The following is a 72,089-nucleotide window of genomic DNA, read 5'->3' as shown; positions in this document are numbered from 1 at the left end:
AGAGAGACACCAAAAGAAAAAAAACCAAAAAAACTAAGGTTGAAAATCCTGAGTTCAGACGTTGAGTCCTGAGTCAAACACCTTGAACTCTAACCTTGGAATACAGACCCTGAAAGAATTCTGTACTTTGCAATTAGAATACCTACCTCCAAATAGCTCAGATATAATATCTGCAACCCAGAACTTCTAGAATTGATAGACCTCACCACTAGAAAAGGAATTCCCAAATACCCCAGCCTCAAACCCATGACATAAACCTTCAAAAATTCAGAGATCTTATAACCTGAACACAGAATGCCTATTCCTCACATTGAAATATTAAAATATAGATATAAAAGATTTATAAATGCTTATTATGAACACAGACCACAAATATCTCAAACTCAAACCTTGGAACAAAGACCTTCAATAATTCTGAAGACCAAAACCCTAAACAAAGACCCACAAATATATCAAACTCAGAATTTTATGTCATAGACTCTCATATTTCAGAGATTTCACACTCTAAACACAGAACACCAAATATCTCAGACTCAATACTATGAATAAAGACCTTCAAAAAGATAGAGATCTCAAAATAATTCAGATTCAAACCCTGAAACACACTTAATTAATTCAGAGACCTATTACTCCCCGTTCAGAGACTTCTAAACACATTTAATTCTAAAGTAGGAAAAGAGGTCCTCAGAGATATTAAAGATGATGCACCCTGCATGTAAATGGCCAAATATCACTGAATATAGGAAAAGTCAACTTTCCCTCCCTATTTAACACTCATTATGTTACTTCTGATACCAGATGTGTAGAGACGTGTGGTGGTTTTGTTTGTTCATTAGTTTTTGGAACACATCAATTCTCTAGAGGATAACACTATCTACTGGGGGTTAGAATCACATCCCACAACTTAAGGGCTCAGTCCCACAAGACTTCCTCTCACTTCAGATGCCTATTGCAAATCTAGGCCTCTAGTACTTCTGTTGTCTTACTTTAAATTGCAGGATCCCATGACCTCTCCTTGGGTTCAATCATTTGCTAGAATGGCTTATAGAATTCAAGGAAACACTTCCTTATAGTTACAGGTTTTAAAAATAGAGAACTTTACAAAGGACACAGATGAACATCCAAAGAGGCATTTAGGGCAAGGTATGAGAGGGGGCAGAGCTTTAATTCCCCATCCTGGAACTGAAGTCCCAGGTACCTCCATGTGTTCAGTAACCCTGAAGCTCTCTGAACCCTGTTCTTCTGGAGCTTTATGGAGGCTTCATTATATAGGGATTATTGATTAAATCACTGAAACTTTTATTCCTCTTTCCCTGGAGGTTAACAGTTTTGCTGAAAAGTTCCAAACTTCTAATCATTGCCCCTCACTGACCAACCTTCATTAGGAGGCTATCCAGAGGCCAACTGCTATCAGTCATCTCATTAGAATACAAAAAAATCACTAATCACTTTGGATATCCCAAAGACAAAACAGAGATAAAATTATATATATATGAATTTATATATATATATTATGTCAAATTTATACATATATGTATAAAATGTCAAAACCATACACACAAATCTCGAAGCACTGAGAATCAAAATCAGAGACTGTACACACTGAATGAAGATCCCCCCCCAAAACAGCAAAATCAGCACTAAGAGTGATGTTTACAGCAATAAACTGTATAAATATTATAAATATAATTTATAGTACCTACATAAAAATGGAAAGATTTCAAATAAAAACCTAATGATACATCCCAGGGACTTAGAAAAGCAAGAGCAAACCAAATCCAAAATTAGTAGATATGCAAATCAATAAATGTAATACATCACACCAATAAAATGAAGGGTATAAAATGATATGATCATCTCAATAGATTCAGAAATAACAAAGATCAGAGCAGAAATACAAGGAATAAGGATGAAAAGTATAATACAAAAGACCAATGAAACAAAGAGTTAGTTCTTTGAAAAGACAAATTCACAAACTTTACTAATGATGAAAAAAGAGAGAAGATTCAAATAAAATTTGAGAAAAGAAAAGGAGACATCACAATTGATACTGGAGAAATTCAAAGAATCATAGGGATTATTTTGGAAAAGTATGTGCTAACAAATCTACAAGAAATGGACAAATTTCTGAACTCATATGACCTACTAAAACTGAATCAAGAGAACATTAAAACATGAATTAGTCCAATGAGAATTAATTAGTGAATCAGTAATAAAAACCTATTAATGAAGAAAAGCCGAGGACCAGATGTCTTCACTGCTTAAATTTTACCAAACTTATAAAGAAGAATTACAGCAATTCTTCTCAAACTATTCCATAGAACTGAAAGTGAGAGAATAATTCCAAAATCATTCTATGAGGCCAGCATTACTCTGTTACCTAAACCTGAAAAGAACACAATAACAAAAAGGAAAACTATAGGCCAACATCCATGATGAACATAGATGCAAAAATCCTCAGCAAAATAGTAGTAAATATAATCCAAAACACATCAAGAAGATTGCTCATCATGACCAAGTTGATTTTATGTGAAGATGATTCAACATATGCAAATTGATAAATGTAATACATCACACCAATAAAATGAAGGATATAAAATTATATGATCATCTCAGTAGATGCAGAAAAAATCATTTGATAAGATTCAACATCCTTTTATAATAAAAATCCTGAATGAATTAGGTACAGAAGAATTGCATGCCATCATAATAAAGGCTATATATGACAAACTCGTTGCAAACATCATACTGATAGGGAAAATCTAAAACATTTCTTCTAAGATCAGGAACCAGATAAGGGAGTCTAATTTAACTGTTCTTATTAAAAATAGTACTTGAAATTTTGGCCAGAGCAATTAGGCAAGGAATAAAAGTCATACAAATAAGAAGGGGAAAAGCCAAATTATTCCTGTTTGAAGATGATATGAATCAATATAGAGAAAAACATAAATTCTGGACAAAAAGACTATTAGAATTGATAAATTAATTCATTAAAGTAGCAAAATACAAAGTCAACATACAAAATTCAGTATATTTTCTATACACCAATAATGAATTTACTGAAAAATCATGAAAATAATCCCTTTCACAATAGCTACAAAATAATAAAATATCTAGGGATAAACTTAACCAGAGAAGTGAAAGACATCTACAATGAAAATTATAAAACACCAGAGAAAGAAACCAAATAAGACACACACACACACAAATGAAAACACTTCTCACATCAGTGGATTGGGAGAATTTCTATTGTTAAAATGTGCATACTACCCAAAGTTGTCTACAGATTCAATATAATCCCAACAAAAATACCAATGACATTATTCACAACTAGGAAAAATAAGGCTAACATTCATATAGAAGCACAAGAAAGCTTAAATAGCCAAACAATTGTGAACAAAAAGAACAAAGCTGCAGATATCACAATATCTGATCTCAAGACATAGTGCAGAACCATAGTAATCAAAACAGCATGATACTGGCATAAAACAGACATACATACAAATGGAACAGAATAGCGATCCCAGAAATAAATTCATGCATTTACGGCCAAATGATTGTTAACAAAGACACTAAAAACATACACTGGAAAAAAAGACAGTCTCATCAACAAATAGTGCTGGGAAAACTGGATATCCACATACAGAACATTGATACTTGACTCCTACCTCTCCCCGTGTACAAAAATCAACTCAAAATGGATCAAAGACCTAGGTGTAAGACCTGAAACTCTGAGAAGAAAACATAAGGAAACACTTCAAGACTCTGGTACAGGCAATGATTTTCTGAACAGAACCCCTAAAGCACAGAAAAACAAAACAAAAATTGACAAATGGGATTACATCAAAGTAAAAAGTTTCTGTATAGCAAAGAAAATAATCAACATCGTGAAGAGACAGTCTACAGCATGGGGGAAAGTATTTGTCAACTATTCATCTGAGGGAGGGTTAATACCCAGAATATATTAAGTACTCAAGAAACTTATTACAACGAAACAATCAAATTACAAAATGTGCAAATGATCTGAACAGACACTTCTCAAAAGAATAAACACAAATGAACAATATATGAAAAAGTGCTCAATATCATTAGCCATCAGAAAAGTGAAAATCAAAACTACAATGAAATACTTCCTCACCCCATTAAAGATGGCCATGATAAAAATAATAACAACAAATGCTGGCAAGGATGAGGAGAAAAAGGACCTCTTAAACACTGTTAGTGGGAATGTAAATTGGAGCGTCTATTATGGACAATAGCACAGATGTTCCTTAAAAAATGAAAAATAGAACTACAATATGATTTAGTTATTCCACTCCTGGGTACATAACCAAAGGAATTAAATCAGCCTACCAAAGAGATACCTGCACACCCATATTTATTGTCATCATATTCACAATAGCTAAGTTAGGCTAATCAGCCTAGATGTCCATCAAGAGATGAATGGCTAAAGAAAATGGTATATATGCATAATGAAGAATTATTTAGTCATAAAGAAGAATGAAATTGTATCATTTGCTACAAAATTGATGGAATTGAAGGACATTAAGTGAAATAAACCAGACACAAAGCACAAGTTCTCTTTTACATGTAGAAACTAAAAGTTGACCTAAAGGTAGAATATCAATTATTAAAGATTAGGAAGGATGTAGAGGGTGGGAGAGGAAAAGGGTGATTGGATATTATCAGTGCATGTGATATGTATGTATGGAAATATCACATTGAATTAAATTAATACATATGCTTAATGTGTTAATAAAAAATAAACTCAGAAGCAAACTTAGCAACCAAATCCTCAAAGAGGTCGGATACTTCCAACCTTGTAAAGGACCCCAAAAACCCTCAGACCTTGGAACACACATAATAAGAGTATTCAATGTATTCAATGTCATCACAACCTGAATACAGATCTCCAAATACTGGTGATTCAATATTTGGAATCCAGACCCTCAATGAATTGATTAAACCTAACACCAATACATGACCTTACAGACACCTGACTCAAACCTGTGACACAAAGTCTAAAAGACTGCAGAGACACACTGAATACAGATTCCAAATGCCTCATCTATAACCTGAGACCACAGATCTTGAATGAGTTCAGAGAACTTTCTCTTTTAAAAAGTAACCCACATATGGCATATAAACATTAAAGCACAGACCCTAAAAGATATGTGAGTGCTCAAACTCAGAACACAGTCATAAAATACCTGTCTCAAATCTTGGAATACAGACCCTCAAAGATTTCACATAACTGAAAGTCTAAACACAGGTTTAGAAATATGTCAAATCCATTACTATAGGGCATAGACCTTCATAGATTTCAAAGACCTTACATTCTGAAACAGATGTGCAAATACCTCAAACTCAATTCTATTTAAAAGAAATCCTTCAAAGAGTCAGGTACCTGATATCTTGACCACATACCACCAAATACCTAAGACCCTGTAGGGATGTAATAATAACCCCCATACATTCTTAGAATGAATGTGTTACAAAAAACAGATTCCTATGAGATCAGATTAGATCAGGCATGTTCAGCGTGGTACCAATGACATTCTTCACAGAATTAGAAAAAACATTTCTAATATTCATTGGGAAAAATAAGAGGCCCAGAATAGCAAAAGTAAACCTGAGCAAGAAGAGCAATGTTGGAGGCATCAAATTATAATATAGAACTATAGTAATAAAACCAGCATGATACTGGCACTAAATCAGGCATGACCATCAATGAAATAGCATAGAAGACATAGAAACAAACCCACACAGGTACAGTCATCTGATACTCAACAAAGGTACCAAATGCATATATTGGGGAAAAATAGCCTTTATAAAAAATGGTGCTGGGAGAACTGGATATCTGTAGGTAGAAGAATGAAACTAGATCCCTATCTCTCACTCTGCACAAAAGTAAACTCAAAGTGGATCAAAGACCTAGGAATCACACCAGAAAATTTGCAACTGCTAGAAGAAAATGTAGGCTAAACACTCTGACATATTAGCACAGGCACCAACATCCTTAGCAAGACTTCTAATGTACAAGAAATAAAACCAAGAGTCAATAAGTGAAATGGAATCAAATTGAAAAGATTCTGCATGGCAAAGGAAAAAAGAGTGTGAAAGAAGAGCCTACAGAATGGGAGAAATCTTTGCCACCTGCTCCTCAAACAGGGGATCAATAGGTAAAATATACAAATCACTCAAAAAACTTAACACTAAAAAACCCAAATAAACCAATTAATAAATGGGCAAAAGAAATAAACAGATATTTTTCAAAAGAAGAAATACAAATGGTCAACAAATATATGAAAAAAGTTTTAATATTTTTAGCAATCAAGAAAATGCAAATCAAAAGAGCATTGATATTTCATCTCATTCCTGTCAGAATGGAAATTATAAAAAATGCAAATAATAGTAAATGCTGGCAAGGACGTGAGGAAAAAGGTACACTCATATTTCATTGGTGGGACTGCAAATTAGGGCAACCACTCTGGAAAGCAGTATGGGGATTCCTCAAAAAACTAGGAATGGAACCACCATATGACTCAGCTAACCCACTCCTCAGTATTTATGCAGAAGAACTAAAATCAGCATACTACAGTGATTCAGCTACATCAATATATCTATAGTATCACAATTCACAATAGCCAAGTTATGGAATCAGCTCAGATGCCTGTCAACAATAAATAGTTAAAGAAAATGTGGTATATATACACAATGGAGTTCTACTCAGGCATAAAGAAGAATGAAATTATGGCATTTACTGGTAAATGAATGGAACTGGAGAACATCATGCCAAGTGAAATAAACCATGTTTATCTATAAAGCACTAATTTTAAGAATTGTAAATAAATTGAAGGAAGACCAGTCGAGTAGAGGAATGGGGATGGGGGAGGGAGGATGAGAGGGAAAGAGGACTGAATTGGAGCATATTATATTCCATGCTTGTATGGAATGCTTGTATGTAAAAAATGAACCTCAATATTATGTATAAGTATAATGGATTAATTAAAAATTTACCAAAGCCCCCAAAATGACAGATTAAAAAGAAAAAAAGCAAACTGAAGTTTATTAACATGTACATATATAAAACATGAAGAGAACATGTAGTTCTCAAAGAGGTGGCTTGGAATTCCAGCTTATACAGCATCTTAAACCAGGAACGGTAACTTTTAAAGATGTGACAAAAGGAAGGAAAAGGACAGTGAGTGTCTACTGGCAGCAACTTGGGGAAAGGCAAACAAATGGCAGATGAAGGTCAGTTAGCAAAGCCTGCCAAAATAAATTCCTCTGGAATCATCTCCAGGCTGATGACGATCTAAATCTGTGTTCTGCAGCTAGCCTTTGTTCTCCCTGGTGAATGCAGGGAGGGAAGGAAGCATACCTTTTTTCTTTGTAAATCTATGTCCAGCTTTTTAACAAACAGAAAGAGGGCAGAGGTCTCCCTTGTGTCTCTTTTCTTCTTAATTGTGTTAGCTCAAAAATACCTCAGATTTGGCAGGGGCATATTCTGGCCTCCCATAATACTGACCTGGTAAACTCCAAGCTTTCAGAATACTCACACCCCGAAGAAAGACCTCTGGACGCTCAGATTCAAAATATGTACCAAAAACTCAATGATTTTAGAGCCCTCATACTTTAAAGACAGATCCCTAAATACATCAATTAAAACTTGAAGGCAGAGATCCTCAGGGAGTTCAGATATTTGTTGTAGAGTCCCCAAACACCTCAGACTCAACCTTGAGACACAGAAAAACAAAAACAAAAACGAGCAAATGAATTTATGTCTTCAAGTTAGATATCAAATAAAATGAATTTATGTCCTCAAGTTAGATATCAAATTTAGGACACAAATCCTTAAAGTATTCAGCGACTTCATATCTTGAACACTTGCCTTAAACACCTTAGACAAAAACTTTGAAAAACAGAACCTCAGTGAATTTACAGACATTTAACCCCAAACTCTTTTCCTTGTATACCTCATACTCAAGCAGTTGAAGACAAACTGTCAATGATATCACAGTCTTCAAACTCTGAATGCAGAACCTCAAATTCCTCAGATTCAGTCTTGCAATACAGATTGAGAAAAACATAAACACACACACACACATGCACAACTTACAATCTAAATACTAACACAGAAAAGCCTCAGGCTCAAATTCCAGATGTAGAAACTCTCAAAAGTTTCAGAGATCTGGATGTGGTGATATGTGCCTCTAATTCCAGTAACAGGGGAAGTTGAAGCATGAGGATCTCAATTTGGAGGACAGCCTGGGTAACTTAATGAGACCCTGTCCCATAATTTTAAAAAAAGGGCTGGGGATATTACTCAGTTGTAGATTACCCCTGGGTTCAATCCAGGTAATACACACACACACACACACACACACACACACACACACACACACACCCAGAGTTTCAGAGAACTCACACTCTGAACACATACGTGCATGTCCACTAATCTCTGACCTTGCTCTATAGCCCTTCATACAGTTCAAAGACCTTATATTCTAAACATATAACACAATAGTTCAGACTCAATCCTATTTTAAAAGTACCTCAACAAGTCAGAGGCCTCATGTGCTGAATGTGGACTCACAGATATCTCAGGTATATTAACACTCTGGAAACAGATCCTATAAAATTCTGGACACCTCATAACTTGAACACTGACACCCAATACCTCTGACTCAAACTTTGGGACACAGTCACTAAAAATTTCAGAGACACTACATCTTCAACACAAACCTCCTAATAGCATTAACTGCAAACTTGGGGTAAAAGCCCTCAAAAAATTCTGAGATTTCACACCTTGCTCATTGACTTCCAAACACTTCAGACTAAAAACCTAAAACACAGATATTGAATGATTTCAGAGACCTCACATATGAGCCCGGATCCTCAGTTTCATTAGTCTGAAACCTGGGAATGCAGACCATCAAGGTGCTTCAATACTTTCAGCTCTGAACTCACATCAAGCAAGCTTCAAAACCAACACCCTTAAGGCATTGATAGATATTGCGCACAAATTAAAGACTCCAAAATACATCAGATTTAAACCTTGAAGCACAGACAGTTAATAAATTTGGATATGTCTCACTCCTTGATCACAGACCCCTGGATTTTAGTCATCTTTTTGCTGATGTGACTAAAGGACTTGACAAGAGCAATTAGAGGAGTAAAAGTTTATTTGGGGGCTTACAGTTTCAGAGGTCTCAGTCCATAGACAGCAGGCTCCTTTCCTTGGGGTCAAGGTGAGACAGAACATCATGGAGGAAGAGTGTGGCAGAGGGAAGCAGCTCACGTGATGATCAGTAAGCAGAGAGAGAGAGATTCCACTCACCAGGTACAAAATATATACCCCAAAGGCACACCCCCAATGCCCACATCCACCATCCACACTCTACCCACCTTCAGTTATTACTCAGTTAATCCAATCCAGGGATTAATTCACTGATTAGGTTAAGATACTGATAACCCAATCATTTATCCTCTAAACCTTCTTGCATTGTCTCACACATGAGTGTTTGGCAGACACCTCATACCCAAATCATGATATTCTGTCCCTGGTCCCTCAAAACTCATGACCACCTTACAATGCAAAATATATTTTGCTCATTTTCAAGAGTCCCCATAGTCTCAATTGTTTCAAGATTGCCCAAAAGTTCAAGTCCAAAGTCTCTGAGACCTAGGTGAAGTTAACATCCTGAGATCCTCTAAAAATCAAAAGCAATTCACAAGTACCCAATATATAAAGATATAGAATAAGCATTACTGTTCACAAAAATAGGAGTATAGAAAGAAGAGATAGGACAAAAGTAAGACTGAAACACAGCTGGGCAAACAAGTTCAATAATTCTGTGTCTGGCATCTGGAGCACATAGTATCATGTTCTTTCCAAAGGACTTGTGTAGCTTTGTCCCTGTAGCTTTGTTGGTTGCAGCTCAAGTGGCCTTTCTGTTGGCTTGTATCAGCTCAATTCCTACAGCTTTCCTCATGGTTGTTCCATGGTACTGCCATTTCTTAATCTTGGGGTCTCTACTGAGTCTTTGGCTTCCTCCTCACATCTCCATGCATCACCCTCTCAGGGGGCTCCTGCAGGGACTCTGACCCTGCTGTACTTTTCCTGGCCTCCCAGGCCTTCCTTTGAAATCTTCATGGAAGTCTCCATGACCCCCTAACTACAGCATTCTGCATTCCTGCAGAAGCAGCACCACGTGGTTGATGTCAAAGTCTGTCACATTCTCAAGCAGTAGCCAAGCCTCCAAGGACCCTGGCTGCAGCAGCCTCTGAGTATCTAGGTGACTGAGCACATTGATAAAACTTCTTAGCCCCCTTGTGCAAGAAGGGTGCCTCACTGTTCTCTTATCAAGAGAATTTTACTTACCCCCTTGAGCCTGAGATATGCCAATTCCTGAGATGCCCTAAAGCCATCTTCCTTATTGCCTCTGGGCAAAGCTTTTGGCATTTCTTTAGTGGAAGTAATGTTTTTAACAACTGCAACTTCCTTAGCCTCAGTTTACTCCTGCCTTTCTGCTCCACTTTCTGCTCTTTATTATCACAATAAATTTGGCTAAAAGCTGCCAGCAATATACACGCCACCCTCTGAATGCTATGCTACCTAGACATTTCTTCCACCAGATAAAGAAGTCCATTTCTTTTAAAATCAGTTTCACAGAAAGTCTCAGGACAGGGGCAAAATAAAGACAGCTTCTTAGCCATAAGATAACATGAATGGCCTCTAGTCTAATTACCAGTAGTGTCCTCCTTTTCCTCTAATCCCTCTTGAGCTCTGTTTCACTGTCCACAGTCCTATTAGAATTCTGGTCTTCTGAGCTCCCACCAGAATCAGTCATTTAACTCCACTTACAACTATCTAAAGCATTTCCATCTTGCACTGTAGTACATCTCAAAATTCCTCCCACCAATTCCAAAAGTTCCAAAAGCTTCTGAACCACATGATCAGGTTAGTTACAACAAAGGCCCCACTCCTGGTACCAATGTCTGTTTTAGTCAGCTTTTTTGCTGTTGTGACTAAAATACCCAACAGGAATAACCGTAGAGAAGGAAAAGTTTATTTGAGGACTCATGGTTTCAAAATCTTGGTCCATAGACAGCCGCATCCATTTCTTGGGGCTCAAGGTGAGGCAGAACATCATGACAGAAGAGTGTAGCACAGGGAAGCAGCTCATATGATGATCAGAAAGCAGAGAGAGAGAGAGAGAGAGAGAGAGAGAGAGAGACTGTACTTGCCAGAGATAAAATATATACCCCAAGGCTTACTGCAATGACCTTCCTCCTCCAGCCACACCCTACCTGCCTTCAGTTACCACTCAATTAATTCCATCAGGGGACTAATCTACTGATTGAATTAAGGCCCTCATAACCCAATCACTTCACCTCTAGACCTTCATGAACTGTTTCACACATGAGTTTTTGGGGGACATCTCACATTCAAACCATAACACCACAGAACCCCTGATCTTGGAACACTGACTTTCAAAAAATTCATAGATCCCAGGGTGCCCGGGACTCGAACCCAGGCTTCCAGCATGAGAGGCAGGCACTCTACCTGATGAGCTATATACAGATTCAATGCAATTCCAATTAAAATCCCAATGATGTACCTTACAGAAATAGAGCAAGCAATTATGAAATTCATCTGGAAGAATAAGAAACCCAGAATAGCTAAAGCAATCCTCAGTAAAAAGAGCGAAGGAGGGGGTATCGCAATACCAGATCTTCAACTCTATTACAAAGCAATAGTAACAAAAACAGCATGGTATTGGTACCAAAATAGACAGGTAGATCAATGGTACAGCATAGAGGACATGGACAAAAAACCCAAATAAATACAATTTTCTCATACTAGACAAAGGTGCCAACAATATGCAATGGAGAAAAGATAGCCTCTTCAACAAATGGTGCTGGGAAAACTGGAAAACCATATGCAACAGAATGAAATTAAACCCCTATCCTCACCCTGCACAAAACTCGACTCAAAATGGATCAAGGACCTCGGAATCAGACCAGAGACCCTGCATCTTATAGAAGAAAAAGTAGGTCCAAATCTTCAACTTGTTGGCTTAGGATCAGACTTCCTTAACAGGACTCTCATAGCACAAGAAATAAAAGCAAGAATCAACAACTGGGATAGATTCAAACTAAAAAGCTTTCTCTCAGCAAAGGAAACTATCAGTAATGTGAAGAGAGAGCCTAGAGAGTGGGAGAATATCTTTGCCACTCGTAGTTCAGATAGAGCACTAATTTCCAGAAGCTATAAAGAACTCAAAAAACTCTACACCAAGAATACAAATAATCCAATCAACAAATGGGCTAAGGAAATGAACAGACACTTCACAGAAGAAGATGTACAAGCAATCAACAGATATATGAAAAATGTTCAACATCTCTAGTAATAAGAGAAATGCAAATCAAAACTACCCTAAGATTTCATCTCACCCTAATTAGAATGGCGATTATCAAGAACACAAGCAACAATAGGTGTTGGCAAGGATGTGGGGAAAAAGGTACACTCATACATTGCTGGTGGGTTTGCAAATTAGTGCAGCCACTCTGGAAAGCAGTATGGAGATTCCTCAGAAAGCTTGGAATGGAACCACCATTTGACCCAGCTCTCCCACTCCTTGGCCTATACCCAAAGGACTTAAAATCAGCATACTACAGAAGTACAGCCACATCAATGTTCATAGTTGCTCAATTCACCATAGCCAGATTGTGGAACCAACCTAGATGCCCTTCAGTTGATGAATGGATAAAGAAACTGTGGCATATATATACAATGGAATATTACTCTGCCATGAAGAATGATAAAATTATGGCATTTGCAGGCAAATGGATGAAATTGGAGGATATCATGCTAAGTGAGATAAGCCAATCTCAAAAAACTAAAGGACGAATGATCTCGCTGATAAGCAGATGAGGACATATAAGTGGGGGGTAGTAGGGGTTAGCGTTAGGGTTAGGGTTAGGGTTAGGTTTTGGGTAAGGGATAAGGAGGGTGGTAAGAATGGAGGAAGGAAGTACTGTATAGAGGGAAAAGAGGGGTGGGAGGGGTAGGGGGGAAGGGAAAAAATAACAGAATGAATCAAACAACATTGCCCTATGTAAATTTATGATTTTTAATTTAAAAAATAATGCTTTCAATAGAAAAAAACATTCATAGAGCTCATCCTCTAAACATTGACCCACCAACTATGCAGCTATCTCATACCCTGCACATTGATCCTCATGTACATTAGACACCTAGGGACACAGGCCTCAAGGAATTTAGAGAACATGCATACATAACAAATCCCTCATAACCAAACCTGAGAGACCTTCCAAATTTCAGGCACTTCTTTACCTGCACAAAGACCTCCAGATATCTCAGATTTATACCTTCATAAATGACAGAGACATTTCCAAATCTTACAACATAGATCCTTAAGGTCTTCAGAGACCTTACCTGGAAATTATAGATTCTCAAATACCTCAGATTCAAATCTTTGAACACAGACTCTCAAAGAGATCAGAGACCTCACACCCTGAACAGACATATCTAAACAACTCAGACAAAATCTTGGAACCCAAAACGTAGAAGATTTCAAGGACCTCACTCTGAATGCAGAGCAAAAAATTGCCTCTAATACCTCCAAAACACGGGATCAAAGTCTGAAATTTCAAAGATTTAACATCTTGATCACAGACTCCCAATTAGTTCAAACATTATAATGCAGACCCTGAAAAAATTCAGAGGCCTCATACCCTGAACACAGACCACCAATTTACCCTAGACTCAGATCTGTGGATTGACCATGAAATATTTCAGAGAATATGAACACACACCCCTATCACAGATTCACATTGTGGAAAATATGCCCTTGGAGAGGTCAGAGACCTCGCATGCTGAACATGAACTTCAAAACACCTCAGACGAAAAAAAATCAGAACAAGGACCTCCAAAATACTCATGGACCTCTGCTGGGTATGGTGGCACATAGCTGTAGTCCCACTGGCTTGGGAGGCTGAAGCAGATTGCAAGTTCAAAGCCAGCCTCAGCAACTTAGAAAGACCCTGCCTGAAAATTAAAAAAAAGGGCTGGGGATGTGGCTCAGTGGTTAAATGCCCTGGGTTTTATCCCTGGTACAAAACAGTCTTCATGGACCTCACTTCCTGAACACAGCCCCTCCAATACTTCGGATCCAAATATGGGACTCAAAACCTCTAAAATTAAAAAAAAAAAATACCTTGAAACCGGGCTCCTTAATCCCTGAGACTAAAATTTTAGAACAAAAACTGAAAACTTCAGATACCTCAATTCCTGAACCCAGACCCCCAAATAACTCAGGCTGAAACCTTGGCACACAGATCCTCTAAAAGCACAGAAACCTCACACCAGGGTTGTAGACCTCCAAATATGTGAAACTTAAACTTTTGGAACCAGACCCCATAGATTTCAGAGACCTCTCACTCTGAGCAGAGACGCCCCCCCTCCAAATGCCTCAGACTCAAACATTAAATCAGAGTTACCAAAAGCTTTGTGAGGCCTCATACCCTAACACAGCTATAATGACCATAGACTCAAACCACAAAATACAAATCCTTGAAGACTTCAGAAACCTCACACTGTTTACACAGATCATCAAATACATGAGAGTCAAAACCTGAGTCATAGCTGTCAAAGAGTTCAGAGACCTCACAGACTGAACACCCCTCAGAATCAAACCTCAGAACAGACACTTTCAAAATTTAAGCGACCTCATACCCTGATTATAGACCTCCAAGTAACTGCAACTGAATCCCTGGAAGACAGACCCTCTAAAATTTCACAGTTCTTATGCCCTTGAAACAGACCCCAGAATACTTCACATTCTAAACCTAGAACACAAATCTTCCAAAAGTTCAGTATCCTCATAAGTGAAATTAGACCCCCACATGCCTCAAACAGACCTCCATTGATTCCCAGAGGACTCACTAAATAGCAACATCTAAAAGTTTCAGAGTTAAACCTTGAGTCATAGATTCTAAAACAGTTAATAGACAGCACACCCTGTGTACATATTCCTAGTTGCCTCATATTCAAACACTGGGACAGATCTGGAAAAAATTCAGTAAACTCACCCTTTGAGCACAGACCCCAAACTATTTCAGAGTCAAATTTCCAAACATACATTTTCAAAGAGTTGAGAAACTTTACAGTCTGAACTCATCCAAAAAGCTCTGGATACACACAACTTCAGAGTTTAAGGCTATACCCACTTTGAACAAAGACCCCAAATACCTCACACTCAAACTTGGGGACACAGTATGGTAAAATTTCAAATATCCCATATTTAAATACAGACCCTTAAAGTATTCACAGAATTTACACCCTGAATGCTCAGTGTACATTCATCAGGTTTTTTAAACTTTGGGATACCTCAAAGAGTAAACACATCATTTTTCTTACATTTTTTCATATATTTCTGAATTATTTTATTTTGTTTAATTATGTTTTATAAAAATAATAAAAATTTCTGTTTTCTAACAAGTGAAAATTTGGTGGAAAATTTAAAGTAGATATTTTTTCTCCATGAACAGTTATTTTATGTGATTTCTATAATTTAGTGAGGCAAAATAATTTTAACCAGACTACCCCCACAAAAGAAAAGAATTTCAGAGACCTCACACCCTAATGTAGATAAATTTTTGAGGCCTGACACTCTCAACACTGATCCCACATAACTCAGACTCAAACCTAGGGGCCCATAAATGGCAAATAGCTAGGAAAAAGATGATTTGTTTCTTGAGTTATTCAAAATATGTTTGATGCTTAAAAGTAAAATTTATAACATTGCGTGATAGTGTTTTCAGTGTGTGTAGGTATAATAATATATAAGACAACTATAGCTTGAAGAAGGAAAGGTTAAGATATCTAAAGTGGCAAGTTTTCTACATTCCAATTGAAGTGATAAAATATTGACTCTAAGTGGAATGTGAAAAATTAAGTATGTATTTTATTATTCCTAAAGTGACTTGCTAAAATTCTATATGTAAAGTTATCATCAAAATCACAACAGAGTTGGGTGCAGTGGCATATGCCTGTAATACCAGTGGCTTGGGAGGTTGAGGCAAGAGGATCACAAATTCAAAGCCAGCCTCAGCAACTTAGTGAGGCCCTAAGCAACTCAGTGAGACTCTGTCTCTAAATAAAATACAAAACAGGGCTGGGGATGTGGCTCAGTGGTTAAGCGCCCCTGGATTGAACTCCTGGTACAAAAAAAAAAATCACAATAGATACATTAGACTGGAATACTGAAAATTTCAAATAACCCAAAAAAGTCAGGAAAGGTGAAACGAAGGCATGCAAAACAAAGAGAAAAAACAGAAAACTAGTAATAGAATTTTAGGTATAAATCCAAGTGTATCAAAATAAATTAAAAAAATAAATAAATAAATTTAAATGGTCTAAATGTCCCAATTCAAAGAGATTGTCAAGATGTACTAAAAGCCATGACATAAGTATATGCTGTCTGTAAATAAGGTCAACCCACATCATGGATTCGACCAACCCTGAATTGAAAATATTGAGAACAAAATTGTATGCAAACTGAACATGTACTAATGTTTCCCTTGTCAATATTCCATAAACAATACAGTATAACAACTATTTAATATTGTATTTACATTACAATAGGTATTGTAAATAATTTAGAGGTGATTTAAGGAATATAGGAGGATATGCATAGGTAAAATAAAAATGCTGCATCGTTATATGTAAGGAACATCCTCAGATTTTAGTTCTATGGGGGTGTAGGGGCATCTTGGGACCCACTAGAAGAATCCCTCATGGATACCCAGGGACAACTGTAAAATGGTATATGAAGGATAAAGTAAAAGGATGACCAGTTTCAGTGTTTGATATAGAGAGCTGGAAAGAATAGCATTTTTATCCCTGCAAGAAAAAAGCTAGAAAGAATGGCAAATTAGTTTCTTGAAACAATCACTGAAATAAGTTTTCTGGGAAAATGATTAACCTGAAATCTAAAGAGACAGCTACAGGGAGACACAGCACTTGGATATTTGATTACCTGGGATGAATGTTGATGCTTTGTGTGCCAGTAAGAAAAAAGATATCAGGTAGAAATTTTTCATAAATTGCCAAAGGTCTGAGTGTGGGTTGTGTGAGTGTGAAGTCCTGGGGGCCCACAGACATGCCAGTTTTTCCTCTAGTGATCCAACCAGGTACTGAGAGGGAAGTTGGGAGAATCCTGAGAAGACAGAGGAAGGGAGACAACACACTTTTGAAATTACAACCAGACCAATCTCCTGAATTTCCTATACAAAACCAAACCATTAATTCTTAGACTGAAGATCAGTGAAAGTTGTTGCCTGAGGTCTTTGGTGGAAACCCACTATGACTGGGAGAAAATATGAAAGACACCAATGAAACTTTTCCCACATGCTTCTTGTCTAGTACAGTAGAATCCTAGGAATGCCTGCAGATTATGCCCTTTTGTTCTTTAAAAGAGATGAAGAAAATGGGTCTGGGGGGAGTTTGGCAGACACAGATTTCTCCCCTTGTCAGTACCTTGGAATAACTTTCTCTAGATTTTCTGTGTGAGCCTAGTGGTATTTTTGGAGGAAATGTCTGCAAGTAGGTGGGGACCCCATATGACTGAGTCCTCTGGGAGTGTCATGTTGTCATTCTAGCCCACCCTTAGTACCAGGACTCAATCAATTGAAATTCATTACTTAACCTTTATGCCAGTTTCTGGTCCCTAGTGAGCAAATTCCTAAGTCCTGTTTTTCTGGAGGTGCCTTTCTTCAGATTTTGGAATGGCATTTACCCTCCAATCTCAGTTTTCTGATGAGACCAAGAAATTCCAACATTTTGCAGTTTATACATAGCTTTTTTTTTGATGGAATAAACTCAACATTTTTCTAGCTTTCCATCTCTGAGTTGAATTTCTGGGACATATGGTTTGTGTATATTTAACTTTATAGGAAACTGCCAAACTGTTTTCCAGAATGACTTTACAATTTGGCATTCATGCCAGCAACATATGAGTGATCCAGTAGTTCTATATCTTCACCTGTACTTGATATCACATTTTTTTTCTTTTAGTCATTCAAAAAGGAGTGTAATGGGATTTCTTGTTGTAATTTGTATTTCCCCAATGACCAGTGATGCTATGAACCTTTTCATGTGCCAATTTTCCATCTGTATATCATCTTTTTTTTAGTGACCATGACTTTTGCCAATTTATGAGTTGGGTTTTGTGTTTTCTTGTTATTGAGTTTGGAGGGTTCATTATATTTCCTGGATAAGAAGTCCTTTGTCAGATATATGAATTGCAAGGATTTTATCCCAATCTATAGTCTTTTTATGTTACTACAGTTGGCCTTCCATATCTGTAGATTATGAACCTGTAGATTCAACCAACTATGGATATGAGCTATTTGGAAAAATTGTGTCTGTACTGAACACATGTAGATATTTTTATTGTCATTATTCCCTAAAATGCAACTATGCGCTTAGTAGTTAAAATGTATTGGGTAGTATAAGCAATCCAGAAATGATTTAAAGTATCTGGGAGGATGTGTGCAGGTCATATATTGTTGGAAGCCATTTGTGAACTGTGTATGAGCTGGGCAATGGTCAAGCCATTAAGGCAAGGAAATCACACTTTTGGGAACTCCTGGGTGAAATTCCCCAGTTCAAGAAAGCCCAGATCATGTTGGCACCCTGACCTAGCTCACAGTTCCAAGTTCAAACACAGCCACTGGAGAAGGGTGTAACCTGCCAAGAACCAAACAACCTGTTTACCCCCACTCCTATCCTGTTTTTTGTGAAGAAGCTCTATACTAATCCCCTTTGGTCTGTACCCATATAAGTAAAGCAAGCGTGGGCTTCTTCTTTGTTAGAAGTTATACCCTTCTGGTTGGCTCAACCCATCCCTGCCCCGATCTTTAAAATATATATTTCTGGGTTTCTCTGTTTTTTTTCATGATACTACTTTTCACAGCTTTTGTTTCACAGCCAGCCCATCCCTCCCACCATTACCTACTCCCTTGCCCACACAGGTGGGAATATATAAATACCCTGCCATTTTCTATAAGGGACTTGGGTATCTGCAGAATGTTAGAAGCAAATTACAAGGGAATAAACCTTAATTTATATAAGAAATAGAAAGTTTAGATAAAAGATGTTCACACACACACAACAAAATCCCCCCCCAAAACAAACAAACAAACAAAAACCCACCAAGAACAGATAGCATCACTGGTGAATACTACCAAATACTTAAGGAAAAAAAAGGAATAACAATTTTAAACAGAATTTTCCAAGATGTTGAAGAGGAGAAATACTTTCTTACTCTTCCTATGAGGATTCAATTTCTTTGATTTCATAATCAGATAAAGATATTAATAGAAAAGGAAAGTACAGATGACTATCCATCATAAATATGGATGCAAAAATTCTAAAAAACTTTTTAACCAATTCAACAATATATAAAAAGCATAATGCATCAAGACTGACTGAACTTTATCTCAGGAATGAAGTGGGTTTAGTATCTGAAAATCAATCAATAAAATTCACCATACTAGCAATCTAAAAAATAAAAAAATATATGTAGTAATTTTAAAAACAAATATAGAATGCTGAGTGCTTTTTCTGTAATATGAGGAACAAGACGAAATGCATCCAAGTTAGAAATGAAGAAGATTGCATGTTCACAAATGACACAATTGTTTACATAGAAAATATGATGGACCTAATTAAAATGATTAAAAGCCATGAAAACCAACAAGTGAGTTTGCCAAAGTTGCAGAATACAAGCTCAATATAAATAAATAAATTGTATTTCTTTTTTTTTTAAAGATGGCAGGATTTTTGTTTTTATATTTTTTAGTTGTAGATGGACAAAATACCTTCATTTTATTTTTTTGTATGTGGTGCTTAGGATTGAACCCAGTGCATCATGCATGCTAGATAAGCATTCTACCATTGAGCTACAACCCCCAGCCCAATAAACTGTATTTCTATCTACTAGCAAAAATTGAAAATTGAAATTAAAATTACCATTTACAATAGCATAAAACATGAAAACACAAATCTGATGGAAGAAGCAAAAGAGCTATACACTGAAAACTATGAAATATTGCTTAGAGAAACTAAGACCAAAATAAACAGGGATATATATCATTTATGGATATGAAGATTCCATATTGTTAAGATGTTAATTCTCTCCAAATAGGTCTATAAATTTAAAGCATTCTCAATAAAAATTCCAGAAGGCTTTTTTTTAGTAGAAATACACAAGATGATTCTACAATTTATATGGAAATGCAAAGGACCAAGATTAGCCAAAATAAGGTTTCAAGAATTATTATAAAACTATATTACAATATAGTTGCAATAGTGTGGCATTGGAATAACTATAGACAAATGGATTAGTGGAACAGCATTGAGAGTTCAAATTAAACCTTTACATATAGTGATGACTGGGTTTTTTTATTTTTTTGGTGAACATATTTATTCCTTTGATACCACTTTTCTAATTAAAGATAAACTTTTGTTATACATTTTTACCAAACTGTAGTATGCCTGCCTTCTTTCTGGTATTCTCTTTAGGTGTCATGGTATTATTGATCTAGGTATTCGAATCATACTTCCATTCCTTATTCAAGATATATTACTAACACAGATTCCTTATCTGAACCTGCATCTTAAACTGGTGGGAAGGTTTGTGATAGCATAGATAATATACCTAGTTCAATCCAGCACATGGGTGCTTAAGAAATGGTAGCTTTCATTGACAATATTTTCCTCATCAAAATATATGGCAAAATTCCTATGGGTATACATGCAAATGGAAATTAATTTAGAAATAATCTTCCCTCCATAATAACTAGGACCAGGAACAAAAAATTCATACCATTGAATGAAATATCTAACATTGACTGTGGTACAACTTGTTGACAAAGGTATACAGGTAGAGACATAAGAACCATCAAAGGATAGCATGACCAAGGTACCCTCACCAATTAACTGACTACCAGGGCACATGTGCATAAGAGGAAACTTGGTCATGAGAAAGAAGTACAAAGCCAGATGAATGTTGTAGCATAGATGAGATTCCTACATCCCATCAGTGATAAATGAGATGACAGGCACAGTTATATAATAGGGCTTGGTTGTCACAAAAAGGCAAACCTGGTGAGTTCTGTATATGGAAGGGGAAAGGGCAATACCTTGCAGTGGTGGAGCTTCCAAGGACAGAAACTTCTTTCCTCCCTGCTTCACCCAGAGGCACTGATACTAAGGAATACCTGTCTGAATATATGTGACTGTGTGTGCAGCAACAAAGTATGCATAAATAGTATTTGAAGGAGTTTGCAGATTGTTTGTGTCAAAGTTTAAAGTGACATGTTGTCAATCAGATTCAGAGAAACTCTTGCAATCAGGAAAACTTTCTTCATGTTTACCAGGCAATGATTAGAAAAACGATTTCAAAGATTCTTTATAGTATTCACAATCTACTCATTCATTTATTATTACCTACTATTGGTCAAAGGACACCAAATAAAAGATTACCCTCTGACCCACAGCCTTAATCTCCAGTCTGGTGGCCTCTATAGTTTGCCAGCATGCTTCTATGACTTAGCTCATTTTGTTCCTTCTGCCAATCCTGCATCCTGGACATCTGCACCACCTCTTGTGGAAGATGCTCATGGGATTGCTTAGTCCCTCCTTGAGCTAAGGAGTTCAAGGGAGTTAGTGGACCTAGGAGGCATCACAATGTAAATAAACTAGAAAGACAATGGAATCAGAGAAACACAGGTTTAATTCCCAGAATACATTGCCAGATGGTATTGACATTGGACAAGTTGTAATTACCCTCTAGCCCCTATTTCATCAGGTGAGGATTTTTTCCCCCTGGAGAAGCAATTAAAAAATTGCTCAGGGAATGATCCCTGAGAATGTTGCCATAACATGAATGATAAAGTTAAAGTGTTATACACACACACACACACACACACACACACACACACACACACACACACACATATATATGAAAATATATGCAATAAGATGACAAATAGAATAGAGGTTTTTAATGAATGCTGGAATTCCAGGGTCATTTCTTAATTCTTCTCTTTCTAATTTTATGGATTTACTTTTCTCAGCCTAAATTATTTGAACAATAATGTTCAACTTTATTTTCTATCAAAAATGCAATTTTGAAAAAAATTAAAAAAAATAAAAAATGCAGATTTGAATGCTACTGCAGTATTTCCCCCCTTCAAATAGTCAAAAAATAATGAATGTTATTTTTTTTAATTGCAAGGGTAGAAGAGAATGAAGCTTCTTGTACACCCTACTGGACTTGTACCCAAAATGGTTTCTCATATCATAGAGTCATCTAGCAATATACATTAAAACATTTTAACTGCTCACGTTTTTCCATCTAGCAATCCAATTTCCAGAAATAATTCCTAAGACAATGTCAGAAAAGTGTGCTACAGTGCAAGTACAAGATGTTCATTCTAATATTACCTATAATGGCCAAAAAAAAAAAACCCGTGAATAATCAATGTACAGGCACTCACACGTGTTTAAAACAAACATAGGCTCATTTACAGCTTTGTTGTAGCACTTAATGTCAGTTGACACCATTCTATCTATGTATTTGTTAATTTATAAAATTCCTGAATGGATGCAAAAATCAGATTGTCTATTTTATTGCAATTCATATGAGCAAATAAATGACCAAACACCCAGACACTTCAAGTTCACTCTTGTACTTGTTGTGTACCTACTGCTGTCCACCTGAAGGATGACTCCCAGAAGGAAGAGTGCATGAAAAGGATGCTTAGTGCATAACTAATTGAGAGATATTGCTAGGAGTTTCTTATAAACCTACTTCTTCCTCTAAAGAGGTGGGGATGAGTGCACAAGCTATTAGGGATCAACACAGGCACCTCTCATACATCTCGGTTGCAGAGACAACTTTACCATCATGGAAGGACTCATAACCAGTACATTCCACCACTACCAACTCAGGATACTGTGTGTAGCTCCTCTGGGAAACTGTGGCATGATGCCCATAAAGCTGCCCAGAATATTATCTCTGCCCGCAATGGTGCTGCCAAGGATGAGGGCAAGGTCATCTTTGAGCTCAATATTAAGCTTGCTGGCATGGCCTCCTATGTGTCCACCTTCAATGTGTCAGTCATGGATCTGACCTGCTGCCTGGAGAAAGCTGCCAAATATGATCACATCAAGAATGTGATGAAGCAAACATCAGAGGACCCCCTAAAGGGCATCCTGAGCTACAAGGAGAAACAGGTTGTCTCACTGCAACTTTCACAATGACATTGACTCTTCTACCTTCAATGCTGGAGCTGGCATTGCCTTCAACTGCCACTATGTAAAGTTCATTTCCTGATATGAACTTGAATTCATATTGGCTACAGCAAAATGGTCTGCATGCTTCCAAGGAATAAGAGCCCGTGGACCACCAGCCCCAGTTAGATCAGTTAGGAAAAGGTCCTCAGTTGTTGGGAAGTCTCTGCTGCAACTCACTCAAGACATTTAGAATCTCCCTTTCTTCTCAGTTTCCATCCAGCCCTGCTGAAGAAGGTGAGGTACTTAGGGAGACCTACTTGGTCACATATCATCAATAAAGTCCTCTGCATCCAGGAAAAAAAAATTTAAAAACTGTGTAAGAGGAAGGGTGATGATGTAGTAGCACTGGTGAATTTTCCAGTGTATTTTTCTTGGGGAACATACTGCACACACCCAATAGTGCATAACCAGCTATCTCAGATTAATAAATTATATTGGGCAGCACTGCTGTGACAGGAAACATTATTCAGCAATGGTTTGATGGCTAGCCATATTTAATTTTCAAATGTGTCATAATTTACTTATATAGCAAGTTCATGACCATGCTATTATAGATTAGGCTGCTTTGGAAGTCCCAGGCATCTGAATATTAGTTCACATTCAAGACCATTTGTGTAATATAAGGTCCTAGAAGTAAAAATGCTGGGTACCAAGATTCGTGCAATTCTTAACACTCATTTAGATTTAACAATTTTACTATTCTGATTTACCAATCCTTTTCTTTACATTTTTTCTAGATTCCTGTCATGCTTAAAATGTCTTTGTGCTCTCACAGAGGCTAAAGACTTTCCTACATCTCTAGGGAGACTGAAGATTCATCTCCCCACCCCCTTCTCTTTTATTTGGTCTTGGGGATGGAAAGAAGAGGCACTTTCACACTGTAAAGACTCCTCTTGAGGGCCACTGTAGCAGTGGAACTGGGAAAAATTGGAGGGTAAATCAACAGGTGAAAAGCAGCACGGTAGGATGTGGGGGAAAAGGTACACTCATACATTGCTGGTGGGACTGCAAATTGGTACAACCACTCTGGAAAGCAGTATGGATATTCCTGAGAAAACTTGGAATGGAAACACCATTTGACTCAGTTATCTCACTCCTCAGTATATACACAAAGGACTTAAAATGAGCACACTATAGTGACATGGCCACATCAATGTTTATTGCAGATCAATTCACAATAGCTAAGCTATGTAACCAACCCAGGTGTTCTTCAATGGATGGATAAAGAAAATATGGCACATATACACAATGGAATATTACTCAGCCATAAAGAAGAATGAAATTATGGCATTTGCTGGTAAATGAATGGAAGTGGAGAGTTCCATGCAAAGTGAAATAAGCCAATCCCCCAAAACCAAAGGCCAAATGTTCTCTCTGATATGCAGATGCTGATGCACAATGGACGGGGAGTGGAGATTCCCTGGATTGGATGGGGGAGTGAGCGGAAGGGAGGAGGGATGGGAATGGGAAAGAGTAGAATCAGTGGGACATAACTTTCCTATGTTCACATATGAATACACGACCAGTGTAGCTCCACATCATGTACAACCACAAAAAATGGGAAGGTGTACTTCATGTATGTATGCCATGTCAAACTAAATTCTGTCATATATAACTAAAAAGAACTAATAAAATATTTAAAAAGAGGTAGCACCAGCATGGGGAAATTTGCAGTCATAGAACAAAAACTGGCGAGAGAGAAGGAAAAGCTTCTATTCTACCCCCTACCCTGGGAAGGACACACCCATGTCCAGGTGAGAAGGACTTCCACGTGTTAGGAAAGAACTGAAAGATAGCTCAGGAGACATACACCACTGCACATGCACCAGGGATATTGCTAACAGGTTTGAGATTGGCAGATGGAGTGGCCTAGGAGAATTGGGATTGGCTAGTGCACTTAACTCCATAGATTCTGCATTTCGGCTGTAACCACCATATATTATTCTTTCTTTACTTTGTGAGAGACTGCTGTCACCTGGCAACCTGGACAGATGTGAGTGAATTAGTCAGGGGGCTTAGGGAAAGTTGGACAGTGCGGACCATGGCCTCGGAGGGCTTAAGATCTTTATCCTTCTTTTCATACTAGCCTATGTAGCCGTGAGCCTTATGGTGGAGGGACCAGGACAGGGGAGGAGGATGGGTTAAGAAGGAGAGGGGTCAGGTGAAGGTGGGCTAAGTGTTAAGTGTGCATTTGGAGGTATCTGAGGCTTAGATAGACCTGAAACAGCTGAGAAAAGAAAAATTCTCGAGTCCTCATTGGCGACCTAAGGGTGGGCATATAGGGGGAGCCACAGTCTGCGTGGGAGGTGCCAGTCTCTGTGCGCATGCTTGTGCGCATGCTCACTGTGCACATTCCCTCGAACCGTGTGTGGTGAACGTGGAGTTCTTCGTGGGTGGTTTGATTTCCCTGGTTGGAATTTTGACGGTAGGTCCCCAGATTAATCCTCCAGCAGACTTAATTGTGAGTGTGAAGACTAGGCAGAGGGCTTCAGTGGGTCGGGCAGTGCAGCCTGCTGCCTGGAAGTTGGAAAAACCTCGAGGGAGTTTTTTTTTTTTTTCCTTCTAGACTGCACTGCTGCTGTGGGCATTGTCTGGCAGATCAGGAGAAGGGAGGAGGTGGCCCAAGGTGAGGAGGGGTTAGGTGAAAACTGGGCGAGTGTTGCGTTGCTGTTGGAGGTGTCTTGAGTCTTGAGGGGCCTGGAACAGCCGAGAGAGAGCAGATTCCCGAGTGGGGTCCGGGGTGGGGGATGGGAGGGTGGGGGCGGGGCCTGGGAGCTGCAGACCACGAGGCCTGTGCGGGCCTTGCACATGCGCACTGTGTGCCTTCTTGACTCGTGTGCGCCGCGTGGTGTGTTTGGAGTTGTGCTTGTGCGGGTGTTATTCCCGAGGTCTTGCTTTGTTCTTACCTGGTGGAATTTAACTGGTAGGTCTCAAAAGCTTAAGGGTTAGTGAGGAGCCACTAGGCGTCAGTTAGGTCGGGCAATGCGGTGTATGACCTCGGAGGAAGCAGGACCGCGTGGTTGATATGTATTGTTCTTACAGATGGTGCAGCTGCCATCTCAGGTCTTGTGGCGGGAAGAGACATGGGAGGAAGGTGGGCTGAGAGGAGGAGGAACTCATTTGACATGGGATGAAACTTTGAGGGTTCTTTTGTCCGTTTTTGGTACTGGGAATTGAACCCCATTGGCAATGAACCATTGAGCCACATCCTGGCCCTTTTTATTTTTCATTTAGAGACAGGGTCTCCCAAAGTTGCTCAGGGCCTCACTAAATTGCGGAGGCTGGCTTCGAACTCGCGATTCTACTGCCTCTGCCTCTGGAACTGCTGGGCTTACAGGCGTGGACCACAGCACCCGGGTAATTTTTTTTTTTTGATACCTCCATGAGTGCGGAGGTACCTGAAAATGCATTAAAGGCTCAGGTGGTGAAGCAAAGCTGGTCCTAGCTTTGTGTTACAAAATCCCTTTATTAAGGAATCCAGTTATGAGTTAAATCTCTTTAGTAAAGCCCTCTTTTTAAAAATCTAGTGCTTAAGGATTATCTGTCTGCCAAATTCACTGTAAGAGAATCAAAGGTATTTGGCAGATAGCTTTATTTAATGTGTCTGGAAAACAGGCATAAGTTTTTTAACCCAGAACTATTTTGGAAATACCACCAAATGAAAAAAAAAATTGCAGTCAGGAGTTGGCTGTAGAACTATTCAAGTATAATTAAGTTTTTTGTTGTTGTTACAGTCTTTGGTTTATGATTTCTACTTTCAGTGTGAACTATGAGTGCACGAGTAAGATCTAGATCAAGAGGAAGAAGAGATGGTAAAGAAACTTCCAATTCAATTAGACCTGTGATTGTGAGTGTTTTTTTTAACATTTTATTTCAATTGGTAGAGATTTATTTTTGTGAAAAAAGATCAAAAAACCAGTGTAGATCTGAACTGGCACAGATCTGTTGTATAAAGGACATTCCCACTGAAAATTGCTGGAAACTGAATCTCATGAATAAGACATTGAGCAAAGAGCCTCATATTCTAATGTTGTCTGGCTTTGTATATAATGAATCTGGAATAGTCCCTATGATTGCCTAGTCATACTAATTGATAAACAAATAGCTCATCCACAAGACTGAGATCCTAATTAGAATAAGATATATTCAGTGCTTATATAAATATATCAAAATAGATTCTACTGTCATGTATAACTAAAAAGAACAAATAGAAAATTAAAAATAGCCAAAAGATTAAAATGTATTCCAGAATTATTGGTGTTTGCAGTTAACACCTTTCTTAGATTACTTTCTAGATCGCATTAGATAGCAAGAGTAATTTTTTTGTTGTGGTGGTGCTGAGTATACAACCCAGGCCCTCCTGCATGCTAGGCAAGTGCTGTGCCACTGACCTATATTCTCAGACCTTGATTGACTAGTTTGTTTTTTTTGTTTGTTTTGGTACCAGGGATTGAACCCTGGGATACTGAAACAGTAAGCGGCATTCCCAGCCCTTTTTATTTTTATTTTTTTAAACTTTGAGACAGGTTCTTGCTAAGTTTGTTGAGATTGGCTTTGAACTTGCAAACCTCCTACCTCAGCCTATGGGATTATAGGCATGGACACCCACTTCCAGTTTATATTAACATTCTTAAGAGTGCTTACAAGGAAGAGGATAGGACAAACCTCTTCATATTTGTTTGTGACTCGTTATTTCATACAGTATGTATATTTGTGCCTTATTTTGTTATTGTATTAATAAAATGTTCTTTATTTGCACTTGTGTTTCCTAAAGGCTATAAAGAAGAGTGATGAAAAATCTGAAGAGAAACCACCACCAACTAAGAGTCAGGATATTGAAACTGGACAAGAAGAAGAAGAAGGAATAGTTGTGGTTGAAATTGAAGAAGGTATGAAGTAATATTTTCTATTTCCAGTTATATTAGTAACAGGAATAAAAAAGCATTCCCTGTAACTGAATGGAAACCTGTTTGGTAAGAAATGTTGTAGTTTTCAGCTGACCATAGTCCCCCACTATGACAAATTTTCTCTCAGCATTTTACCTATCATACATCAGAAGAGCTATTTGGCATGTTGAAAAATACATGAACAAATCAAGAGATACAGTAAAGTTAGACACACTTACACATGGTTTCACTTAGCTAGTGTTCTTCTTGGGATGTTATTTTCTCAGCTTAAGTCATTGCATCAAAAGCTTGAACAAACCTACATGTTTTATGGTTTACTCTTTGCAGTTTTTGGAAAATTCCATAATACGAAGAAAAATGTGAAATTCTTTCCTAGTTCCTGATAAAGTCTTCAATGTGTTGTTCTTTCTGAACTGTAATGTAGTTGTCACATAATTCTTTAATTTTTTCATTAGAAAATACTTTAAAAATGCATAAAAGTCATAAGGAAGTACAGGGAACTCCTGTATACTATTTGCCTTGATTAACCAATTGCTAACATTTTGCCACCCATTGCCCTCTTTTTACGTGTTAATATGTATATTATTGCTAAATCATTTGAGAATAAGTTTCAAATACCACAACCCTTTGCTCCCTAAAAACTTCAGTATTCATCATCTAAAAATGGGAATATTCTCTTTAATAATCCCAGTACAATTATCAAATTCAAGAAATTTTAATATTGATAAAGCATGATCTTATATAGTCTACTACAGTTTTGTTAGTTGACCTAATAACATTATTTATAGCACATTTTTCCTTCCTGATCAGTTTCCAATCATAGCTACCCATCACATTTAGTTTTCATACTTCTTTGGTCTCCTTTAACTTGGAAGTGTCCCTCAGTCTTTGTCTTTCACAACATTGAGTACCATTTTCACAACATTGATTAATATTTTGTAAAATATTTCTAAATTCTGGTTTGTTCCATATACTTTTCTTAAAGATCTTTTTGCTCCTTTATTGAAACCTGCTGAGTGCCAGATAATGTGCTAGATGTTGCAAATATAAATACTAATGAGAGAATTATTTTGTTCTTGACTCAGATCTATTCAGAGAAATTCATGTAAACAAATAACTGATCTAATGAGATAATTGCAATAGTATAAGTGGTATGTAGGGTTTAATAGTGACAAATTGTTTTAAACAGTCTTAGAAAATAAATGCTTCATAGTGGAAGTTATATTTGAGAAAGCCAATTTCCTCATTTTCAAACAGAAAACTCCAATACTCACTGCATTCTTATGCATCACATTTGTTACAATACTAGCCTACAGAGCTTTATTTAATGACAATAATTTTTGGTTTACTGCTTACTGTAAGCTCAGGGGCATGGCTAGTGGCCAAATAAAATCAGACAGAGAGCAGCTGAAGCAAGCTTTATTGGAATTTGGCTCTCGGGAGAAATTCCCAGCCTCCCCCCCCCCAGGTCAGGTAGGGAGCCGGAGAAAATCGCATGTGGCTGGCTCTGGCTGCCCAGGGTCTTTGTAGGCTGGAATGGGCGGGGTCCTGCTGAGTGACAGGTGGAGGTAAAGGTCAGTGGAGTTTTCCTGCCTGTTTAATTAGTTGCCATGGGGTGCGCTGCCCTTTGCCTCAGTTGCTGTGCTCTCCGTCATATATTCCCCCAATTTCCGACCTAACATCCCGAACTTTTTGGTGATATAGGGTGCCAGAGTCCATCTGGCTACTTCCTGCATGTTAGGGGGCATTGTGGGGAAAGAAAGGTTCGAGTTTTAGTGTGGGGAAAGAAAGGTTCGAGTTTTAGGTCGGTGGAGAGGTGGCTATAAGAGTGTAGGAGCATCTGGTTGTATGTCACCCTGGCAGCCTCACTCATGTGGTTCCGGGCAAACCTGAGAAGACAGGGAGCAATCATTAGCAGAAATCCTATCACAAATAGGAGAGTAAGGGTAGGGGTCAGCTAGGTGACAAGAGTGGAGTTCAGCCATCCTGGCCAGGGGTCATTTGATTCTTCTTGCATCAGCCTTTCATTTAGACGTCTGAGAGTTTCAATGTTTTTTTCCCATTAGACCGGTTTCATTGATGCAGCAACAACATTCTTCTCTTGGGAAGAGGCATGTTCCCCCTTTGTCTGCCATCAGATCCAGTGCCTCGACGGTTCTGCAAGGAAACTTGAGCAATAAATATTATTCATCTTTGAAGGGATGTCGGGGGCAGCAGATGCCTCTACTGCCTGTTGGAGTTGCTGCTCTAGCTTTTGGGGGGCAGTGACTGCATAACCAAGTCCTCTTGTTGGTATAATCTGTGTTTAGTAGAGATCTCTATAATTCTGTGACCTAGGGCTAGATAATCATACTAGCAAGCATAGATTAAGCCTACATATGTAACTTAGGAGGATCTGTAGGCCTTAAACTGACTAAAAACTCCTGATTCTGGCAGTTTCTCTTGATAGTTAGCAGGTATATCTGCCTAAGAATCTCTCTTGTAGCTTCCAGTATTTACTGTAGGGGGGTTAACACAAGTGTACATCTTAGGTTGTATTTAACTATTGTTTCTTTTAAATGCCCAAGAATGGCTATATTTCAGTTTTAACTGTTTTGCTAGGTGTTTAAGACCAAGCTGGTTAAATTGACCTGTTCCTATCTGTTAAGAGTCAGCTGAATTCCCACAGGGGTCACTTGTAGGGAACTTAAGAGCAGCTTCTTATCTCCGTTAGTGCCATCCATCAGGCAGAGTCTCCTCGATGAAGTGGCTTCCCTTGGAAGCATCAGTGATGTCTCCCTTTTCCAATGACTGTCCTCTGTAGCAGGTGCATTGATTGGCTTTTCATCCTTCAGTGGTCTCATAAATCTCCCTGATCGGGAGGTTGTGTGGCCCAGAGTTGCAAAGCTCCTTAGAGAAGTTCTCTTGTTCCCTGGGTTCAGGCTGACTCTTAGGGCAAGAGCCAAATACTGGCTTTTCTTGGCCTCTGTATTTAATCTCAGTCTCTTAAGTTTGATCTTAAACATCCAGCAAGTTAGTCTCACTGGTCATAAAGTAAGAGTGCTGGGCTTTAACTTTACTGTCTATAATTTTACAGTTATTTACCCCCATTTCAAGTTAATTTACAGTGTTTGCTCTTGAAGCAGTACTTCTGCAAAAAATTAATCAGGCAACAGAGTTTACAAGGAAAACATAAAATGGAATCACCAATAGTAAAACATTCAGTTTGTGCAATAGCTATCTAGAATTTTGGCTTGAGTTATTCATTATATCCCCTGTTTGAGATCATAGTAATCTTTACAACAAACATCAAACTTTTGAACACAACTTTAAATGCATTAAAGTCTGGCTTATTTTGCAGCCATTCTAACATGCAGCAGGGTGGGGGGCAGAGCCTTATTTCAGGTAAGGTAGGGCTCTTCACAAATCTTAGGTAAAATGTTCTAATTCTGAAGCTGATTTTTGCCTCTTTTGCCATAACCAGCATGACCAAATTTTCAAGTTCAGTGAGGGGCAAAGGAGGATTAGAAAATATTTATAAACACAGATTTTGAAGATTAAGCTGAGATCAGATGGAGCTCTGTTCTCTGATGGAAATGCAGATCTAAAGAGTTACATCAGCAATCTTCATTTATATATGTCTTATTATCAGGTTAAAGATTATGTAAGCATTATTCTTTGTTTTCAGGAAAGTTACAGAGACTAGGATATCTATGTAACTTCTTTATAGCTGCAAAGTGCAATGTTAGGAGCTCTGTGTAGCTCTCAAGAAAGTCCACTGTCCAAAGTTACTGTAGGTGGGCAGGAACCAGAGAAGGAAGCTGATGAAACACTGGTTATCTAGCAAAATAATTCCTTCCTGCTCAAGAGCTGTGTGCCTGAGATCAATGACAGAGCTGATAGGACTCCTGCACAGAGCTTCCCCAGAAAGGGTACTGCCACAGCAATTAGGCATCTTGTGCTCCTGCACAGGAACACTCCCAGGCACCAGGCATGCCACAGTCATGAGGTCAGAGACCCCAATCTCAGTCACTGTTGCCCCATTTTTTTGTTATTGCGCATCACACTCTTTCTTAAATGTCATTTTAAGAAGTTTATAAAGAATAAAACTTAACAGACACAATGTCAAGAGTACATTAGTATTTGACCTTAGGAAAAACCTTAAATAGCTTTAACTGATTGTCTCACATACATATAACTAACTTAGTTACATGCAAACTTGTTGAAATTTGCCCTTTACTTACACACAGACTTTCTTAGCGCTTACTTAAACTCTTATGTATTTTATCACACAAAGACTTTCTCACCCAGAAACATTTTATTTTCCCTTCTACTGAATACATTCCCATACTTAGAACCTTATGTTTTTCTTTCCTATCTGGTGACCCTTTGTGGTGAAAAATCCATGCTCCTTCCAAATAGTCAAATGTGAGTGAACAATCAAGAAGGCATATTTGGAATCTGTGTAGATATTAACCTGTTTACCTTCGGACAGAATTAGAGCCCTAATCTGAGCAAAGAGTTCAGCCTTTTGGGAAGTGGTCCCTTCTGGAAGGCAATTGGCTTCCAGAGCTGAGGCGGTGGTGACTGCTGTGTAAGTGGCTCTAGGGCATCCATCTGTACCCAGCACAGAACTGCCATCTACAAAAATGGTTAGGTCAGGTGGGGGAGTGGGTAATTGAGGAGGTCTTCACGAGGTGAACATAGGGCCTCTAGCACCTGTGGGAGTGGAAGGGATTTATGGCTTAAGAGGTCCTGTAGTCGATGGGTGGAAAATACAGTTATTGGTTGGAGTAGGGTGAGTTTTAGAGGTTCCTTAGTTGATTCAGCTGCTGCAGTCAGTGCTCAGAGACATGGTAGCCACCCACAAATGGCAGAATCAAGCTGCCTGGAGAGATATGCCACCAGTCTGTAGGAAGGTCTGGTTGGTTGTGCAAGGAGACCAGTGGCAACGCCCTGTAAATTAATAAGATGTTTCCCAGAAACACATTTGAGTAATCCCACACATATCAAATCCTTATTTTACTGTAAAAAACCAAGATATCGGATAGGTATATTGAACAGTATTTGTGGTCTCTTTTCTGTTGGAGACAAGTTCTAGAAACAAATGATTAATATCAATTAACATTTTTTAACTTGACCACCTGGAGACATGTGAGGTAAGTCATGATATGTACATGATTTTTGGACACAAAATAGACAACACAATATACACATAACACAAAAACAAAGACCTTGTAGTTTTTATAGGTGAGATTTTCATTGCAATGTAACAGATACTCAAAAACTCGAGTTCAATAAAAATAGTACTGATCAAAACATCAATGTTATGAGCTCAAAAAATATAGAATTTAAGAACAAAAACAAAACAAGAGTTCTGGAAAAGTGACACAGCCGTTAATTATTACTGTGTTGGAGTTCTAGTAAAAGGCTTTTTTTTTTTTTTTTTTTTTTTTTTTGCACCTATGGGAGAGTCATGTCTGTTAGGTGGACTTGGTCAACAAGATGTTGTGGTGCCTATTGGATGCAGGGTCATATTGGGTGAGAGTGGGAGAAAGACATACTAATTGAGATCGTAAGTCTGGGAAAGATATCTAAATTCCTTAATATAAGTAGAGGAGTTAGCAGAGAAAGACCCTAAACGTTTCTCATCTGGGAAAGATCCCGGGGTGAGAATGGAACTTGGATTCCCACAACACCCTCTGCACCAGCCACCTCAGGAGGAGAAAGAGCTCTGGGTTAGGCGGTGGGAGGGTCTGAAGAGATCGTGTGCAAGTGCTAACAGGGGAGGAGGGAATGAAGTGGGTGGAGGGACGTTCTGGAGGAGAAGGAAGGGAGGTGGGAGGCTCTGAGGAGGAAGAGGAGGAGGAGCTGCATCTGCAGGAGAAGGAGGGGGCAGGTGTGTAGGAGGAGAACAGGAAGAGAAGGGGGAATTCTGGCCAGGGCATGGAGGGGGTGGGATTTGGGTCCAGCCCAGAGAGGAGAACTTGGGTGGTGGAACAGGTGGAAAAAAGGGTGGGGTGAGAGCCAAATTCCAAAAAGAAAAGCTTGCAAATGGTCATGAGTGCCCTTTGGTGGCCATCTTGAGCCATCATCTAAAACATACTGAGGCCAGGCCACGGTCAAATGAAAAACTAGCCGTTTATGGCTTAAGTATTGCCGGGAGTCCCAGTTTAGTGAAGTTACAGTAGAAACAGCCCAAAGAAGTTTTGGGGTCCAATGAGCTCTCGGTATTTCCCATTAGCTGTCCAACTTTACCCAGGTAAATGTACAGAAGAAGAAAAAGGTGTCCTAGTTTTAGCTCGTGCACACCAGTAAACTGGCGGACCGGCCAAAAGCCAAAACGTCTTTTGACTTTTGGGGGTCTGGAACGGAATAAACGGGGGGGGGCAGGGAGCTAACTGGAGGCTGGGACATCTCCATGGGGGGGTACTGTGACGTGCACAAAGGGCAGACCCCTTGCGGATCAGATGGTAAAGATTGGAAAGGCAAATGGGAAAAACTCCAGGGAACTTACCCCGTCTGTTGCCGGATAAAGGGAAACGGGATGGAGTGGAATGGAGCAGAGCTGAGCAGAACAGAATGGAATCTCCTGGTTCTTCTGAGGGAGGGTGTGGATCTCAACCCCGATGTGGGGAATCCTGAAAACCCTCCCGTGTTTTGACACCAAATGTAAGCTCGGGCACAAGTTAGTGGCCAAATAAAATCCGGACAGAAAGCGGCTGAAGCAAGCTTTACTGGAATTTGGCCCTGGGGCAAAATTCCTAGAGTCCCCCCTCCCCAACACAAGTCAGGATAGGGAGCCGGATATAGGCCAGAATGGGCGAGAGTCCTGCTGAGTGACAGGTGGAGGTAAGGGTCAGTGGAGTTTTCCTGCCTGTTTGATTGGTTGCTGTGGGGCACGCTGCCCTTTGCCTCAGTTGCTCTCCTGTCTGTCATATAGTCACCCAAATTCTGACCTAACATGTTTATAACTTTTTATTTATACAAGAACCTGAAATTGATGTTGATTGCCTGGAAACAAATATGAACAGCACTATGTGCGAGGGTACTGATGGCCCTGATGTGAAAGAGAAGATTTCAACTAATGTAGGGTGTGCCAGAGTTCCGGAAACAGGTACCTTATCCATTAAGAAGTCATGGAGTTGCTCTTTTCTGCAGTATTATACTTTAATAACAAATCTCACAAAGATTATTTGAAAGGTAGTTCAGACATCATATACTTGATTCAAAGACATTTTCAGGAAAAAAAAAACAATTAGATCAAAACTGTGTTGTTGAATTATAAAATATCAAACTATGACTATTTGGCATATATTTCATTTAAAACCCAAGGTAATTGATCAAATACTTTTTAAAGTATATAAAATCATTTAAAATATCCAAGTAGTAATTGGATGTTTAGATAGCACAGTAGTGCTTCCTTTTTTTTAATTTGCCAAAAATTTTTATGAAAAATTACTTTATATTTTAGACACTAGAAAATAAGTTCTCTTTTGGCTTTTGTATGTTAAAAATTCATGAGCCAGGATGATGTTACTTAATGGTATAGTACTTGCCTAGCATACATGAAGCCCAGAGTTCAATCCATAGTATGATAATAAATAAATACGTAAATGAATAAATGTATGTATGTATGTCTTCAGCTAAGCTGAGAAATTGTACCATTTTCCTCCTCTTTTTTTTTTTTTTTTTGGTGGTGCTAGAGTTGGAACCCAGGGCTTCCAGCTTTCATTTTTAATTTTATCTATCATGGTGGCTTAAACTGGTATGACTAATTTTTATTATCCAAACTAGGACACTACTGAGAGTGAAAGGGAGTGATGTGAACATTTACACCAGCACAATGGGGCCCAATGGAATGTCCACCCTACTGTAAATGTACCACTTAGCAGTTGAACTATATCAATGAATATTTTCGCACTTTTGCACAAGAGCCCACAAATGAATTGCTGTTCTTTGAACTATTTAGTGATTTAAACAGTTTCAATTATGATATTATTACTTTAGCTAATAATCATTAATAGAGTGCTTTAAATCAGTACACTTGAATGGCTTATTTTGCTTCTTAGAGTTTTTGTTTGATTAATTTTTATAATTGAAATCACTATTTTGCCCTCTACTTAATATTATTATTAAATGGGCTTAGAGGATTTACTCTATTCTGGATTTTGAAATGTCTGTTTTCTCATAACACCAGAAATAGGGATGCATATTAAAAATTAGTGCTGGTATGCCTAAAGATGAACATTTGCATAGAAGTCTATGCAGTGTTTAGAGTTCTGGTTTTAGTTTATCATATAAAACCCAAACTATAGTGTCCTTCATATATATGTGCTTTTATTGTCATCTCAGTAAAGTTCTGCTAAGTAATGTACCCAATTTTTTAATTTATATTTTAGGTGATGTTCAGTCATAAGTTAAATAGAAGACAAGCTGAAGCCATACATATTGTTGGTGCACTGAAAATTTCGCTTACATTTTTCTCAATAAAGTTTTACAATTTTCTGTGAAGAAGTCATGTCTTTTGTTAAATCTGATATTATTGTAAATGGCATCTTAAAACTGTCCATGTTATGTGGGGTGCTGTGGTGCACTCCTGTAGTCCCAGCTGCTCAGGAGGCTGAGGCAGAGGAGGATCATGAGTTGAAAACCAGTCTCAGCAAAAGTGAGGTGCTAAGCAACTTAGTGAGACCCTATCTCTAAATAAAATACAAAATAAGACTGGGGATGTGGCTCAGTGATTGAGTGCCCCTGAGTTCAATCACTGTTAACCCCCCCTGCAAAAAAAATACTCTCCATGTTGTTTATATTCGGTACAGTGGTTTTCGTATGTTGATTTCTGCATCTTTAAGCCTTGCTAAACTTGTTTATTCTACTAGTTTACATCTTTTGATTTTTCTGCATACACAACCATACCTTATGTAGATAATAACCACATGGCACATGCCTGTAATCCCAGTGGCTCAGGAGGCTGAGGCAGGAGGATCACAGGTTCAAAGCCAACCTCCGCAATTTAGTAAGGCTATAAGCAACCTAGAGAATCCCTGTCTGAAAATAAAAGAAAAAAAAAAGTGCTGGGAATGTGACTCAGTGGCTAAAGCACCCTGAGTTCATTCCCTGGTACAGAAAAAAAAAAAAAACCCAAAAAGAAAACAAAACAAAAAAAATCCCCAACTAAACAACAACAAAGTACTTAATGATGAATTATGAATATGTGTTGAATTGTATCACTTGTTCTGTATCTGTTGATGTGTGTTTTTCTATTAATCTGTTAATGGGGCATTCATAGAATAAGCCCAGTTTAAAGCATGACGTATTGTCCTTTTGATATATTGCTGCTTCCTTGTCCTCATGATTAGGATTTTTGCAGTTTTGTTCACAAATGAAATCGTCCTGTAAATGTTCGTGTGTATTCTTTGTATTGAGGTTTTTTTTCCCCCATTTTTTGTTGTTTCTTTTTAGTTACACATAACATTAGAATTCATTTTGACATAGTTAAAAAAGCATGGAATATAATTTACACAAATTCAGTCCCTGGTATTTCCCTCTTTGTCCCATTCCTTCTACTCTACTGATCCTTCTATTTACTTTAGATTTTTTTTAGTTGGTGTCTTGTGGATATACCTGATGGTGAGATTCACTGGGTATATTCATATATGTACATAGGAAAATTAGGTCAGATTCATTACACTGTTTTTCCCTTATCCATGTCAAGGGTTTTTTTTTTTTTAAATAACTAGTTGTAGATAAATACAATACCTTTATTTTTATGTGGTGCTCAGGATCAAACCTAGTACTTCACACATGCTACACAAGTACTCTACCACTGAGCCACAACCCCATCCTTGTGTTAATCTTGTAACAAATTTATTATAGCCTCATAAAATGAGTTGGGATATATATCCTCTATTTTCTGCTTTCTGGTAGAGATCATAGTACATTCGATCTCTCTCTTAAGCGTTTGATAGTTTGCCAGTGAAGCCACGGGTCTAGAGTTCTTTGTAGGGAAGTTTTAAGTTAACGATTCAATATCTTTAGTAGAAATAGAACTATTTCAGTATTCTGTTTTTTCTCAGTTTGGATAAATTTTATTTTTCTAGTACTTTGTTCATGTTATCTAAAATTTCATTATACAAGATTGTCCATAATATACTTTCTTATACTTGTTAATATTTGCAAGATCTATAGTGATGCTGTGGCTCCACATGACTCACAAAGGGTGAGCCCAGAACAGGGGCTCAAGTCTTGGGCATGGCTGAAAGCATGGGGAAGCAACTTCAACTACTGGTTCCAGGGAATAATTTACCCCAGAACAGATGTCAGCATGAAGGAATGAAGAGCAAGTGTGTATATTCCAGGAAGAGCCCCTTCCCTGAGTCCTGGTGGTAGCTGGCTGTGGCCTAGTGCATGCTGGTAGGCTTGTGGGACTGTGCTACCCGATTTTGCCTTTGCACCATTCTGGTGCCACCAGCCCCTTAGCACAAGTGTTCACAGAGGCTTCTCAAGTCTGCCCAACCTTCTCTTTCTGGTGGTAGCTCCATAGGCTTCACCTCTCCTTCCACCTATTAGGGATTAAGGGTCTCTGGACTGTTTCCCATAGCTTAGGTCCTTTTCTCAGCCAGTGGTGTCAGTTCTAGATATATCCTTGTGATGCCTTGTCCCCATGGCAGGAAGAGCTGAGTTCTACCCATGGGCTGCTCAGCATCTACTGGGGCAGAAGGCCAGCTGCCAAATCTCATCCTACCCTTGGTTTTGGGAGTCTGACGAGGAGGCAAGGAGCTGGTCTGGACTCCAAAGAACACTTGATAAGATGGGCAAGGGGAGGTGCCACCTCAGGCTGTGTGGCCTTGGATACAGCCAAAACTGTGCTGCTCCCTCAGGATCTGGGGTGCAGGCCTGCCCACAAATGAAGCTGGAGTTTCATCCTTGGTGGGAAGAGCAGGACCTGGGTGGGAGGGGAGACTGGGACAGGCTGGAAACAGGTTCAACTACTGGAATGATGAATCTTAATTCCTGCCTGTGCTTCCCAGGACCCCACTGTGGTGGGACACTACATAGCCTCAGAAACATTTCTGGACTTGTCAACCATTTGGCTTCTGGTCCCACATTGCTGGGGGGATGCCTGCATGGATGAAGGGAAAGATAGGGAAGGAAGAAGAGAGAGGTACAGGGGATGCAAAGCCTGTACTGCATGAACAGTGTGGAGGCCCAAGTTACTCTCTCCAAGAAGTCTTTGCTGGAGTGTAGTTGATAGTACCTGGATGGGAAGAAAAATGAGAGGGCTTTTGGTTCTCTTAAAAGGTGTATGTCTGCATTTAACATATAGATGAAGCTCTTTTGAGTCTCAGCTTCATAGGCTGTAGGATATAGTTAATTCCTTCCCACAGAAATTCCATATTGATTACATGAGATAAAAAGTGGCAGTGTGCAGTGTACTAAAGGCACTGTGAATGTTGATTGCATCCAAATCAAAATTTTCTCTGGGACCTGGCCTAGGGCCTGAATACATCAGAGGTGAGGCCCTTCAAAAGACATACCTAATGTCACATCACATTTTCCCCACTGTGTAGACTGCCAGCTCTCTAGCTCTCCCACATTTCACTGTCATCTCATCTGGTGTACCAGACAACCCTACTTGCTCCCTAGTACACAGGTGAGTACAACCAGTATTGTACTCAAGGCCCGTAATTGAGAGCCAGAGGCAAAAGCAGTCCCAGCTCACATCAAATGTTTGAGATACAATGCTAATCAGAAGCATGCTGTAGAATAGTGTGTGGAATATGGCCTCTGTATGTAATACACAGTGTGTATAAAATGTGCTTGCTTATTTATGGATGAATATGCCAGAAATTGCTAACATTGGTTATTAACTAGTTCCACTGGAATGATGAGCAGGGAGAAGAGGGAACTTTTAATTTTTACTAATCATTATTATTTGAATATTTATATCATGAGCACGTATTGCTTTTATAGTTAAAAACAAAGTCAAAAGATACCAATGATATGTTGCCGTATCAAGGACTATTATATCAATATTACATTGATGCCACATGTTTTAGCTGACAAACTACATATATGATGGTGGTCTTGTAAGATTGTAATGGAACTGAAAAATTCCTCTTGTCTAGTGGTGTCATAGGCATTGTAAATTTTCAGTGCAACACATTACTTTGTGGTGATGCTATTGTAAAGAAACTGCTAAAATCTGGATAAAAGGGCAGCACATATAATCATATACTGTATGTAATATTTTGATAATTATAGCAAATTACTATGTCACTAGTTTAGGCATTTAACACTTTTATTGTTACTTTAGAGTCTACTCCTACTTATAAAGAAAGTTGACTGTAAAACAGTATAATCTGTCACTGACAGCAGCCCCATGTCATGTTTATTACATCAGAAAGCCATGCCAAGTGATTGAACTATACCATCTGGCTTTGTGTAAGTACATGCTTTAATGTTCACATGGTGATGCAATTGGCTATTAATGCATTTCTCAGAACGTATCCCTGTTGTTAAGCAATGTACAACTGTAGATGGTGGATAGATGGATAATAGATATATGTAAATGATATGAAGATAGATAAAAGCTAAATGAGACAGATATCTGTGTGCCTCAGTTTGCTCATATGTGAAATGGTAGCTATTTCATAGGATTATTTTGAAGATTAAATGATTTCATGTGTTCAAGTCCTTGGAATGGTGCCCGGTACACAGTATGTGCTCAGTAAATGTTCTACTTAGATTATTGATGGTGTGAAATAGGTTGAGGAAGACAAGCTGGCTGGATGTGATAATCTCTTTCGCCATCTTGTGGTTGGTGATGCATAGAGCTTGCAACAACATCAATGCTTTTAAAAAGCAGATGCTTGTTTTGCATGTTTTCTGTCCTCTTTGTAATTGAGTGTAGGAGTTCAGACTTTAGTGGGATGGAGGAACTGGGACTTTCACAATAAAAAGTGGTTTAAAGAAATAAATAACATTGTGAATGGGTAACTGAATGATGCTTAGAGAACCCTTATTTTTAGTCATCTTTGATTCCAGGTGTTACTGATCCCCAGGTCCTGACAGTGAAAAAAAAAGAAACAGAAAATTGACTGGTCCCTGTTTATCTTTGGACTACCTAACTCCTTAGTTACATGCAATGAAAAAATTCTAGTTTCTTTAAGCAGAAAGGGAATTTTAAAGAAAACAGCTAAAAGATAGTTCAAGAGAACCTCCCAATTGGCCAGAAAATCTGACTGGCCAACAGAAAATTAGGCCTCAGAAGTTGGGGCAATCCTACTTCCTCTGGGAGCAGACATTGCTGAGGCTTTCTAGGACCATGCAAGTATGACATCTATTGTAGCTGCCTGTGGAGACTCAGTAGCTCAGCCATGATCTTAGCACCATCACAAGGTGGCTTCCACTAAACATTTGATTCTCTTTCTTGATCCAAAATCTTGATGGGGAACATCCAGTTGGTACAGCCTAGGGCTGAAGCCTCTCCTCTAGGCTGAGCTCTGGTTTCCATATTAGGGATGCAGGACTCTTAGTGAAAGGATTTCTGAAAATTTGAGGGGCCATTTAGAAGAATTTGTGTAAGGCAGGGGATAATGATACTCTGATTCCAGGGAGAGGATTGAACATGAGTGTGTCAGATGACCATGTCCTGCCCATCTAGTGGTAGGTTGTAGATATTGATCAGACATAACTAGGAATCTAGGTCTGATTTGATGGTCAGATTCCATATTGGTTATTCACAGGAGAGGCATGGTGATATCAGGTAGGAGGGTTATTTTGGCCTGGGAACTCCATGGGAGCAGGGACCATGTCTGACTGGTTTGCCACTGTACTTCATAGCAGCTGGCTCAATTGCCTTACTACATAAATGAAGGAATGATGGAATGAATGAACCAACTTAGCTGGTTACTTACCTTATGTAGTTTTAAGTCCCTATTGACCCTTCAAGCTCCTCATCTTGGCAGAAGCGTAAGTGATGCTGTTTGGGAGGGGGTGTTGTTATATAAAGGAGATCAAAAGAGAGGTAGTTTCACTCATAGCATATTACCCCTTCTCATAGGTTTTCTGACTCCCTTTCAGGAGGTGACTCCCCTCCACATTCAGAGTCTCCATTCTAAGGGAAAGAACAGTTAAGTCATGCCACCAGATTCTACCGTCCAACCAGGTATTTTCTAGATACAGTTCTGAACTCAGGACATATTTCCAGGAGGAATAGATGAAACAATTCAAAAAGTGGCATTGCTGCGTCTGAAGCCCTGTTGGAATTGAACTTTTACATTCAGTGGATGACTCAGCCAGTGGCCTTGACATTTGCTTCTCATCAACAAGGGCAAGTTCCCATTTCCATTTCTGGTTACCACTGTTGAAAGACCACCAGAGGGAGCAGGTGTGCCTCTGCTGTGGTGGAAATGGCAATTCCTGTTTGCACCCTGCTCTGCTCTAGAAGATACTGCTGTTGCATAGCAACAGGGAAGCCAGTCATGCCCTGGCTCTATGCCTGTCACTAACCCCAAGTGAGACATGGAATGTAAAGACTTGTCTTCTGATCACACCTACTGAGACACTTTGGAACTTACTGGTCACTTGAAATGTGGGCTGTGATCTCTCATCATTTGGGGGCTCCAAGACCCCCCACATGTTCTGTGAATTTGCTAGAAAGACTCATGGGATTCAATATATAGTTGTACTCATGGCTTAGATTATTATAGCAAAAGGATATACAATAAGATCAATGAGAAAAACAACACAGCATCCAGAGAAGTCCATGTAAAAGCCTTCTTATATTCTTCCCCCGCTATGAAGAGACACACTGTTCCCCAAGAGTGAAAATGAGCAATGTCTTTGAAAAAGGAAGTTCATTTAGTTACCCAAAGGTGTCCTTTTGTTGTTAGCAATAAATCCAGTACCATTCCCAGCTTTTAGAGACCACCACATTCCTTAACTTGTGGTCCCTCCTCCACCTTTAAAGCCAGAACAATGAGTTGAGTCCTCAAGTCCACAGCTGAAAAAGGTTCTCTCACTTCTTAGGACGGGCCCTTTTTAGATTGGGCCCACCCAGATAATTCAGGATAATCTTTCTACCTCAAAGTCCCTATCTTTAATCACATCTTCAAAATCCCTTTAACCGGGCTAGGGTTGTGGCTCAGTGGTAGAATACTCACCTAGCACATGTGAGGCACTGGGTTTGATCCTCAGCACCAAGTGAAAATAAATAAATAAAATAAAGATATTTAAAACTATAAATACTTTACCATGTAAAGTAACATTCATAGGTTTTGGGGATTAGGATGCAGACATTTTTGAAGGACCTTATATTCTGCCTAATATAAGGGCCACATTTCCCAGATGCCAGTCATGGACCAGTCTTGAAAGCATGCCTTTCTAAAGACAACCGTCTCGGGTCTGCTATGGTAACTCTTCTGCACATCCATGCATATCTAGAGGAAGATGGCATCATGAGTGATAGGTGATAACATCCATTCCAATTGCATGTAACTCTTCTTATGCTCATAGTATCTTGAACTTAGACAACCAGATCCAGGACCCAACCCACAAAGATGTCTTATACTCCAGATTCTAGTATGACATGCACATGCTAACTTCAGGATGGGGCAGGACTGTCTCTTTCCCCTTCCGCCCCGATAGGAGTCAAGACCAAGGAAACTGTTAGGTCATGATGATTATTAGCATAGGGCTTGTCAGAAAATATACTTCATTTAAAATTCTTAGCTGTGTACCAAGTTATTTTCTGAGATTCTCATGTCTTCATGTGCAACCCTATTATCTTACAGATTTATTTGAGAGAATAGGTAGGCTCACTTTTATGATCTACCTTTCTCTCTCTTGAACTTTTCTCTCTTTATTGACAAACATTTCTTTTTCTTCTTGTGAAAGCATGATACTGTGAATTATTAACCTTTGTTTTTCACCCCCAGTTCCAGCTTGCCCTTTACTCCTGACCCTGCTGCAGTCACAGCAGGTCCAAGGCTCCAGCCTGAGAGTAATTTCAGCAGAAATGCAAATTGAATCAAGGAGTCCAAGATCAGCTTTTGAGTTACAGAAGAGATTTTAGAAAATTTGCAGTGAGAAAATAGAACTGAATGAAAGGCTTTTTGAGTCATAGGATTTTAGGTTTTGTAAATACCAAAAGATAAGGACCTCTGGCTTACTGAGAGGCACAGAAGAATATGTGATCCATCCAAGGGACTTCCAGCCATCCCAGACTAGATAAAGTTCCCACATACTGAACAGAGTGTTGAAAGAGGCAAAGGGAAACTAATGACATTCAAGGCCAAGGGACTTCAGTCTGCATTTCAGACTGCATTGAAGCCTTGAGGAGAATCTCAGTGCCTCTCCCTCCCTCCCTCTTTTATCTTTCCTTCTCTCCCTTCCTTCTTTCCCTCTCCTCTTCACTCCTCACTGCTCTCCCTGTGACTCTTCCAACTCCCCAACTGGATTTGGGTTCCATTTCATTTCCAAATATCTCCATGATATATCCTAAAGGGCCAAAAATGCCATTCGGATAGTTTTTAGTCTGGGCCCTGGGAGCAAGAGAACAAAAGAGAATCTGTGCTCTTCATGGAAAACTGGGCACCAACTATGGGACAGGAAGAGTTGGAATCCAGAGGCCTATATTATGTTATCTATGTATCTATGTATCTATGTATCTATCTATCTATCTATCTATCTATCTTTCTATTTATTTATTGGTACCAGGAATTGAACCCAAGGGGCTTAACCACTTAATCACATCTCCAGCCCTATTTATTTTTTTGTTTATTTATTTTTATGTTGACAAGTGTCTCACTAAGTAACTTAGAGTCTCATTAAGTTGTTAAGTATGACCTTCAACTTGGAATCCTCTTGCCTTATCCTCCTAAGTGCTGGGATTACAGGCATGTGACACCATGTCCATCCTGTATTGTGTTATTAAAGACTTAGAGTTTGCCTGGTGTGGGACCTTAAAATAACATTTTAGGGCCTCTGAGAAAAAAGACAGTGCCTTGCTGGCTTGACTGTAATGTGAAGATCCCATCCCTCCCATTACTGAAACCGTCATGAGATCTCCTGACAGCAAGGAGACAATGTCCAGATCACAAACAAAATGGCCCAACACACTCAGAGACACAGCCATTTGCTCTGGGATCAGCTTTTCATGGAAAGACATCAGGTTCTTCTGTTTCTGGTGGATGGGTACCTAGCCAATGCATCGAGCAAAGGATGATATCAGAATTGAATTTTGAAGGATTAAAATTGGAGCAGATCAAAATTATTAACCATTCAGTAATGTTCAATCTTCTCTGCTGGCAACTACTAACACTCCATGGCTTCTAGCTTAAAAACCCTCTGAATTTTGGGGAGACTTTCCTGTAACTGCTAAAGAAAACAAAAATGTCCTAAGAGTGCTGTGTATTATGGTTAAAAGTGACTGAATATTGTTCCTCCAGCTGAGTTGCATGGATGCACATCATGGGGAACCACAGATCCCATTGAATTATAGGCAAACCACAGTGTTCCAGGTGTTTTTTTGTGCATTTTTCAAGGGAGAGGAACTGCAGATTCTGTGATCATATTCTCAGAGGGGTGGGAGACTCAAGAGCAGGAGGGAGTTCTGAATCTGTGCTTTATTAAATGTGGACCCCATGAAAACTCATTTACAACCCCCACATCATACTTTCCTAGCCTGTGGAGTGGAAAAAGCAATACTGAGCACACAGTGTTATTGTGAGGAATTAATTAGAAGGTGCATTTTAAATAAATCGATTTTTAAATGAGACATTACTGTGTTAGTCCTTTTCCCCTCCCCCCAAATGAATAGCTCTGTTAAAGGGCAATCAGTTAAGATTTGGGATATCAAAGATACACATTTTCCAAGAATATGTATGTATACAGTTTATATGTGGCATAATGATGTGTTAATTCTGTATTTTAAAAAGGAATGATTTTCAAGGATTAATTGGTATTGTGTGCTTTAAAATGATGATGATGATGATAATGATGATGATGATCATGACAATTCCGTGTACTTGTGTAGCCAGTAGTCTTATTTATCTCATCAGTTGTTGACAAAGCCCTCCTCTTACTCTTGTAAATGAAATGAGGCTATTGCTGGGTCCGCAGTGTTTGGTTGCCATGGTTTGAATTCGTTTCATAAGCTGTTGCTTGGCAATCCCACGCGTCAGCTGGCTTTTTTTCCTCAGCACTCTCGCCACACGCTGTCTGAAGTATAATGAGACTGAGGCTGGGCAAAAGAGGATAGCAGTCCCCAAGTCACTTTCTGTCTTCCCATGTTTATTACCATGATGCTTGGTAAATGTATTGAGAGAAGAGTAGTGGAGTGGTTATGCACATGGCATTTACACAGACCTGGGTTCAAAGTTTGGCTCAGGCTCTGACTTGGTGTGTCCTTTAGCAATTCACTTAGCAGCCTGAGTCTCAGTTTCCCTTGTATGAAGTGTGTATGTGTTGCAGGGGATGATAATATTCAATTTCTGGAGTGGTTGTAAGATTTGGAGGAGAAATTCATTTAAAGCACCTGCACAGAGTAGGTGCTCAGGAGCTGTAACCTGTACTAATAAGGTTGATGGGAGATGGGAGAGCCATAACTTTCCTTGTTTTTTAGCAAAAATGCTCTGTGTAGCAGCCAGTTTCGATTTAATTTGTACAGTTGTGGCCTACTTTCCTTTAAGCATAGTATGAGTGGGCCCACTGAAAGTCCATAGAGTAAAATAGAAATTTATAAATAAACTAACAGGACCAACCAAAAGAGTAGGGGATGCTGTGACAAGAAGGAAAGTGGGGATGCTGCAAACAGAAAGTATCAATAGATGCCCACTCCAGATACTGGGTGGCTAGGTACTGTGCATTTGAAATGGCTGTCATGGGGTAGACCTGTCTCCTTCCTAGATAAACACATACCTAGGGGTAGTGTTGTGCTGATAAAACAACTCTTGAGGGGCAGAAAAATCCTGATTTATGTCATTTGCCTATGCCCATGGTGTAAATGCTCATACTATTGCCAAGGTCAAGCTGCCAACATTATGTCATTGAATGGAATGTGGAGTTGGAAGGAGTAGCCCACAATTGGCTCTAGGCCCATTGGAGCGTATTCCAAAACAGAACTAATCCCTTCTCTAGAGGAAGCTCTAGTATTTTTTTTCTCATTGGTGATCTTTTCCAAAGAGTCTATGGTTTTATGGCAGTTTAGAGAGTTCGGTTCTCAATACAGTTCTTCTGTCCTTTGATTTGTTTGCACTTGAAAAAATATGTCTGAGAAAATCTGTTTTGCATACCCAGCCCACACCTCTGTTGTCTGGTACCTGAGCTCTTTCTGCCCTGAGATCAGAACTCCTTGACTTTTGCAGGAACTGTAGTGACTCAGGAGCTAAGAATTACCTAAGTTAAAATCCTACTTGAAGAAATGACTTTTTCCAAAATTTTATTCTTTTATTTCTTTTACATGACCCGACTCAAACAAACTGCCCTTGTCATAGTTGTTCATATTCTTAGTGTTACAAATGCATATGTAAATTTCGTATTTTTATATTAGTCACAAACCCATTATAAAATGAATCATTCTCTAAATTAATGTGTGCCAGTGTTATACTGCTTCAGTGTAGTTGTCCAATTGTGATGGCTAGAGTATATAAAACACCGCATGTTTGAATTCCCTTATGAACTAATCAGTTTCAAATGCCAATGATGCCCATTCACAAGAGCAGGTACTTTGACAAGTTTTATATGTGTTTTGCATTACCCTTAGTTCTTAATTTGTATTTACTTCCTACTCTCTATCTGACAGTGTCCAATTGAATGACTTCTACAGATAAAACACCCCCAAGACATGGTGTCTCCCCTACAAATAAGCTGAAAAATGCTAGGATAATTTATGTTGTATGGATAGCAGAAAAAAATTAGATATTTAATACCCTAAAACTAAGGTGGGTAAGCTCTGTCAGTAGAAGGATTTTTGAAGGAGGAGAGAGGGGTTAGGTACAAAGTCATCTTCCCCAATATAATTAATGGTCTGTTGCAGTTCCCAAGGGAGTTTTCAGTAGTGTGTGGAGTGTGCAGATTTGGAGGTAGAAACCAGAAGAGGCTTAAGTGTCCCAGCAATAGCAAACAGAGAAATTGAGAAGTCCTAGGTAAGATACCTAAGGGAAAGACTGAAGCCAAGGAAAGTGAAAAACTGTCTGAGAAATTGTGCATGTGGTGGGGATGGGGAGGAGAGTGCTCTGATCACTGGAGACTGGAAAGAAGGACTCAGAAAAAGAAATAATGTCTAATAGGGATTTTCCAGATAAATTCTATGCAGGAAGCCCCCTAACACATCTCCCCCTAGGAAATACTCATTTAATTTTATAATGCTTACTACTTAATGGGAATGGATTCTCCACGGTGAGGGTGAAATAAAATTTCGTTTCAGGGTTTAAATATGGAAAAAACAGTCCATGGATCAGGAGAGCAGATATGTGGCATATATATATATATATATATATATATATATATATACACACACTTTTTTGTGACTGAAGAGACATCTTTGCATGAAAATATCTAGTGTTCACCATCAGTTAGGTGAGGGTAGAGGGTATTTACTACACTTGAGGGGGCCACAGGATAGACAGGCATGGGGAAGACCTAAATGGAGTTTTCTCTAATGAGAGCTTCCAGGCTCCTGGGGCTCTCCCTCATTCTGACTACCCAGAAGTAAATACACCTGGGTTTCATGTTCCCCAGAAATGCTACCCAGGAGGGGCAGATCCCTGCTGCTAGATCCAGAAGAGTAGCATATAAGCAAGAAAATATACCTTTGTCTAAAATCCCACAATAACAGTCACTTCATTGCTAATTGTTTTAATCTACTCAGGCTACTATAATAAATTTCCACAGACCAGAAAGCTTAAACGACAAACATTTATTTTTTGCACTTTCAGAGGCTAGGAGGTTAAAGATCAAGGTGGCAGCATATCCTGTGTCTAATGAGGGTTCACTTCCTAGTTTGCAGATGGTTGTCTTCTTGTATTCTCACAGGACAGAAAACAGAACTCTCTGGGGTCCATTTTATAAGGGCACTAATCTAATTCATGAAGGTCCTAGCCCATATGACTTAAGTACCTCCCAAAGGGCCCATCTCTTGTTGCCCTCACATTAGAAGTTAGGATTTCAGCATATGAATTTGGAGTTGGGGCATACAGATATTCTGTCTACAATACCAGTGTTTTTCAAATATTTGAAATATTTGAAATATTTTTATGTACCAAAAGAGAGCTCACAGACTTATGCCCTTAATATATGTACTTTTTACCTTTAAGCCTTTATGTTCAATTATTTAAATGTTGGTGAAGGGTGAGGATGCTAATTTTTATGCACCATGAAAAAGTGTAAGACTTCTCAAGTCCACTGTTACATTTTGGGCAAATGTTCAGGTACTAAAAGAGTTTGTTTTTAATTTTTTAAGGAAATATTAACTCACTAACTTTTGATAAAATCTCAATTTTTATCTTCTGCTGTGATTTCTTTGGAAGCTGATTATTTGAAAGGGAATAAGGTGTGCCTAATATGGCTCAGTGACCACCTAAGATTCAGGATCTGTTTCCATGGTGTGGAATGGTTGCTAGGAGCTGTTGCCCAGTCAGAGATTACTGATCTGAGTGCTTCTTCTACTTCTCCATTCGGGTGACTAGTAATTATTAGTGGGGTATGAAAGTTACAACATGGCCATGGACTCTTCCCCCATCTTTCAGCTAAATGAAGGGGAATAGGGGGAATCGAGAGAAAAGTAAGGTCATGACATAGAAGGAGGCCACCTAAGGCAAGAATATCACTATTGGTTTTATGGAGCAAGAATTAAACTTCTGTTGTGTTAAGCCACTAAAATTGTGTGTTGGTGAACTATTATAGCAGCATTACATTACAAAGATAGCTGGGATTTTTTTCCAGTCTATCTTCAGTCTCATACACGGAGCATGAACTTGGAATTTATTTTCCCTTTTCAAACCCTCCAACTTTGAAAGACATTTCAGAAAAACATACAAAAATAATAATCCCTGGAGTGATGGTGTAGGGTATTCTTTGCCAAGTTCTCAGTTCTATCTGGGCCAGGTCCCCTCAAGGTTGCTTTCCAGGAAAGGGTGTAGGAAAGATAATCCAAAACTAGGCCCCAAAGGGGATTGTTTAGGAATTTATTGGTTTAAAAAGACACAGTGTTAATAACAAGTCATAAGTAGGAGCCTAGAAAATGAAGCCAGAAGGTAGAAAATTCAGACTATAGGTCAAACATGGGTATCAGTCTGGACAAGTAAAACATAAAATATAGGGTAGGTAATTAACAAAGCAGTTGGAGATGTTATGGATGCTGAGATTGGGAAGGGCTGGTTAGGACTGAATTCAGTGGAGCTACCATATATGTAGTTGTGCCTCATCTGCATGACCTGGCACCTTCTGTGTACTTTCCTTTGTGTTTTCCAAGGCCTCCAAATCTATCAGGTCTTTAGATAACATCTGGCAGCATGGTACATACAGACATTCTGCCTCCATGTGTGCCTTTTGCACTCTCTGAATGATGGGACAACAGCCTAAGTTGGTGGCTGGGGTGGGTGGGGCATAGATACAAAGCAAGCAGGAAGCAGGGACCTATGAGCTGGTTACCTTGGTCACTATGAAGGGGCTCAGAAAGTTGACTCTTCCTGAGCTTGGTGCAATTCCAGGAGGCCCAGTCAGATGGGGAGAGTCTCCCTGAGAAGCGCTCAGACTTGGTGCCTTTGAAATTATCTTCGGATCCTACTCTTCTCCCCTAATTTCCTCCCATTTTGACCTATGCCTCAGGTGTCAGAGGTCTAGGCAAAAAAGAGTGAGACGTTAATCTATTAGGTCAATTTTTCTGAGAGAGGATATGCTTCCAGCAACTAAAAATTCATTCCATTGAGGATAAGAGATTCTAATTTCTCAGGAAAAAGAGTTCTAACATATAATGGACATATATGTTCCAACAATATATAATGGACCACTTTCTTTTGATCACTCATCTGGGACTTGCAGGGCATAAAAAGAGACTGTACCTAATAGACCTTAATTATTCCCTCAAGATAAGAACAGGTTGTTTCGGGTAGTTATCTGAAACAACATTAGTCTTCTGGCCCTGGCAAAGTGTGTTCTTGTAGGAAGAACTTTATTTTGGTCAGCATATGTATTAAAGTTTGGTTGCATGCAAGAGAAATCATTCTAGGATACAAATTTAGAATAGGGAATAAAGTGCTTACAAAATCATTTCTAAGGACTGAATGAGAAACCTCTTGCCTTGGGAATGACTACTAGTCAAATAAAACAAACATCACCAGGAAGACCACTACTTCTGCTACAGTCAGGAAGCTGGTAAATCAGGAAATTTCTTTCTCAACAGGTAGGTCCAGGAACAAACCACCTTATTCCAAATCCTGGGAATAATAATCTGCCATCACAGTAGTTGGCTCTAGGAATATGCTACCTTAGGTGTGGTGCTCAGAAATGGAAATTTCCATCATATCCATTGTTCCAGAACCACCTGGTGTCTGCTAGATTCACAGCAGCAAAATGGAATCCTTTCCTATTACCACCTCTCTCCCCACTTGACTATATTTTGAAAAGTAATTCTCACATGAGTATACCTGATTAGCAGAACCTAAATTACATCTGTTCCCTTGTTTCAGAGGAGTAATAGATGTTTTAGTTTTCCAGCCTCTGTCATAAAGGAAGGCACAATACACACAAGGGTTAGAAGAGATGTTTAGCAAGCCAATTTCAGATTTCACCATCAGCCATTCCCTGTCCAAATAGAGGTACTCATTCCTGACCCTGACACTATGAGACTGGCCTTTCATAATATGAAACAGGCCAAATTAGATAAAAGCTGCAATTTTCAAAGCAAAGCAAATAGAAGCAATGTAATGTCATTAGATTGAGAAACATTATATTGAATAAAATCTGCCTTGATGTAAGTGATACGGACAATCAAAAAATAAAAAGGCTAGATATGTAAAATGAATATTTCTGTCTGAGAAAGAAACTAAAATTTGAAAAACGAATTTTGAGGAAAAAAAGTATATTACAAAGTTGCAACCTCAAGGAACATTATGTTTTTTTAAAGATACAGACATATCCAGGGCATATTTCAGGTACAAAATGGGTGTTTGTCTGTGGGGGAGAGAGAGAGAGGAATGAGAGTCGGAATTTGGGGTACAGAAGGAAACAACAAAAAAGAGAATAGCCTGTACTGATTGTTGATAAAAATGTATCATAGTCTGTTTAGTATAAATAGTTCAACTCATGATTTTTGTAACATCTACTTAAAATTGAAGTTTCTGTACAGCAAAGGAAACAATCAACTGTGTAGAAAGGCAACATTTGGAATGGGAGAAAATATTTTCAAACCATACGTATTATAAGGTGTTAATATCAAAATTGTATAAGAAACTCATACAACTCAAAACAAATAAACAAAAAACTAATAACCTGAGTAAAACTCAGCAGAGGACTTGAATAGATGTTTCTCCAAAAACACATACAAATGGCCAACAGGTGCTGAACATCACTAAATATCAGGGAAATGCAAATCAAAACTACAATGAAATATTACCTTATACCTGTTAGGATGACAATTATCAAAGAGATAAAAATGCTGGAAAGAATGGGAAAAAATTAGAACCATTGTATACTTTTGGTTCAAGTGAAAACTGGCATAACCTTTGTGAGAAACAGTTTGGAAGTTCCTCAGAAAAATTAAATATCAAGCTATCATATGATGAAATCCCACTTCTTGTTATTTATTCAAAAAAATTAAAGTATCTCAAAGAGATTCTCTTCACCCCCATATTCACTGGGGTACCATTCACAATAGCCAAGTTGTAGAACAAACAAATGTCCATGGAGGATAAATGCACAGAGAAAATGCAATGTATATATACAAAGGGATATTACTTAGCCTTCAAAAAACAAACAAAGGAAATCCTAGTGTGTTTGACAACATGGTTGAAGCTCAAGGACATAATGGTAAGTGAAATAAGCCAGTTAAGGACAAAATTGCATGAATCCACTTATATATGGAATCTAAAATAGTCAAATTTATAGAAGCAGAGGGTAAAATGGTTGCCTGGAGTTGGAGGGAAAGGGGAAATGGGGGTTGGTAGTTAGTGGTCATAAATTTCAGTTATGCAAGATGAACAAATTTTAAAGAATTGCTGTATAAAATTGTGCCTATAGTTAGCAATACTATATTGTACACTTAAAAATTATTAAGAGGGTAGATTTCATGTTAAGAGTTCTTACAATAAAAAATGGAAAAAAGAACTGGTGATTGGAGGTATGCATTTTAAACCAATTCGAAACTGGAAATTTCATGAAAACACTCAAAGCAGGAATAATTGAATTATATAAATCATTTAAAATAAAAAATTAAAGATAAATCATGCCTCAAATTCTGAAGACATTCAAATGTATAATTCTTTAAGAGTTTAGAAAAGGCCATACAGGACTAAAATTTAATCAGACATACAAATGGAAAGTTAGGAACATTCACAGCCTCAATTTTGACACAAAAGCGTATGGTTTCAAAATCATATCTGAGTCTGATAAAAATTTAGCAAATGAAAAGCTTATTGAGTAGGAAAGAAACATACAATGCAAAACCATTGAAACATTTTAAATAACCTCCAAAATTCACAAGTGGAAAAAGTGGCCAAAACAGTAACATAAAATAGTTACTAAAAGTAGAAACTGCTGTTGGAAGATACTTGTTTTCAGCCCATTTGCAAATGTAAAAAGGTTTATAAAAACTTCGAAAACTGAACACAGTAAGATTACTTATCTTAAAACAGAATTGAAATGAAAACAAAAATACCAAAAGAACCACAACAAGGAAACAACTTCCCCAAAGCCTAAAACATATCTAGACTCATAAAGTCATTGAAAACAGTGTCATTCAGATTCACTGAAAGACAATATATTATTGATTAGAAACATTTTAGACTAATTTAAAATTTCATAGTTTTGCCCGAATGTGACCCCTTAAAATTTCTTCTTTTTCAAACTCTTCTGTATCTTATTCAATCTAAGGCTCTCACACAATTATGTAGCTGCTTAGCAGGCCAGAACACATTTCTTTGGCATTTAGAAACTGAAACAGTCCACACAAAAATCAGGGCCCTAACATCTGCTGTTCATGCCACGAGATGACTTTGCTGAGATCAAGACTCTCATGTCTGTCCTTTTATCATAAAATAGTATTTGCCTATCGGAAGGCTCAAGAGAGAACCCAACAGTTCCCAACCAGAGGTAGGGCCCCTTTTCTCCTCTTCCTCAGTACCATTCTGTTTCCCTGAATTGAACTAGAAACTTCTTCCAGGTTTTGTGGCAATGCTGGATCATCCTGATTTGTTGGAAAGAAAACCTTCCCATGCTTTCCCTGGGTGATAGTGGTCAAACTTGTTTTTTTCACCTTTGCTGGTTCCTGGAGGTGACTTGCAGAACCTATTTTCAGTGTGTCTTCCACGTACAGGACTGAGTAATTAGGTAGGGTATTTGTGGGAAAAGATGAAGTCCTTGGTATAGGTGGTAAGATGCTTCATGTTATAAGGAGTTGAAGTCAGGACTCCAGTATGATAAGGTGATAGTTGTCTGGGTTGGGACTGCCTCATTCCAGGAGTGGTTGCTATATGGGACCCAATCTAGGCATGAGAATCCTCAAAGGGCAGAGGTAAAAGTTATGGTTAGAAATGGGCTGTAGGAAATTAAGGTGTTCACTGAGATCTAGCCAGGGACTGTCTCCAAATAACTGTATCTTAGATGTCATTGAAGAAGATACATATTATTCTATGTATCAGTGCACTAAAAGAAAGTGAAAATTCTGCTAATTAATGATATGCCATAATGTGTTCTTAGCACTTTTAACTTTTACTTATTGAAGGAGCTCTCTTAATCTTACATAAATACATTATCTTTCCATATACCACTCTTCTAAGTACAAGAGAAGTATAAAGAATGTAAATTACCTTTATATTTCCACTCACATCTAGAGTAGACTTTTGTGAACCACATTTAAGCTCAGAGTTCAAATTTTCCATGTTGTCCCACACAATGTTTTCCTCTGTGCCATCAAGATGTTTGGTGATAGAGGGGGAAAAAAGATAGTTGGTTATGTAGAATTTAAAAATATTTGTTCTTTTTAGATATACATGACAGTTGAGTTTGCTTTGATATATTATACATACATGGAGTGTAACATCCTAATTAGGATCTCATTCTTGTGGTTGTACATGATGTGGAGTTTCACTGGTCATGTATGATGCAGTATTTTTTTAAAAGAGTGAATCACTATTGTTCATAGGATTTTCTTCCAAGTTGCTTCTAAGCTACAAGTTTTAGCATGAGCTTTCTTATTTTAAATTTAATTTTATTTGTTTATTTATATGTGGTGCTGTGGATTGAACCCAGTACCTCACATGTGCTAGGTAAGTGCTCTAACACTGAGCTACAAACCCAGCCCCTGGCATGGAGCTTTCTTGCTTGACCTATGAAAATCAATCTTGTTGTACATATCTCAATAACAAAACACAACAGGGTTTCAGCTACTTGTGATGTCTTCCTTTCTTTGAATCCAAAATACATAGGGTGGTTGTTCTGCATGAAAATGGAATTTCATAATTCCTCTGTTTCAGGTAACTATTGCTTCATAACAAACTACAACTACACAAATTGTTATGTCTAGCCTGAGGGTTGCCATTATTTTTACACTAATATGCCTGAGATTTGAACTTTGCTCTAAAGTTCTTCCTTTTGGGTAACTACAGAAATAATAATAGACTCACAAGAAATTGCAAAAATGATACAAAGAGGTCCCATGTACCTACAACCTAGCTTTCCCTAATGGTGACATCTCATATATCTATAGTGCATTGTCCAAACCAGGAAATCATTTGTCACAGTACAATGAACTAGACTACATATCTTTAGATCTTACCATTTTTTGCCTGCAGTCATTTATTTTATATGTTTGTGGATCTTCCATGATATTTTGTCACAAGTACAAGATTTGTATAACTACTACAACAATTGTGATCCAGAAGTGCTCCATATTATCACAACACTCTCCCCCGAGTTGCTCCTTTATACTTTCTATTAGGGCAATCACTCTCTAGCCCCATGCTTGCTCTTTTTTGGTTATAGATATTACACATCACTTTTGTTGTCTGCCTGCCTATTTTGCCTCCTAAGCATGCCATGTTCTATTAACCATCTTCACAACTTCCTGCACATCAAACCCTCTTGATTACTCTTCTAACTTTATCAGTTATGGTAATTGCAGCATCCCAACCTCTGGCACTTAATTGCTGCTACCTGCCCTCTAGTACTTCAAGGCCCCATGATCTCCATGGAAATTAATGAGGCCAGCTCTTTGGCCACTTCTCAAATCCTCATCTCTAGCCTGCAGGTGAAAGACACTACTGACCTTCTTGTGATGCTGGGTGCCCCTCTCACTAGTGTTTACTTGATGGCTTTGGTGAATGGTGAATTTCTGGGCCCCCTGTAGAACATAACACACTGGTGGGATTTTTGACCTCACATGATATATCCATTCCAACATGTACAATCCCCTCAGCCTCATTGTTCTTTCCTAGACCCTCTTCCATGTGGAACAAAGCATTTCTCCTTCTACAGAATAGTAGGCTTTAACCTCCTGCAGACTTCTAAGAGCCACTTTAGCCGTGAGATTGCCCTAACCCTGGAGTTCGTGCCAAAGTGCTAAAGCCACCTCTCAACAAAGTATCATCAATGAATCCTAGTTTATTTAGCCCCTTATGTTCTGACTTACTTGATCAAGCACATCAAAATCCAGGCCCAGGGTTATTCACCTTGCTCAAACTATTATGTACTAGTGAATTCTTGAGTTTCTTCAGTATAAAATCTCTTGCCATTCTTATCAGACTCAGCATATCTTCAGTTGCATTATGCTGGGACTTAACCCAGCAACCAGGTGATAATATTGGACACAACAGTCAGGTGTGGTGGCACATGCCTGTTATCCCATCTACTAGGGAGGTTGAGATGGAAGGATCACTAAAAATAAATAAATAAAAATAGTTGTGAATGTAGCTCAGTGATAGAGTGCTTCTGGGTTCAATGACCAGCACCTCCAAAAAAGTTGGAACAGCTCCTGAAGAGAGAACCATTTACATTGTGAGGGAGAGGACTCACTGACATCTTCCATCCCAAAGAAAGTACTACCTCATACTCGAGGAGGATGGGCTATCTCTGCGATTTCTGAGTCCAGCGGGATCTACAGAATCAACAACTCAGAAGTATCCATACAGATGTCCCCATTCTATTTTTCAGGGCCCCGAATTTTGAATTTTCTAACTTTACCATTAAAGACTTGCCTGGGGTGAGCATTTAACCATCTTGAGAGCTCTGACCTCTATCAATTCCTGAGTTTGTCCCCTTTGATATGAGCATCTTTATAAGATATCAGCAAGTTCCTTTGGCTCTTACACTAAGCCATTATTTGCTTATTAATGGCCCACAATCTCATTCTCTCATTATAGGGTATACATACAAAATAGTAATAACCAGCCAACTTTATTGACCTGTCTTTTGCATGCCAGAATTATTTTACTTAAAAGGTGTTCCCCTCCACCAGACTTTCTCCCAGGTCACTACTGATGAAATCTTCAGCATTTAGGTTATCACCTGTGGAAAGAATTATCTTTTCTCATCCATAATTCAGGATAGCATCCTCTTTGTTCACCAGGTGGTGAGTGATCTAGTCCCCAAACACCATTAGACTATCTGTTTTCTTGAACCCCATCATCAGTAAAATCATCAGTCTGCTCACAGCCTTTAAGAAGTAGATGCCAAGATGGATTTGATGTGCATGAAATTATTTGGGGAATGTCTGTGAGCAATAAGAGGAAGAAGTAGAAGTAGACAGAGAGAAACTTCAGACTACAATCCCGGTCTGATATCTGTGAGAGGAGTGGAGGAAGGAAGTAGGATTAGCTAGGAAGAATCCTGATTATACAGTTCAAAGAAAGTTTGAGCCAGCCAGATAGTTTACAGGAAGCTTGTGTCTAATAGAAATGGGCTGGCATTTGTCCTTGTATTATACTTAGTCAGTGGCTAATGGTAGCTTCAGAGAGGCATGGCCCCAGTGCACACATGTTGGTGGATATATTTTTTGTCTACTATAAATGGCATTCTAGGAGAAAGCCTTCCATTTGTCTCTGGTTTTCACCCCTGGGTAAGGGATAGAGGGATTCTGCCTCTATCTCTTTAACTACAATGCATGAACAAACAAGGCTGATTAATTCCCTTATCCCACCTGTATTTTCACAGTACCAACTTCCCCATTAATGGAAAGGGACTTCTCCAACCTCCACATAAGACTGGGAACAAGGGTGGCACTTGGCAAGATAACATAACCAATTCTCAAATATTTTTGGTCCTTGTCTTTGGCCTGAGTAGAGTTCTGGCCTGGAACTTGGACTATGTCTTACAGCTAATTGATTTAAAATATTTAACACTCAGGATAAAAATTTATGTAATTCTTTGACAAACTTTTTTATTTCTAACTCCCACTCTTGGGCACTCAGTGTATTAAAATCCCCACAAGTTGTTAGTCGGGCCCTTCTTTGTATGGCCCTCAGGTGTCACATCCTTAAGCAGTTCAACCTTTAGAAATGATATATGTTTTCCATAATGTCCACAGAATTGGGAGATGTGAGATATGTGTGACTGCCTATTCATTTCTGTGAGGTTTGTTATTTATCAGGTCATTTCTAATTTGAAAGTACCCCCATTGCCTTAAAGGCAAAATATCTTATTTGAGTGGTTTCCAGTAGTGGGGGCATCCCCCTTCATGGTTGGAATGACATCAACTTAACAAGAGAGTGACTTTGAACCAAGAAGAGCCAACCCTGAATGTTCGACCAAGTTTATTTAGAGTGATGACCCTATTTAAGGATTGCCTGAAAGCAATTCTTAAGGAGGCTGTTTTGGCTTAATTTGTTCTTTACTGCAAACTGCTGCTTGCCGCCGGGGCTGCTCCAAGTGGCTCCGCTTTCAGAAAACCACGGCTTCTTTGCCTGGCTTGCTCCAAGCGGCTCGGCGCCGCTTCTCGCGCTTACGACCCGACCAGCGGGACAGAAGACACGTACACTTCAGAGGTTCATGAAGCAGCTTCCCCTTTATTCAAATAACACCCTCAATATATAAGCAGTCTCATGCATAAGCAATTATAACCAGATATGTCCATCCAATCCTGTTAAAGGTCAAGCGATCACTCGCTCAAGCATACATGTAAAGTATATCTGTCTACGCACTAGGCGGCTGAACTGATTATCATACAGCCAATTGTAAACGCGTCCTGCCCTTCTCCAGGCATAATCAGGACGCCGTTTGCTCTCTGCCAGTTGCCATCTTTAGATGCACGTGGCGTAACCCTGGGCCCCGGGTTTCGCCCGCCATAGTTCTTTTTAGTTATATATGACAGTAGAATGTATTTTGACATGTCATACATACATGGAGTATAACTTCCCATTCTTGTGGTTGTACATGATATGGAGTTACCCTGGTCATGTATTCATATGTGAACATAGAGAAGTTATGTCCAATTCATTCTACTGTCTTTCCCATTGCCATTCCTCTCCCTTCCCTCCACATCTCCTTGTGGGAAACTGGTTTTAGGACCATTGCAGGAGGCATTTTAGGTAAGCAGAAAACTAGACTCCCCTTCAATATTTACTTCTCTGCATCATTCAATGTGTGACAGCATCATGGTTTCCAGTTCTCTAAAATGCCTATTTTTCAGAACCCATCATAGGTTGTATTCTGTTCCCAACAGGATATGTTGAACTTCCTAGTACCTGTGCATGTTTTGGCAAATAGGGTCTTTGCAGTTAAAATGAAGTCATAAGGTGGTCCCTTGACCTATCTTTGTAAGAAAAGAGACACAGACAGACACAGAGGGAGAATGCCATGTGACAACAGAGGCGTAGATCAAGGTGATGTGTCAACAAATCTAGGAATGCTGAGGATGACAGCAACACCAGAAACTAAGAGAATTACATGGAACAGACTCTCACCTAAAGCTTTCAGAGAGATCATGGCCCTGTCAACTCCTTGATTTTGGACTTCAAGCCTCCAGAACTATGAGAGAATAAATTTCTGTTGTCTAAAGACACCCAGTTTGTGATAATTTGTCAGGGCATCCTTAACATCCCTTATGATGACTTTTGTGACTGGAGTTTCCAGAAATATGAAGGGAAATGTTGGAACCTACTCATTGGAGGGGTGTCTGTGATATTTTGGTGTTCAGGACCTTCTCCAAGTAGTAATGGCCAGGAACAAAAATGCAGAAAAGAGAATACAGCTCAGGCCTCTAGTTCTGAGGTCATTATAGTTATGAATCTTATTGCACACTTTGGCCATGGCATCTGATATTTGCAATTGTTGTTTATTAATTCAATTTTATACTTCAAATACCTGGAAATGAAAATGATAATAGGTAGTACTTACAAGAGCCCTTCTTGTTCTAAATGTTCTTTCTTGCCTAGTCACCACTCACGCCAATGCTTAAATGGGGTCATTATTTTTGTTGTTGCTGTCATTGTTTTGGTACTAGGAATTAAACCCAGGGGCACTGTATCATGGAGCTACATCCCCAATCCTTTTTGAATTTTGAAACAGGGTCTTGCTAAGTTGCTAAGCCTGGCTTCAAACTTGCAATCCTCCTGCCTTAGTTTCCCCAGTTGCTGGGATTACAGTTGTGTGCCACCATGACTGGCAAAATGTAATTATTATCATGACTGTATATTTATGCAGATGAGGGAATTGAAGCACAGAGGCATTGAATAATCTGCCAAACACCTCACAGTTAGGAAATGGCGGAGATAGGATTTGAGCACTGGCAAAAATGGCTCCAGAGTCTGTGTGCACTTAACTGGTATGCCAGAATGATTCTCTACTAGAAAATATGGCAGAAGTAGTGCCAAATAGAGACCATTAAGTATTAAATGTCCCACTAGTCTAACAGCCTCCTGACTTTCAGACGTAAATAAACAGAATGACTTTATTACTATGATGTCTGGACATTCTCAATGTGGAGTGATTTTTGGAAGCCCAAAGATCACAATTTTTTTAAAATTTATTTATTTATTTATTTATTTTTTGTGGTACTGGGGATTGAACTCAGGGCCTTGTGCTTGCGAGGCAAGCACTCTACCAGCTGAGCTGTCTCCCCAGCCCTTAAATTTATTTTTATTGTAAACAAATGGGATACATGTTCTTTCTGTTTGTACACGGAGTAACACCATACCATTTTCGTAATCATACATTTACATAGGGTAATGATGTTCGATTCATTCTGTTATTTTTTCCTTCCCCCCACCCCTCCCACCCCTCTTTTCCCTCTATAAAGTCCCTCCTTCCTCCATTCTTGCCCCCCTCCCACCCCCCATTATGTGTCATCATCCACTTATCAGTGAGATCATTCACCTTTTGGATTTTTGAGATTGGCTTATCTCACTTAGCATGATAGTCTCCAATTTCATCCATTTGCCCGCAAATGCCATAATTTTATCATTCTTCATGGCAGAGTAATATTCCATTGTATATATATGCCACAGTTTCTTTATCCATTCATCAACTGAAGGGCATCTAGGTTGGTTCCACAATCTGGCTATGGTGAATTGAGCAGCTATGAACATTGATGTGGCTGTATCTCTGTAGTATGCTGATTTTAAGTCCTTTGCGTATAGGCCGAGGAGTGGGATAGCTGGGTCAAATGGTGGGTCCATTCCAACTTTCTGAGGAATCTCCATACTGCTTTCCAGAGTGGCTGCACTAATTTGCAACCCCACCAGCAATGTATGAGTGTACCTTTTTCCCCACATCCTCGCCAACACCTATTGTTGCTTGTGTTCTTATTAATCGCCATTCTAATTGGATTGAGATGGAATCTTAGGGTAGTTTTGATTTGCATTTCTCTTATTACTAGAGATGTTGAACATTTTTTCATATGTTTGTTGATTGCTTGTACATGTTCTTCTGTGAAGTGTCTGTTCATTTCCTTAGCCCATTTGTTGATTGGATTATTTGTATTCTTGGTGTAGAGTTTTTTGAGTTCTTTATAGATTCTGGAAATTAGCTCTCTATCTGAAGTATGAGTGGCAAAGATATTCTCCCACTCGGTAGGCTCTCTGTTCGCATTGGTGATAGTTTTCTTTGCTGAGAGAAAGCTATTTAGTTTGAATCTATCGCAGTTGTTGATTCTTGCTTTTATTTCTTGGGCTATGGGAGTCCTGTTAAGGAAGTCTGATCCTAAGCCAACAAGTTGAAGATTTGGACCTACTTTTTCTACTATAAGATGCAGGGTCTCTGCTCTGATTTCGAGGTCCTTGATCCATTATGAGTTGATTTTTGTGCAGGGTGAGAGATAGGGGTTTAGTTTCATTCTGTTGCATATGGACTTCCAGTTTTCCCAGCACCGTTTGTTGAAGATGCTATCTTTTCTCCATTGCATATTTTTGGCACCTTTGTCTAGTATGAGAAAATTGTATTTATTTGGGTTTGTGTCCATGTCCTCTATTCGGTACCATTGATCTACCTGTCTATTTTGGTGCCAATACCATGCCATTTTTATTAATGTTGCTTTGTAGTATAGTTGAAGTTCTGGTATTGCAATATGCCCTGCTTCATTCTTCCTGCTAAGGATTGCTTTAGCTATTCTGGGTTTCTTATTCTTCCAGATGAATTTCATGATTGCTTGCTCTATTTCTGTGAGGTACATCATTGGGATTTTAATTGGAATTGCATTGAATCTGTATAGCACTTTTGGTAGTATGGCCATTTTGACAATATTAATTCTGCCTATCCAAGAACATGGGAGACCTTTCCATCTTCTTTTTAATCCATTCTGCCAGTCTATGTCTTTTGATTGATGAGTTTAGGCCATTAACGTTCAGGGTTATTATTGAGAAATGATTTGTATTCCCAGTCATTTGGCTTATTTTTGGTTTTTAAGTTGGCTTGGTTTCTCCTTTGAGTGGTTTTTCTCTAAGGTAGTTCCTCCCTTTGCTGACCTACATTGTTGTTTTTCATTTCCTCCTCATGGAATATTTTGTTGAGAACATTCTGTAGTGCAGGCTTTCTATTTGTAAATTTTTTAACTTTTGTTTATCATGGAAGGATTTTATTTCATCTTCAAATCTGAAGGTTAGTTTTGCTGGGTATAGGATTCTTGGTTGGCAACCATGTTCTTTCAGAGCTTGAAATATGTTGGTCCAGGCCTTTCTAGCTTTTAGAGTCTGGGTTGAGAAGTTTGCTGCTATCCGTATTGGTCTCCCCCTATATGTAATCTGATGCTTTTCTCTCACGGCCTTCAAAATCCTATCTTTATTTTTAATGTTAGGCATTTTCATTATAATGTGCCTTGGTGTGGATCTGTTGTGATTCTGTGCATTTGGTGTTCTGTAAGCCTCTTGTATTTGATTTTCCATTTCATTCTTCAGGTTTGGGAAATTTTCTGATATTATTTCATTGAATAGGTTGTTCATTCCTTTGGTTTGTATCTCTGTGCCTTCCTCAATCCCAATAATTCTTAAATTTGGTCTTTTCATGATGTCCCATAGTTCTTGGAGATTCTGTTCATGATTTCTTACCATCTTCTCTGTTTGGGCGACTTTATTTTCAAGATTAATATTTTGTCTTCATTGTCTGAGGTTCTGTTTTCCAATTGGTCTAGTCTGTTGGTGATGCTTTCCATTGAGTTTTTTATTTGGTTTATTGTCTCCTTCATTTCAAGGATTTCCATTTGGTTTTTTTTGAGAATCTCTATCTCTGTGTTGAAATGATCTTTTGCTTCCTGCACTTCCTCTTTCAGCTTATTGGTATTATTATTCACTGCCTGCATTTGCTCTCTTATCTCATCCTTTGCTTCGTGAATCATCTTAATCATGTATAATCTGAAGTCCTTTTCTGACATTTTTTCTACCATACTGTCATTGGATTCTATTACTATAGAATCTAGATTTGTTTGGATCATTTTCTTCCCTTGTTTTTTCATGTTGTTCATGTATCTTCCCCTCTAGCGCTGCAGATCTGGGGTATTGCAGATTTCCCCCTATAGGGCTTATAGTGGCCCTATAGGTTTCCAAAACCCTTTCTTTAAGGGGAGATCAATATTAGCAGTGCCCAAACCAGACACTATGCAATCCTAGACCAAATAGCCCCTATGGGGACAATAACATCATGTAAATAAGGGAGAAAGCGACTCTGAGGGAACAGGTAAACAGAAGGAAAAGAAAGCAAGAAAAGTAAAGAAATAAAAACTTAAATATTTTTTTTAAAAAAGGAGAAAAAAGAAAATCTACTGTATAATAGTCATATTGTAATGAAACCTCCCAGTGTTCAGTAGCCCGATGTATGAGAGGTACCTGAGAATGAGCTTCAAGCCTCCAGCAGGCGTCGCAGGATGTGATTTGCCCCACCCGAAGATTGAAGATCGGAGCTACGGCTTCCAGGATTATCCAAGATGGCTGCTCTGGCTTCCAAATGTGTTGGCAAATGGGGAGTTGCAGCTCAGGGTTGGACGTGGTCAGCTGGAGGTCCTGGAGACAGGATGCAGTTGGTCCGGCAGTGGTCCTGGAGGTTGGGTGTGTTTGGTGTGGTTGTGGGATCCAGGAGGCCGGGTGCAATCAGTTGGTCTGGGTTCCCAGTGATAGGGCGCAGTCAGTTGGTCTGGGGGTCCTGGCGGCAGGGAGCAGTCAGTTGATGTGAGGGCCCCAGAGGCAGGGAGTGATTGGTCGGGCTGAGGGATCCTGGAGACGGGACTCGGTCAGTCCGGCCAGGGGTCCTACAGGGCCTGGCTGTTGTCTCAAAATGGTGGCAGCCACGTGTAATCAAACCTGCAGGTACTGTGACAGTGAACTTCCAGGCAGCAGCAGGCAGCTGGTTCTCCACTGGTGGTCTGCGGTCAATCTGCTGGCAGCTGTCGGACGATCAGGAGGTGAACCTCGAGCATTGGGTGATGGATAGGGGTAAGGCAGGCGATGAGAAGCAGGCAAATGGCAGATGATAGACGCCTGACAATGAGCAATCTGCTCTCAAAAAAGGCCGAGCTTTCCATCTTCTAAGGTCTTCCTCAATTTCTTTCTTCAATGTTTTGTAGTTTTCATTGTAGACATCTTTTACCTCTTTGGTTAGATTGATGCCCAAGTATTTTATTTTATTTTTTTTGAGGCTATTGCAAATGGAGTTGTTTTCCTCATTTACCTTTCAGCTGTTTCGTCGCTTGCATATAAAAATGCTTTAGATTTATGCATGTTGATTTTATATCCTGCTATTTTGCTGAATTCATCAATGAGGTCTAGAAGTTTTCTGGAGGAGTTTTTTGGATCCTCTAAACAGAATCATCTCATCAGCAAATAGTGACAGCTTAAGTTCCTCTTTTCCTATTTGTATCCCTTTAATTTCTTTAGTCTGCCTAATTGCTCTGGCTAGAGTTTCGAGGACAATGTTGAATAGAAGTGGTGAAAGAGGACATCCCTGTCTTGTTCCCGTTTTTAAAGGGAATGGTTTTAGTTTTTCTCCATTAAGAATGATGTTGGCCATGGGCTAGGCATAAATAGCCTTTACAATGTTCAGGTATGTTCCTACTATGCCTATTTTTTCTAGTGTTTTGATCATGAAGGGGTGTTGTATTTTGTCGAACGCTTTTTCTGCATCAATTGAAATAACCATATGATTCTTATCCTTAAGTCTGTTGACATGATGGATTATGTTTATTGATTTACGGATGTTAAACCATCCTTGCATTCCAGGGATGAACCCCACTTGATTGTGGTACATGATTTTCTTAATATGCTTTTGGATATGGTTTGCCAATATTTTGTTAAGGATCTTTGCATCTATATTCATCAAGGATATTGGTCTAAAATTTTCTTTCCTTGATGTGTCTTTTCCTGGTTTGGGTATGAGGGTGATATTAGCTTCATAGAATGAGTTCAGTAGGGTACCCTCTTTTTCTATTTCCTGGAATACTTTGATAAGTATTGGAATGAGATCTTCTTTGAAGGTCTTGTAGAACTCGGCTGAGAATCCGTCTGGTCCTGGGCTTTTCTTGGATGGTAGGTTTTTAATGGCTTCTTCTATTTCATTGCTTGATACTGATCTGTTAAAATTGTGTATGTCCTCCTGGTTCAGTTTGGGAGGAGCATATGTCTCTAGAAATTTGTTAATGTCTTCGGTAGATTCTATTTTGTTGGAATACAGATTTTCAAAGTAGCTTCTAATTATGTTATGTATCTCAGTGGTGTCTGTTGTGATATTTCCTTTTTCATCACAAATTTTAGTAATTTGAGTTTTCTCTCTCCTTCTCTTTTTTAGTGTGGCTAAGGGTTTGAAAAGACCACAATTTTAACTGTCTAGACCCAATTCTTTTTTCTAAGATAGTTTCTTTAAATTATGGTTCCCTTGACTTCCAGTCCATTTTTTCATTCTGCAAAGGAGTCATCTTCAAAATACATTTTATCTCACCTGAAGTTAGTAGTAGTTTCCTAAAATTATCAATATTGATATTTTCTATAGAAAAGATGGAATCTTCTCCAAGAATTTCTCCACTCAATTAATGACCATAGACCACTACTAGTGCCAATGATTTTATGGACAAATTGGAACCTCAAATCGAAACTGAAATAAAAGGGCATATCCTTCACCAAGTTCCATTTGGTTTCTGAATCAATCACACAGGAATGTTTGTGGATGAACCTTAGCAATCGCTCTGCTTCCAAGATAACAATTTTTTTGGCTGTTATTCTTATTTCTTCTGTGACAGTGGCAATGGGGTTTGTTTCTGTTGGAGTTTGAGGTAGCCATAATCATACCCATTTCTACTCAAGCATGAATACATGAACACTTTGATGGATTTTACCATTGAAGTACCAACTGACTTTTCTGTCAAAATTAATTGCACTGTGGCAGGTTTTTTCTTTTCCCAAACCCTATTATGAAGATTGATGTGTCTGTTAGGTTAGGGGGAAAAAAAACATTGAGTTCCCTAAGACATACCCTCTTTAAGCTCAATTCAGTCATAAAGTAGGCATGTTAAATTTAGACTCCAGAACTTCTAGCAGTGGACCCCCTCACAGGTTCCTAGACTTAAATTGCTTCTTGTGGAAAATTCCTGCAAATTTTCCCATCTCATAAATAATGCCTACAGATGGGGAATTTCTAATAAATTTGACCTGTGCCTGGAATTCAATGGGGGAAGTCCAGGTATTTGTACTCTTCTTGTAATTTTCAGTATGGCCTTGGGGAACCCTCTGCTTCTACTTTCTTTGAAATTTGTGAGGGTGGAATGTTTGGATGTCTGTGGATATTCTTGGTTCAGAACAAAAACAAATTCTTCTGGATATAGAGTTCCATATATAAAGTTCAGAAACAGGCAGACAAAATTTATTGCTCATTGTGGTGTCTCAGGATTTACCTGTTTTCCCTGAAGGGTAGAGGGGCACCCATCTCTTTCCAGAAACAATAGGTGAGTTTTTGTTTATTTGTTTTGGGTTGGAGTGCCATCCTTCATCTGAAATTGGATCCAAAAAGTAACCAAACTGAATGGTGTCTTTTTTCCAATATATTCTTATTTGGAGAATCAGTTTAACTTTTTAAGCCCAATATTTTTCATTTAAATATGTAATATCATTTTAATTTTTATTGGTTTGTATCGTGCTTAGGATTTTTACTGTTATATTATAAGATGATATTTGGCCAAGCTCTTCTTTGTACTTCAGTTTATGACTTTGTTTTGGGATATGGTGGTCTACAGTTTGGGTCTGAAATATCCCCAAAGGCCCATGTGTTAAAAGCATGTTCCCCAGGGTGGCACTATTGGGTGGTGGTGAAACCTTTAGCAGGTGGGGCTTAGGGAAGGACTGTAACTCATGCAGGCATGCCCTCAAAGGGGATTATGGGACTCCAGCCTGTAAGCCCAATATTTTTAAAATTTGGGTTTATTAAGATATAATTTATAAACAGTAAACTTCATCCTTTGTAGAACTACAGTGCTTCTTTTCGACAAACATATCGGTCATATAACCACCACCACAATCAAAATGTAGAGTTTCTATCCCCATAGTTTTGCCTTCTGAAGAATATAAGTGAAATCATACAATATATAGCCTTTTAATTCCAGCTTCTTTTACTCAATATATGCATTTGAGATCATCAATGTTATTGTGTGTATTAATATTACATTCCCTTTTATTACTGAATAGTATTTCATTGTGTGGACATACTGAAGTTAGTTTTCCATTAATCCATGAAGTGTGTTTGGATTGTTTTGGAGTTCTATAAACATTTATGTACAGATCCTTTGGGTGAGTATGCATTTTTATTTCTTCTAAGTAAATATCTAGGAGGGGATTAATGAATCATATGGTAAGTGATGTTTAACTTAATAAGAAACTTAAAATCCTCTTGTTCTTTCCAAGTCTAATACTGTTGGTTTGCTATAGTACTTCATCATCCCTAATACTTTAGTTCACCACTGTTAAGAATATTCCAGAGTTATAACCAATAGGACATATGTATTCATATAGATATATAGATACATGAGATGCAATTTATTAGGGGAATTGGCTCACATGATTATGGAGGCTGAGAAATTCCATGACAGGCCATGTGTAAGCTAGAAACACTGAGATGCCAGTAGTGTCACTGATTCCAAGACTGAATACCTCAGAACCAGGGAAGCCAATTGTGTAACTCTCCAATCTCAGACTAAAAGTCTGAGAACTCAGAGACAAGGCTTCTGGTAAATTTTGAAATCCAAAGATCAGAAAGCTTGGAGTTCTGATGTATAAAGGGAGCAAAAGAAGAGTGTAGTTCAACTCTTAAAGGTTGACTGATACTTTCTCCTTTTGTTCTCTCTGGGCCCAAAATTGGACTGGGTAATTGGATGGTGCCTGCCCACGTTGATGATGAATCTCCACCTAGTTCACTCAGACTCACATGCTCATGTCCTCTGGAAACACTCACAGACAAACCCAGAAATAATGCTTTATCAGGGTTCCAGTTATTCCTTAGTCCAGTCAAATTGACACCTAAGATTAACCATCAAAAATTTGTTTTCTAGATGGTTTGTAGAAAGCAATTGACAACAGTTTGTTTTAACTTCCTAGTTGTTCTGGTTTTACTAAACAAAAAGTCAGATCCTCTTTCCATATTTCATACTGTGGGCTAAGTGCCAAAATACCAATTGTATTTTTTTGAGTGGTTATTGCCATTCTGGAAGTTGGGAAGCCCAGGGGTTCCATCCTAATAGAATGGAGTATCCTTGTGATGATTATCAAGAAGGCTTCCAGTGATTTTTTTTTCTGTGTTTAATATATAGATTTTTTTAAAATTGTGAACAAATGGGATACATGTTGTTTCTGTTTGTACATGGCGTAAAGGCATACCATTTGTGTAATCATAAATTTACATAGAGTAATGTTGTTTGATTCATTCTGTTATTTTTTCCCTTCCCCCCACCACTCCCACCCTTCTTTACCCTCTATACAGTACTTCCTTCCTCCATACTTGCCCCCCTCCCTAACCCTAACTCTAACCCTAACACTAACCCTTCCCTCCCCCCCATTATGTGTCATCCTCCACTTATTAGCGATATCATTCGTCCTTTGGCTTTTTGAGATTGGCTTATCTCACTTAGCATGATATTCTCCAATTCCATCCATTTGCCTGCAAATGCCATAATTTTATCATTCTTTATGGCTGAGTAATATTCCATTGTATATATATACCACAGTTTCTTTATCCACTCATCAATTGAAGGGCATCTGGGTTGGTTCCACTTCCAGTGATTTTTATGCAGATCTCTCTCTTGGTTAACCTTTGCCTTCTGATTGATCCCATCCCCAAATGCTCCCTGAATGTTCTCTGACATTCTTCTACCCATCCTCATATCAACTGTCCAAGTAAAGAACCTTAACAATTTCCTTATTTCCTGTCATGTTGCCCCACACCTTAGCTCACTTCCATTAGCCACTTGGAACACTTTTCAGTCCTCATGACATCCTCCCTGGCCTTGAAAACTATCTTGTGCTGGGCATGGTGAGACATACCTGTAATCCCAGCAGCTTAGGAGGCCGAAACAGGAGGACAAGTTCAAAACCAGCCTAAGCAACTTAGCAAGACCCTAAGGAACTTAGTGAGACCCTGTCTCTAAATAAAATATAAAAGGGCTGGGATTGTGGCTACTTTAGTGGTAGAGCACTTGCCTAACATGTGTGAGGCACTGGGTTTGATTCCTGGCACCACATATAAATAAATGAATAAAATAAAGGTCTATCAATGGCTGGGGGTGTGGCTCAGTGAGTGCCCTGGGTTCAATTTCTGGTACAAAAAAAAAAAACCTATCTTGTACTCAACTGGATTTCAGTGTTTTTCAATGACAACTGTTCAACCCACTTCAGAATGGGAGAATGACTAAGAAGAGTAGGTTTTGTTTCAGTTTTTCTAGACTGCTCCTGTAGGTAATCTGCCTTGAAATTCATCTGTCTCATTTCATTCACCTTGATGGCTATATGTGCAGACATGCCTTCTTAGTGGAGCTCAGATGGAGGTAGGCACACCATAGTATCCTTTGCCATACCACTTTCCAAAAACTTTATCACTTTTAGATGGAGGCTTTACATTTACTTCTTACGGTGGAGTCTCTAATGGATCACTGAGACTATCTTTCCAGATCCCCATAGTTTTCCCTCCATTTGTTAGAGCTATTCCCCCTTGACCTGTAGAACCCAAACTGACCTGCCACTTTCATCTGTACACCAAAAATAGGTCAGTAATATCCCACACTTAATGTGTTCATGTACTCTCTTCCTATCTTATGGGTGGGGACAGTTCTGTCACAAATTCAGGTCATGTGATCCTTTCTCTCTATTTTTAATCTTCCTATTTTCCTGCCTCTCTACTAGGAATAACATTACCTTCATTCAAGAGAATGTGGTCCCAGAATCTTCTTCCCTAAATTCCCTCAGGAAGGTATATTCCCCTATATGTCATATTTCATGGCAATAGATATTTTCCTGGTAAATTTACAACTCCCCAAACGTATACTGACAATATGAAGATGAGGTCCAGCTGACATATCTGTGGGCTCAGAGTTTGGTTAATTCTGATCTGCTGCCATTGTTGTTTCCACTCAGTCATCTCCTCCTCCTCTCTTTCTCCACTTCATCCATATCATGAACAACCAGGATAAATTTATGACTGTGTTAATGTAATTCATATATATATATATATATATATATATTTTTTTTTTTTTGTGGTGCTGGGGATTGAACCCAGGGCCTTATGCTTGCAAGGCAAGCACTCTACTAATTGAGCTATATCCCCAACCCTAATTCATATATTTTTAAAAAATAGTCTCAGGGCGTTTATGATGACTGAAAAAGCAGCATCATACTACTCTCTACTCCAAGTCTTGAGAGCCAGGTTAAATACTTTGCCAAAGTTCAGCAGTAGTGTGAGTGCATGAAATCAGTTACCCAGTTCATTCCTCTAACAAGATCACTTAATGGACAATACAGGGTCATCCCTCAATGGTTAGTGCAAAAATCATCTTTTTTAGTTCCCTCTCCATATACCTTGTCAGTGAAGGTATTACAAAGGATTTCAGGAATAAACCCACTAGAAATTGGAGTGTTATGAAGATGAGCATGTCACATTTTGAGGTTTATACTCTTGAAAGTGCGTGGTAGTTATTGATC

At 38.7% G+C, this 72,089-nt stretch overlaps 1 protein-coding gene and 1 long non-coding RNA gene across 2 annotated transcripts; both read left to right on the top strand.

The window, feature by feature from the left end:
• Positions 1-21,011: 21,011 nt before the first annotated feature.
• Positions 21,012-23,365, top strand: LOC306651595 (glyceraldehyde-3-phosphate dehydrogenase-like; the record flags this gene model as incomplete). Its single annotated transcript, XM_079124250.1, has 2 exons — positions 21,012-21,020; positions 22,994-23,365. 2 exons carry the CDS (start codon positions 21,012-21,014, stop codon positions 23,363-23,365), a joined length of 381 nt encoding a protein of 126 aa, XP_078980376.1.
• Positions 23,366-28,183: 4,818 nt separating this feature from the next.
• LOC306650661 lies at positions 28,184-36,744 on the top strand. Its single transcript, XR_013760986.1, has 3 exons — positions 28,184-28,287; positions 35,276-35,401; positions 36,687-36,744. It is a non-coding gene; the product is annotated as an uncharacterized lncRNA (long non-coding RNA).
• Positions 36,745-72,089: the final 35,345 nt, after the last annotated feature.

Source organism: Sciurus vulgaris (assembly GCF_902686455.1).
Source record: "Sciurus vulgaris genome assembly, chromosome: X".
In the NCBI taxonomy this organism is placed as follows: Eukaryota; Metazoa; Chordata; class Mammalia; order Rodentia; family Sciuridae; genus Sciurus; species Sciurus vulgaris.
Note: the sequence above shows the minus strand (reverse complement) of the source record. Positions and strands in the feature narration are given on the sequence as shown.